Source organism: Scyliorhinus torazame, chromosome X (assembly GCF_047496885.1).
Source record: "Scyliorhinus torazame isolate Kashiwa2021f chromosome X, sScyTor2.1, whole genome shotgun sequence".
Lineage (NCBI taxonomy): Eukaryota > Metazoa > Chordata > Chondrichthyes > Carcharhiniformes > Scyliorhinidae > Scyliorhinus > Scyliorhinus torazame.
The window spans coordinates 26,038,199-26,109,732 of record NC_092738.1 but is presented as its reverse complement, the minus strand read 5'-3'; the positions used below and the strand labels follow the sequence as shown (position 1 = coordinate 26,109,732).

General features: G+C 49.6%; 1 protein-coding gene across 2 annotated transcripts; it reads left to right on the top strand.

The window, feature by feature from the left end:
• Positions 1-23,461: 23,461 nt before the first annotated feature.
• On the top strand, positions 23,462-71,165 carry arf3b (ADP-ribosylation factor 3b). 2 transcript variants are annotated; one of them, XM_072493831.1, is made up of 6 exons: positions 23,462-23,531; positions 61,050-61,121; positions 62,672-62,887; positions 63,944-64,054; positions 65,199-65,323; positions 70,453-71,165. In XM_072493831.1, the coding sequence occupies exons 3-6, from the start codon at positions 62,743-62,745 to the stop codon at positions 70,609-70,611; spliced, it is 540 nt and encodes a 179-aa protein (XP_072349932.1). In that variant the 5' UTR covers positions 23,462-23,531; positions 61,050-61,121; positions 62,672-62,742; the 3' UTR covers positions 70,612-71,165. The 2 variants fall into 2 exon arrangements, with proteins under 2 accessions (XP_072349932.1, XP_072349931.1); XM_072493830.1 differs by lacking the exon at positions 23,462-23,531 and adding an exon at positions 56,544-56,654.
• The last annotated feature ends 369 nt before the right edge of the window (positions 71,166-71,534 follow it).

Below are 71,534 nucleotides of genomic sequence, written 5' to 3'. Positions count from 1 at the left end.
TCCACATCCTTCTGGTAATGTGGCGACCAGAACTGCACGCAGTATTCCAAATGTGGCCTAACCAAAGTCCTATACAACTGTAACATGACCTGCCGACTCTTGTACTCAATACCCCGCCCGATGAAGGCAAGCATGCTGTATGCCTTCTTGACCACTCTATTGACCTGTGATGCCACCTTCAGGGTACAATGGACCTGATCTCCCAGATCTCTCTGTACATCAATTTTCCCCAGGGCTCTTCCATTGACCGGAGAGTCCGCTCTTGAATTGGATCTTCCAAAATGCATCACCTCGCATTTGCCTGGATTGAACTCCATCTGCCATTTCTCTGCCCAACTCTCCAATCTATCTATATTTTGCTATATTCTCTGGCAGTCCTCCTCGCTATCTGCAACTCCACCAATCTTAGTATCATCTGCTTAGACTCATGTGAGTGAGTCAACATCTGCAGCAGAGCGGGGGAGCCAACTGACCACAACCAAAAGTCTCCTAATGAGATGTTGATGTGACACGGGCGTTAACATCACAGCAGCTGACAGGTACAGGGCCTTTGACTGAAATATTATACCTTTTTGACAGGATATCATCTGCATCACAAAACATTGTGATGTTTTCTAGTACTCTTCGGGAGGGTTTAAACTAATTTGGCAGGGGAATGGGAACCGGATTTGTAGTCCAGCAACTAAGGTAGCCGATATTCAGGACGCCAAAGCGTGAGTACTTGCAGGCACGGAGATGGGTTGAAGTGTGTATACTTCAACGCAAGAAGCATCAGGAATAAGGTGGGTGAACTTAAGGCATGGATCGGTACTTGGGACTACGATGTGGTGACCATCACGGAAACTTGGATAGAAGAGGGGCAGAAATGGTTGTTGGAGGTCCCTGGTTATAGATGTTTCAATAAGATTAGGGAGGGTGGTAAAAGAGGTGGGGGGTGGCATTGTTAATTAGAGATAGTGTAACAGCTGCAGAAAGGCAGTTCAAGGAGTATCTGCCTTCTAAGGAAGTATGGGTTGAAGTCAGAAATAGGAAAGGAGCAGTCACCTTGTTAGAAGTTTTCTATAGGCCCCCCAATAGTAGCAGAGATGTGGAGGAACAGATTGGGAAACAGATTTTGGAAAGGTGCAGAAGTCACAGGGTAGTAGTCATGGGTGACTTCAACTTCCCAAACATTGAGTGGAAACTCTTTAGATCAAATAGTTTGGATGGGGTGATGTTTGTGCAGTGTGTCCAGGAAACTTTTCTAACACAGTATGTAGATTGTCCGACCAGAGGGGAGGCAATATTGGATTTGGTACTTTGTAATGAACCAGGGCAAGTGATAGATTTGTTAGTGGGGGAGCATTTTGGAGATAGTGTCCACAATTCTGTGACTTTCACTTTGGTAATGGAGAGGGATAGGTGCGTGCAACAGGGCAAGGTTTACAATTGGGGGAAGAGTAAATACGATGTTGTCAGACAAGAATTGAAGTGCATAAGTTGGGAACATAGGCTGTCAGGGAAGGACACAAGTGAAATGTGGAACTTGTTCAAGGAACAGGTACTACGTGTCCTTGATATGTATGTCCCTGTCAGGCAGGGAAGAGATGGTCGAGTGAGGGAACCATGGTTGACAAGAGAGGTTGAATGTCTTGTTAAGAGGAAAAAGGAGACTTATGTAAGGCTGAGGAAACAAGGTTCAGACAGGGCGCTGGAGGGATACAAGATAGCCAGGAGGGAACTGAAGAAAGGGATTAGGAGAGCTAAGAGAGGGCATGAACAATCTTTGGCGGGTAGGATCAAGGAAAACCCCAAGGCCTTTTACACATATGTGAGAAATATGAGACTGACTAGAGCGAGGGTAGGTCCGATCAAGGACAGTAGCGGCAGATTGTGTATTGAGTCTGAAGAGATAGGAGAGGTCTTGAACGAGTACTTTTCTTCAGTATTTACAAATGAGAGGGGCCATATTGTTGGAGAGGACAGTGTGAAACAGACTAGTAAGGCTGAGGAAACAAGGTTCAGACAGGGCGCTGGAGGGATACAAGATAGCCAGGAGGGAACTGAAGAAAGGGTTAGGAGAGCTAAGAGAGGGCATGAACAATCTTTGGCGGGTAGGATCAAGGAAAACCCCAAGGCCTTTTACACATATGTGAGAAATATGAGACTGACTAGAGCGAGGGTAGGTCCGATCAAGGACAGTAGCGGGAGATTGTGTATTGAGTCTGAAGAGATAGGAGAGGTCTTGAATGAGTACTTTTCTTCTGTATTTACAAATGAGAGGGGCCATATTGTTGGAGGGGACAGTGTGAAACAGATTGGTAAGCTCGAGGAAATACTTGTTAGGAAGGACGATGTGTTGGGCATTTTGAAAAACTTGAGGATAGACAAGTCCCCCGGGCCTGACGGGATATATCCAAGGATTCTATGGGAAGCAAGAGATGAAATTGCAGAGCCGTTGGCAATGATCTTTTCGTCCTCACTGTTAACAGGGGTGGTATCAGGGGATTGGAGAGTGGCGAATGTCGTGCCCCTGTTCAAAAAAGGGACTAGGGATGACCCTGGGAATTACAGGCCAGTTAGTCTTACTTCGGTGGTACGCAAAGTAATGGAAAGGGTACTGAAGGATAGGATTTCTGAGCATCTGGAAAGACACTGCTTGATTAGGGATAGTCAGCATGGATTTGTGAGGGGTAGGTCTTGCCTTACAAGTCTTATTGAATTCTTTGAGGAGGTGACCAAGCATGTGGATGAAGGTAAAGCAGTGGATGTAGTGTACATGGATTTTAGCAAGGCATTTGATAAGGTTCCCCATTGTAGGCTTATGCAGAAAGTAAGGAGGCATGGGATAGTGGGAAATTTGGCCAGTTGGATAACAAACTGGCTAACCGATAGAAGTCAGAGAGTGGTGGTGGGTGGCAAATATTCAGCCTGGAGCCCAGTTACCAGTGGTGTACCACAGGGATCAGTTCTGGGTCCTCTGCTGTTTGTGATTTTCATTAATGACTTGGATGAGGGAGTTGAAGGGTGGGTCAGTAAATTTGCAGACGATACAAAGATTGGTGGAGTTGTGGATAGTGAGGAGGGCTGTTTTCGGCTGCAAAGAGACATAGATAGGATGCAGAGCTGGGCTGAGAAGTGGCAGATGGAGTTTAACCCTGAAAAGTGTGAGGTTGTCCATTTTGGAAGGACAAATATGAATGCGGAATACAGGGTTAACGGTAGAGTTCTTGGCAATGTGGAGGAGCAGAGAGATCTTGGGGTCTATGTTCATACATCTTTGAAAGTTGCCACTCAAGTGGATAGAGCTGTGAAGAAGGCCTATGGTGTGCTAGCGTTCATTAACAGAGGGATTGAATTTAAGAGCCGTGAGGTGATGATGCAGCTGTACAAAACTTTGGTAAGGCCACATTTGGAGTACTGTGTACAGTTCTGGTCGCCTCATTTTAGGAAGGATGTTGAAGCTTTGGAAAAGGTGCAAAGGAGATTTACCAGGATGTTGCCTGGAATGGAGAGTAGGGCTTACGAGGAAAGGTTGAGGGTGCTAGGCCTTTTCTCATTAGAACGGAGAAGGATGAGGGGCGACTTGATAGGGGTTTATAAGATGATCAGGGGAATAGATAATAGATAGAGTAGACAGTCAGAGGCTTTTTCCCCAGGTGGAACAAACCATTACAAGGGGACATAAATTCAAGGTGAAGGGTGGAAGATATAGGGGGGATGTCAGAGGTAGGTTCTTTACCCAGAGAATAGTGGGGGCATGGAATGCACTGCCTATGGAAGTAGTTGAGTCGGAAACATTAGGGACCTTCAAGCAGCTACTGGATAGATACATGGATTATGGTAGAATGATACAGTGTAGATTAATTTGTTCTTAAGTGCAGCATGGTAGCATTGTGGATAGCACAATTGCTTCACAGCTGCAGGGTCCCAGGTTCGATTCCGGCTTGGGTCACTGTCTGTGCGGAGTCTGCACATCCTCCCCGTGTCTGCGTGGGTTTCCTCCGGGTGATCCGGTTTCCTCCCACAGTCCAAAGATGTGCAGGTTAGGTGGATTGGCCATGATAAATTGCCCTTAGTGTCCAAAATTGGGTGGAGGTGTTGACCTTGGGTGGGGTGCTCTTTCCAAGAGCCGGTGCAGACTCAAAGGGCCGAATGGCCTCCTTCTGCACTGTAAATTCTATGATAATCTATGATTAACCGCGGACAAAGGTTCAGCACAACATCGTGGGCCGAAGGGCCTGTTCTGTGCTGTATTTTTTCTATTCTTCTATGATTACCGGCCAGCCAGGGATACATTACAAAGTGTGAGTGGGCCCTGTTACATTGGAGAAAAAAGCCTGGAATTCCCATAGAAATATAAAAGACCTGGGTTTTATATTTTGAAGCCCACTGACAAGAATGGCTGCAGAGACTTTCACTGAGGGACAATGGAGCCCCAGACAAGGCACTTCTTTTTAAAAAAAATCTGTTTATTAAAGTTTTTTAACACAATTTTTCTCCCTTACAAACAATAACCCCCCCCCTCCCCCATAACAAAATAACAAGAAATCGCGCAGAGCAAGGGGCGAAATTCTCCCCCAACAGCGCGATGTCCGCCGACTGGCGCCAAAAACGGCGCCAATCAGACGGGCATCGCGCCAGCCCAAAGGTGCGGAATGCTCCGCATCTTTGGGGGCCGAGCCCCAACATTGAGGGGCTAGGCCGACGCCGGAGGGATTTCCGCCCCGCCAGCTGGCGGAAACGGCGTTTGGTGCCCCGCCAGCTGGCGCGGAAATGCGGCGCATGCGCGGGAGCGTCAGCGGCCGCCGACAGTTTCCCACGCATGCGCAGTGGGGAGAGTCTCTTCCGCCTCCGTCATGGTGGAGGCCGTGGCGGAGGCGGAAGGTAAAGAGTGCCCCCACAGCACAGGCCCGCCCGCGGATCGGTGGGCCCCGATCGCAGGCCAGGCCACCGTGGGGGCACCCCCCGGGGTCAGATCGCCCCGCGCCCCCCCCAGGACCCCGGAGCCCGCCCACGCCGCCTGGTCCCGCCGGTAAATACCAGCTTTGATTTACGCCGGCGGGGCAGGCAATTTCTGGGCGGGACTTCGGCCCGTCCGGGCCGGAGAATTGAGCGGGGGGTCCCGCCAACCGGCGCGGCCCGATTCCCGCCCCCGCCCAATCTCCGGTACCGGACACTTCGGCGGGGGCGGGATTCACGGCGGCCAACGGCCATTCTCCGACCCGGCGGGGGGTCGGAGAATGACGCCCAAGATATATACATGGCAAAATGATATATTTACATGGCTTTGTACACTGGCTCTCTCCCGTACGTGCCAGTTTCCCCAACCCTTCATGTTATTTCTTGCTCATCCACCCTCCCAGGCAGTCCCCCCTTCCCTCCCCCCTCCCCCACCCCCCCAGGACGTCCCCCCCCCCCCCCCCCCCAGGTTGCTGCTGCTGCTGACCAATCTTCCTCTAACGCTCCGCGAAATAGTCTAGGAACGGTTGCCACCGCCTGTAGAACCCCTGCGCAGACCCTCTCAAGGCGAACTTAATCCTCTCCAACTTTATGAACCCAGCTATATCGTTTATCCAGGCCTCCACGCTGGGGGGCTTCGCCTCCTTCCACATTAGCAAGATCCTTCGCCGGGCTACTAGAGACGCAAAGGCCAGAATGCCGGCCACTTTCGCCTCCTGCACTCCCGGCTCGTCCACTACTCCAAATATTGCTCGTCCCCAGCTTGGCTCGACCTGGACTTTCACCACCTGAGATATTGCTCCCGCCACTCCTCTCCAGAACCCCTCCAGTGCCGGGCATGACCAAAACATATGGACATGGTTCGCCGGGCTCCCTGAGCACCTGGTGTATTTCCGACACCTTGCCCTCCCCGACCCATGCACCCGAGATCACCCTATCTTGAATTTCCTGTGCCGGGAGCAACGGGAATTCCCTCACCTGACGCCTCACAAAAGCCCTCACCTGCATATATCTAAAGGCATTTCCCGGGGGTAACTCAAACTGCTCCTCCAGTGCCCCTAGGCTCGCAAACGTTCCGTCAATGAACAGGTCCCCCATTCTTCTGATCCCCACCCGATGCCAGCTCTGGAACCCCCCGTCCATCTTCCCCGGGACAAACCGATGGTTACCCCTGATCGGGGACCACACCGATGCTCCCATTGCACCCCTGTGCCTTCTCCACTGGCGTCAGATCCTTAGCGTTTGCAGACGACACAAAGGTTGGTGGAATTGCGGATAGTGATGAGGACTGTCGGAGGATACAGCAGGATTTAGATTGTTTGGAGACTTCGGCGGAGAGATGGCAGATGGAGTTTAATCCGGACAAATGTGAGGTAATGCATTTTGGAAGGTCTAATGCAGGTAGGGAATATACAGTGAATGGTAGAACCCTTAAGAGTATTGAAAGTCAAAGTGATCTAGGAGTACAGGTCCACAGGTCATTGAAAGGGGCAACACAGGTGGAGAAGGTAGTCAAGAAGGCATACGGCATGCTTGCCTTCATTGGCCGGGGCATTGAGTATAAGAATTGGCAAGACATGTTGCAGCTGTATAGAACCTTAGTTAGGCCACACTTGGAGTATAGTGTTCAATTCTGGTCGCCACACTACCAGAAGGATGTGGAGGCTTTAGAGAGGGTGCAGAAGAGATTTACCAGAATGTTGCCTGGTATGGTGGGCATTAGCTATGAGGAGCGGTTGAATAAACTCGGTTTGTTCTCACTGGAACGAAGGAGGTTGAGGGGAGACCTGATAGAGGTATACAAAATTATGAGGGGCATAGACAGAGTGGATAGTCAGAGGCTTTTCCCCAGGGTAGAGGGGTCAATTACTAGGGGGCATAGGTTTAAGGTGAGAGGGGCAAGGTTTAGAGTAGGTGTACGAGGCAAGTTTTTTACGCAGAGGGTAGTGGGTGCCTGGAACTCGCTACCGGAGGAGGTGGTGGAAGCAGGGACGATAGTGACATTTAAGGGGCATCTTGACAAATACATGAATAGGATGGGAATAGAAGGATACGGACCCAGGAAGTGTAGAAGATTGTAGTTTAGTCGGGCAGCATGGTCGGCACGGGCTTGGAGGGCCGAAGGGCCTGTTCTTGTGCTGTACATTTCTTTGTTCTTTGTTTGTTCTTTGTTGCCGCCACCACCGGGCTCGTGGTTTTCTTTGATGGCGAGAGCGGCAGCGGTGCCGTCACCAACGCCCCCAGTCTCGTTCCTTTACAGGACGCCATCTCCATCCTCTTCCATGCCGCCCCCTCTCCCTCCATAACCCACTTGCGGATCATCAACACATTTGCTGCCCAGTAGTAGCTCCCCAGGTTTGGCAGCGCCAACCCTCCTCGGTCCCTACTGCGTTCCAGGAACCCTCTCCTTACCCTCGGGGTCTTATTCGCCCACACAAACCCCATGATACTCCTACCTACTCTCTTAAAAAAGGCCTCAGTGATCACGATGGGAAGGCACTGAAACACAAACAAGAACCTCGGAAGGACCACCATTTTGACCGACTGCACTCTACCCGCCAGCGAGAGCGGTAACATGTCCCATCTTTTGAAATCCTCCTCCATTTGCTCCACCAAACTCATCAGATTCAGTTTATGTAGGGCCCCCCAACTCCTGGCTATCTGGATCCCCAGATACCGAAAGCTCCCCTCCGCACTCCTCAGCGGTAGGTCCCCTATCCCTCTTTCTTGGTCCCCCGCCTGTAATACAAAGAGCTCACTCTTCCCTACATTGAGCTTATAGCCCGAAAACTCCCCAAACTCCCTCAGAGTTTGCATGACCTCCACCATCCCCTCCATTGGATCCGCCCCGTACAGCAACAGGTCATCCGCATATAACGACACCCGATGCTCTTTTCCCCCTCGGACCAACCCCCTCCATTTATTAGACTCCCTCAATGACATGGCCAATGGTTCAATCGCTAATGCGAACAACAGGGGGGACAGGGGGCACCCCTGCCTCGTCCCTCGGTACAGTCGAAAGTACTCCGACCTCCGCCGGTTCGTCACTACACTCGCCACCGGGGCTCTGTAAAGGAGCTTAACCCAACTGATAAACCCTCCCCCGAACCCAAACCTACGCAGCACCTCCCAGAGGTACTCCCACTCTACTCGGCCAAAGGCCTTCTCCGCGTCCATAGCTGCCACTATCTCCGCCTCTCCCTCCACCGATGGCATCATTATCACGTTTAAGAGCCGCCGCACATTGGTGTTTAGCTGCCTACCCTTTACAAATCCTGTCTGGTCCTCGTGAATCACCCCCGGGACACAGTCCTCGATCCTCGTGGCCAGCACTTTTGCCAGCAACTTTGCATCCACATTAAGGAGCGAGATCGGCCTGTACGATCCACATTGCAGTGGGTCCTTATCCCGCTTTAGGATCAAAGAAATTGGCGCTTCCGACATTGTCGGAGGTAGGGTCCCCTCCTCTCTTGCCTCATTAAAGGTCCTCACTAGTAGCGGGGCCAACAGGTCTATGTGCTTCCTGTAGAACTCCACCGGGAACCCGTCCGGTCCCGAGGCCTTCCCCGCCTGCATGCTCCCCAAACCCTTGCTCAGCTCCTCCAACCCAATTCGTGCCCCCAAACCAGCCACCTCTTGCTCCTCCACCCTCGGGAATCTCAGTTGGTCTAGGAATCGTCTCATCCCCTCTTCCCCCGCTGGGGACTGGGATCTGTACAGCTCTTCATAGAAGGCCTTAAATACCTCGTTTATTTTCGTCGCACTCTGCACCGTAGCTCCCCTTCCATCTTTGACTCCCCCTATTTCCCTCGCTGCCATCCTTTTACGGAGCTGGTGTGCCAGCATCCGACTAGCCTTTTCCCCATACTCGTAGGTCGCCCCCTGCGCTTTCCTCCACTGTGTCTCCGCCTTCCCTGTGGTCAACAGGTCAAACTCCGTCTGTCTTCTCCCTATGAGCCCTAATGGAAATTAGCTCTCCCCTGATCACCGCCTTCAACGCCTCCCATACCACCCCCACCCGCACCTCCCCGTTGTCGTTGGGCTCCAAGTACCTTTCGATACACCCCCTCACCTTCCCACACACCACCTCATCCACCAGCAGTCCCACATCCAGCCGCCACAAGGGGCGTTGGTCCCTCTCCTCTCCCAGCCCCATTTCCACCCAGTGCGGGGCATGGTCCGAAACGGCTATAGCCGAATACTCCGTCCCCTCCACCCTCGGGATGAGCGCCCTGCCCAGAACAAAAAAATCTATCCGGGAGTAGGCTTTGTGTACATGGGGAAAGAAAGTAAATTCCCTGGCCTGCGGCCTTGCAAACCGCCATGGGTCCACTCCCCCCATCTGATCCATAAACCCCCTAAGTACCTTGGCCGCCGCCGGCCTCTTTCCAGTCCTTGATCTGGAGCGGTCCAGTGCTGGGTCCAACACTGTATTGAAGTCCCCTCCCATTATCAGGCGCCCCAACATGCGCTTCATGAATCCTGCATCATTCCAGTTCGGGGCGTATACGTTTACCAACACCACCCACGTCCCTTGCAGCCTACCGCTCACCATTACGTATCGCCCTCCATTGTCCACCTGAATAGTCTTGGCCTCAAATGACACCCGCTTTCCCACCAATATTGCCACCCCTCTATTCTTCGCGTCCAGTCCCGAGTGGAATACCTGTCCTACCCATCCGTTTCTTAACCTGACCTGGTTGGCCACCTTCAGGTGAGTCTCTTGGAGCATGACCACGTCCGCCTTCAGTCCCTTTAAGTGCGCGAACACTCGAGCCCTCTTCACCGGCCCATTCAGCCCCCTCACGTTCCACGTTATCAGCCGGATTGGAAGGGCTCTCCAATCGGATATCAGCCTGATTGGAGGGGCCTATCATCGCCCCAAGCATCGTGCTCGCGTATGCCCCGGCATCAGCCCCCTCCACTCCTTCAGGGAGACCCAGGATCCGCAGATTCTTTCTCCTTGACCTGTTCTCCAGGTCTTCGAGTCTTCCTGCCCACCTCTTGTGTAGCGCCTCGTGCTGCTCCACTCTCACCGCCAGGCCCAAGAGCTCATCCTCGTTCTGGCTGACTCATTTCTCTACCTCCTGGATCTTAACCTCGTGGGCCTTCTGGGTGATCCCGAGTCCTTCAATTGCCGAAAGCATAGGCGCCAGCATCTCCTTGCGCATCTCCTCGCGCTGCTCTTCGAAGCAGCGCTTGATGAATTCCTGCAGCTCCCCTTTGTCCCTGGCCGCCGCCATTTTGTTTTTTTTACCTCGCTTCTCCCGTTGCTCCAGTGCCGCTTTTCTGGCCGTTGCACTTCGGGTCCGTTTCATAGGTGTTGGAGGGGGACCTCTCTCTTCCCTTCCCCACGGGTTTTGTCAAAAAAAGTTCCGTTGGGGCTCCTCTAGCGAGCCCGAAAGTCCGTGGTAGCGGGAGCTGCCGAATCGCGCGGCTTAGCTCCGCATCGCCGCACCTGGAAGTCCAGACAAGGCACTTCTAAAAGACTGATCACCATCACTGGTAATCCCAAAGACCCTGGGCATAATTACCTCGGCGAGAGTGTGAATCCTGCGTCTCCAGTCGGAATATACATGGGAAGCGGTTAAAAGCCTGCTTGCTACAGGCCTGGGCGTCGGTGTGTGTGTGCGTGTGCGTGTGTGCTGTGAGAAACAGCATCTGGAAGTTTGCCACACTGAAGGTGATACAGTAACCGAGGCAGGGCCCCTGCAAAAATAGGCTGCTTTTGCAGGAACATCTCAAACTCTCTCCCTGATTGTGAAAGTCAATCAGCCAGCGGAAGGATCACAGCTGGAAAAAGAACTGAAATCTCTCTACCGAACTACAGAGCACCTGAACCGAAGAATCAACTACTGGAATCAACATGTGTTGGCCACAACATATTATCATCTACTCCTCGCAACTTAAAGACTGTTCCATATAACACTTTATTTATATTTACCTACTATTGGACTCAATTCTTATTTCTAATCTGTATGAATGTAGAAGTGTGTGTGTTTTCCCATTTCTCTTTACCTTTTTAATCGTTAATAAACTCCCTCGATCTTAACTCAGGAAAGCCTGGTTAAATTGGCTCCTTTGTAAACATAACTGTTGGGTCTGGACAAGCTATTCAAGGAAAAGGGAACCTTGTGAGCTTCGAATTTTGTTGCGACCAGCAGAGGGTGGGTTGAATAAAGACCCGGAGTCAGTCACTCCTCCTCCCCCTGGGTTTGTACAATTTGGGGGTATGCCAGTCGGACGGTGACAAATTGACGGGTCTCGCACAGCCCTGCTTTGTAATCGTCTCCTGACCAATGCCCGGCGATCGCTGTCGACATCTTTAAAGGTGGTCAGGACATGTTGCACTCACAGGGTTAATGGCATTTGAAGTCTAAAAGTCTCCCTTTGAAGCCGGGAGTGAGTAATGGAATGCCATAAACATGACACACTGGCCCCAGAGGCTGTTGCACCTCTTCCGTGTGTTTGATCTTTCCAACTTACCTGTGGTTAAGATCAGGCTCGCAATACTGTGGGAAAAGCCATCGCCGGTTATGAAATACTTTTGATTATCGGTGAGGTGGGGGGGGTAAAAAATGTGACGTTTGGCCAATCCGCTCTCAATTTTAATGCTTTCTTTCGCTTTTGCAGGAAATTTGCAGATCGGAATCTCCTACCCAATTGTATGGAGCATTCAGATTGCGTTAATGATTAAAACCAACGCAGGAAGCACTCTGCGTTCCTTTAATTACAGCAAACTGCATTATGTTGCTCGTAGCGGCAAAATTAATAGCTCCTCGACCAGGGCTGGTACCTTTCCGGAGATTGATGTTATCGGCACCAAATAGCTGCCTTCTGAGACCAGAAAGGACGGTGTGTTAACCGTGTTCGACTGACCAATCGCCTAGTGTCCCATCTCCTGTTGATGGGCCATTGTGAAACCCTCTCCACTGATTCAAAGAACATACAGTGCAGAAGGAGCCCATTTGGCCCATCGTGTCTGCACCGACCCACTTAAGCTCTCACTTCCACCCTATCCCCCGAACCCAATAACCCCTCCGAACCTTTTTGGACACTAAGGGGCAATGTAGCACGGCCAATCCACCTAACCTGCACATCTTTCGGGACTTGTGGGAGGAAACCGGAGCACCCGGAGGAAACCCACGCAGACACGGGGAGAACGTGCAGACTCCGCACAGCCAGTGACCCAGCAGGGAATCGAACCTGGGACTCTGGTGCTGTGAAGCCACAGTGCTAACCACTGTGCTATCGTGCGGCCCTGCCAATGAATCATCCCTAAATGGAATGGGGGGAGGGTGGGGGGCTCTAGTTGGGTACTCTAAATTTTTTTTTAAATTAGTCCAGTGACAATACCACCGCCTCCCAATACCACTATTGTTCAGGAGATCTAACGGGGGTATATCAGATGCTAAAGGTGATTGACAAGGTAGACATAGAACAGATGTATCCCCTAGTTGGACATGCTACAACGAGAGGCCACAGTTTTAGGATAAGGGCTGATAATTGTAAAACAGAAATGAGGAGGACTTACGTCACTCAAAGGGTGGTGAATCTGTGGAATTCACTACCCCAGAGTGTGGTGGATGCCGGAACACTAAACAAATAGGGGAGGAGATAGATAGGTTTTTAATTCGTTGCCCCCCCCCCCCTGAAATGGCCTAATGAGCCATTCAGTTATAGAGTCATAGAATTCTACAGCACCAAAAAGGCCCTTCGGCCTATCCATCTGCGCTGGTCAAAAGCAACCACCTAACCATTCTAATCCCATTTCCCAGCACTTGGCCGAGAGTCGTGTCTGCCCTGGGATCGCAAGGGCACATCTAAATACTTCTTAAATGTTATGAGGGTCTCCGCCTCCACCACGTTTTCAGACAGCGAGTTCCAGACTCCCAGCACCCTCTGGGTAAAAAAGGTTTTTCCTCACATCCCCTCTAAACCTCCTGTGCCTTACCTTAAATCTCTGCCCCCTGCTCATTGACCCCTCCACCAAGGGGAAATGTTTCTTCCTGTCTACTCTATCTACGCCCCTCATAATTTCGAACATCTCGTTCATGCCTCCCCTCAGTCTCCTCTGCTCCAAGGAAAACAACCCCAGTCTATCCAATCTCTCTTCATAAACCTCTCGAGGGCAATTAGGGACGGGCAATAAATGCTGGCCTTACCGGTGAAGCCCACATCCCAGAAACACATAAGTAAAAATGTGAGCTTGGACGTTTCGTGCTGGTAGCCTATTCGGCTGTGGTGTGAATCGCAACTATGCCAAATCCTGTGTTCTCCCAGAAAGAGCAGGTGGGTTGGGGTGGGGGGAGGAGGGGGGCGCGGACGGGGGCACTGAACAGTGATCAAGAGCGTGAACCCCGTCTTCTACCTTTCCTGGGCGAAAGGAAGAGATTGCAAGCAATTGCAACCCCTCTCATCTCCAATTACAATACCTTATGACTGGGAGGGATGATGCAGCTATTCATCATTTCTGTCACAACATTGTCATGACCAAGTAATGCAGGAACGTTTTTGCAGCATTAGAACACATTTCAACATGATTTGTGTCACTGAGTTACGGTGTTCGGCACACTCAGCAGGATTGCCTCGAGTGATCTTAAAGCAATGTCCATTTAAATTATTTTTATTCAACAACTTGATCCCAGTCTAATGCCTGTTTTTGCATTGATTCAGGGCAACTTTGGTGTTAACCGTAGATTCAGCCAGTATACAAATACAATCAGGGTGAATTGTGGTATCATTTGAAACATCGGAACACATTGGAGATGCCAGTTCCTTAACCAACTGACCAAATAAGACTTCCTGTAACAACGCCTGGTCACCTCAACAGTGGCTACGAGACTGGACCAGATGCCATAACGTTTTAAAGTTTTAATGCGGTGCGGAAAGATCGATTCGCTCCAGGAGTGATAATATAAGAAATAGGGCTTGGTTATTTTATAAACAAACTTTATTAAAACAAAAGCAAAGATAACAATATTTAAACTTTTACTTCAGCTCTAACACTAACAGGTTACATGCAGTTTCTTAACCTTAACACACTAGCTCCCATTAAACATCACTTTAAATAACCATGCACTCTCATGCCGCTTACACGGTCAGGCCAAGGCAATACTTACATTTACAAAGCACATTTTCTTCTGTTGGGGCTATTTGTTCACAACCCCTTACCAAAGTCTTCCTTGGTGGCAACTTTCATGACCCCTCTGTCGGTCGATTTCCACAGCCTTCTCCCTGTAACTGTTCAAAACAACATTTTTTTCTCTCTCTCTCTCTAAGATCCACCCTCCCCCTCAAACAAAGGTTCTCCCCTGAGGTCGCCAGACTTGAATCCATTATCATTATCTTGACTGTCTGGATTCCCACGCCCTTTCCGACATTTCTACAGAGCTATGCTATTCATGTGCAACTAACCTTACCTTGATGGACAAATAGGTCATCAGACTCTGTTGTGGGATAGTGGCTGGTCAAACAAGGTTGTCCCAAATGACAATGGATCTTGAGTAGATCATCCTGGCTGAACCGGGGCATCCTGTGTCTTCCCATTAACGAGGTTAAGCCTGAATGGTACAAGGTAACTCAGGCTGTGGGCTTATCTCTCTGAGTCTGCTGCTAGCAGTCTTTTCCCTCAGTCTGTTTAACCCCCCAAATTGCCTGCTGCACCTTGGACCCCATTTCTGGACCCAAGTTCCTGATACCTCTCTATCATGGCATTCCTTGCGCAAATATATGCATCCATGTATCTCCAGCAGCACATTCCTCTCCTGCAGGTCAGTCTTGTAGCCTGTCGAGTTGTCCGATGAGGGATGGTTGGACAGGCTGGGCTTGTTTCCACTGGAGGTTTGAAGAGCGAGGAGTGACTTGGTCAAAGTATATAAGATCCTGAACAGTCTCGGCAAGGTGGGCGTAGAAAGGATGTTTCCTCTTGCAGTGTTCTCTCAGAAGGTTGTGCAACTTTGGAACTCTGCCTCAGAAGGTGGTGGAGTCGGAGTCATTAATTTTATTTTTAAGGCGGAGCTGGATAGATTCCTGGTAGGCAAGGGGGTCAAAGGTTATCTGGGAATGTGGAATGTGGAATTATTGAATGGCGGAGCAGGCTTGAGGGGCCAAATGGCCGACTTTGGCTCTTAATTCATCCGTTCATAAGAATGGCACATCCTCTGCACAAGCCCCTGGTCCCTTATCACCTTTCAACAACTTGTCTTAGAACCATAGAACCATGGAATCCCTACAGTGCAGAAGGAGGCCATTCAGCCCATCGAGTCTGCACCGACCCTCTGAAAGAGCACCCTTCCTAGGCCCACTCCCCCACCTAACCTGCACATTCCTGGACACTAAGGGGCAATTTTATCATGGCCAGTCCACCCCACCTGTACGTCTTTGGACTTCCAAAAACTTCCATCATAAATCTTCCATCATAAATCTTCCATAAACAGTTGCAGTTTTCCAGCTTTGACAAAGAGTCACCCAGACTCAAAACGTTCGCTCCCTTCTCTCTCCACAGATGTTGTCAGACCTGCTGAGATTGTCCAGCATTGGACTGGATTGGATTGGATTGGATTTGTTTATTGTCACGTGTCCGAGGTGCAGTGAAAAGTATTTTTCTGCGAGCAGCTCAACAGATCATTAAGTACATGAGAAGAAAAGGGAATAAAAGGAAATACATAATAGGGCAACACAACATATACAATGTAACTACATAAGCACTGGCATCGGATGAAGCATACAGGGTGTAGTGTAAATGAGGTCAGTCCATAAGAGGGTCATTTAGGAGTCTGGTAACAGTGGGGAAGAGGCTGTTTTTGAGTCTGTTCGTGCGTGTTCTCAGACTTCTGTATCTCCTGCCCGATGGAAGAAGTTGGAAGAGTGAGTAAGTCGGGTGGGAGGGATCTTTGATTATGCTGCCCGCTTTCCCCAGGCAGTGGGAGGTGTAGATGGAGTCAATGGATGGGAGGCAGGTTCGTGTGATGGACTGGGTGGTGTTGACGACTCTCTGAAGTTTCTTGCGGTCCTGGGCCGAGCAGTTGCCATACCAGGCTGTGATGCAGCCCGATAGGATGCTTTCTATGGTGCAGTGCCAGTTTTGCTTATCTGTGCTTGTGCCAGTTTTCCAATTGTTTTCAGTCCATATGCACGACCCAACTTTCAACATGGCACATGCATGCTATAGTGACATGGTTTTCACGCTATTATGCTCATGGCATTCCCTGAAAACATTGCCTTGTTCACAGCCTTTCCCAACTTCCAAAAAGTGGTGTCGGCTCCTCAAAGGAGAACCGGTGATTATTGGAGAAAAGGTTTATTCTCATGCACCAATAGTGTAATCGGTGCTGAATCCTCAAGGAAGCATCCAGCCTCAGGCAGACTGGAATTGAATGACCCACATATGCCACAGTGCAATATTCCTAACATTCTAAATCTCAAAAGACACTTAAGAGAACCTCAATCTGTCTCTGAGGCAGGAAGGTGTGCATTCAATGTCCAGAGAATTGCGCACATAAATGCAGCCAACTCTCCCAGCACCAAGGGAATGCTGCCCTATCAGAGGTGCTTTCCTTCACGATGAGATGTTAAACTGAGGCCCAGGCTGCCTTCTCGGGTGGGTAGAAAAGGCCCCATTTGAAAAACACTGAGGTCTGACTAATATTTAACCCTCAACCCTTAACCCCCGACCCTCGACCGAGATGGGCGGCACAGTAGCACGGTGGTTAGCACCATTGCTTCACAGCTCCAGGATCCCAGGTTCGATTCCCCGCTGGGTCACTGTCTGTGCAGAGTCTGCACGTTCTCCCCGTGTCAGCGTGGGTTTCCTCCGGGTGCTCCGGTTTCCTCCCACAGCCCAAAGATGTGCAGGTTGTGTGGATTGGCCATGATAAATTGCCCTTTGTGTCCAAAAAGGTTGGGTGGGGGTTACTGGGTTACGGGGACAGGGTGAAGGTTGGGCTTAAGTAGGGTGCTCTTTCCAAGGGAGGTGCACTGTAAAGTCTGTGATAACCAACACCAAAAGACAGATTATCTGCTCGTTGTCATTTTAGAAAGTACCTCACTGGCTGTCAAATACTTTCGAACGCTGCGAGGTCATGAAAGGTATTATAAGATCGTAGTGTGGAATTAGTCCCACTGAAGTCAACAGAGATGGGCATGGCTGGACGATCCCAGCTGGATAACGAGGTCATGTAAACCCTTTCTTCGCAATGCACATCTTGATGAATTCCCTTCTTCTTGACTCCCTTCCCATGCCTGGAAACATGCCAGGCAGACAAAGCACATGCTTATGTCTCCTTGCACAGCTCGTTTTCCCCAGAAAAGGTCACTAGCCTTTCACCAGAGGCCCCTGGGAAATTCCATTGACAAGCGGCGGGAGAAGAAAATCCCACCGGCAGCAAATGGCGCGCCGCCGTGAAGCACGCGGCTGGGGTCCGGAGAACCCCACCCCGCAGCTTGAGGGACAACCCCCCCTCGCATGGCGAACCAGAAGATGCTCCCGAACCTACCTCTTACCGTAGGCCTATTGGAAGGGTTTACGAGTTGATAATCAATGTTGTTTGGTGGTGTTAGGAACACTCCTTCATTGGGCAACAGAGGGACTTGAACCCCGGAGTTTCGGCCTCAAAAGTAGGGGCGCTAACCCACTGCGCCTGAAGAACGCACATTTACCACAGAATCACAGAATAATACAACGCAGAGGAGGCCCTTCGGCCCATCGAGTCTGCACCGACACATGAAAAACACCTGACCCGCCGACCTAATCCCATTTGCCAGCACTTGGCCCATAGCCTGGAATGTTGTGACGTGCCAAGTGCCCACCCAGGTACTTCTTAAAGGATGTGAGGCAACCCGCCTCTCCCACCCTCCCAGGCCGTGCGTTCCAGACCCTCACCACCCTCTGGGTAAAAACATTTTTCCTCAAATCCTCCTTAAACCTCCTGCTGGTCATATATTTAAATATATGGACGCACCTCTGTATAAATCAGCACTCAATGATTTGAATACCAGGTTAAAGTCCAACAGGTTTGTTTCAAATCACTAGCTTTTGGAGCACTGCTCCGTCCTCAGGTTCACTAGCTAGTGATTCGAAACAAACCTGTTGGACTTTAACCTGGTGTTGTAAGATTTCTTACTGTGCTCACCCCAGTCCAACGCAGGCATCTCCACATAATGATTTGAATGATCATCCTTGATTATGGGAAACGCGCTAGGAAGAAACAAATGATTTTTTATCATAGAATTTACAGTGCAGAAGGAGGCCATTCGGCCCATCGAGTCTGCACCGGCTCTTGGAAAGAGCACCCTACCCAAGGTCAACGCCTCCACCCTATCCCCATAACCCAGTAACCCCACCCAACACTAAGGGCAATTTTGGACACTAAGGGCAATTTATCATGGCCAATCCACCTAACCTGCACATCTTTGGACTGTGGGAGGAAACCGGAGCACCCGGAGGAAACCCACGCACACACGGGGAGGATGTGCAGACTCCGCACAGACAGTGACCCAAGCCGGAATCGAACCTGGGACCCTGGAGCTGTGAAGCAATTGTGCTATCCACAATGCTACCGTGCTGCCCCTTTGCTCATTTGCGATTCCGCAGCGAAACGTGGAATTTAGAGTACCCAAGTATTATTATTTGTTTTCCCAATTGAGAGGCAATTTAGCGCGGCCAATCCACCTACCCTGCACATCTTTTGGGTTGTGGGGGTGAAACCCACGCAGACACGGGGAGAATGTGCAAACTCCACACGGACAGTGACCCGGGGCCGGGATCGAACCTGGGACCTCAGCGACGTAGTCCCAGTGCTAACCACTGCGCCACCGTGCTGCCCCCCTGAAAGTCTTTTGTGTTGTCTCGTGATGTGGGCGTCACTGGCAAGGCTGGCATCTGTTGCCCTTCCCTAGCTGCCCCTTTGAGATGTTGCTTGTAGGTTGTCTTCTTGAACTGCTACAGCCTGTGTGGGGTAGTTAGTAAGAGAGTTCCAGGGTTTTGACCCAGTGTCAATGAAGGAATGGGCGATATGTGCCGAAGTCCAGTTGGTGTATGACTTGGAGGACGACGTGCAGATAATGGTCTTCCTAATCACAGGTCTGTCAGCATTTGCGGAACACGAGAAATAGGAGCAGGAGTAGACCATTCGGCCCATCGAGGCTGCTCTGCATCCAGTACGATCATGTCTGATCTTGGATTTCACCTCCATTTTCATCCCCACTCTCCATGTCCCTTAATTCCCCTGGAGACCAAACATCTGTCTGTCTCAGACTTAAATTTATTCAACAATGAAGCATCCGTAACCCTCTGGGGAAGAGAACTCCAAAGATTCACAACCCTTTGGGTGAAGAAATTTCTCCTCATCTCAATCCAAAATGGCCAACATCTTATCCTGAGACTGTGACCCCCGTGTTGCAGATTGCACACCAAGGCAGGCCAGCAGCACGGTTCAATTCCCGTACCAGCCTCCCCGAACAGGTGCCGGAATGTGGCGACTAGGGGCTTTTCACAGTAACTTCATTTGAAGCCTATTTGTGACAATAAGCGATTTTCATTTCATTTCACAATCTCTCAGTGCCACCCTGTCAAACCCCAGCCAGGGAGAAACAATCTCTCCGTATCCACCTTGTCAAACCCCAGCCAGGGGGAAACAATCTCTCAGTATCCACCCTGTCAAACCCCAGCCAGGGGGAAACAATCTCTCAGTATCCACCCTGTCAAACCCCAGCCAGGGGGAAACAATCTCTCAGTATCCACCCTGTCAAACCCCAGCCAGGGGGAAACAATCTCTCAGTATCCACCCTGTCAAACCCCAGCCAGGGGGAAACAATCTCTCAGTATCCACCCTGTCAAACCCCAGCCAGGGGGAAACAATCTCTCAGTATCCACCCTGTCAAACCCCAGTCAGGGGGAAACAATCGCTCAGTATCCACCCTGTCAAACCCCAGCCAGGGGGAAACAATCTCTCAGTATCCACCCTGTCAAACCCCAGCCAGGGGGAAACAATCTCTCAGTATCCACCCTGTCAAACCCCAGCCAGGGGGAAACAATCTCTCAGTATCCACCCTGTCAAACCCCAGCCAGGGGGAAACAATCTCTCAGTATCCACCCTGTCAAACCCCAGCCAGGGGGAAACAATCTCTCAGTATCCACCCTGTCAAACCCCAGCCAGGGGGAAACAATCTCTCAGTATCCACCCTGTCAAACCCCAGCCAGGGGGAAACAATCTCTCAGTATCCACCCTGTCAAACCCCAGTCAGGGGGAAACAATCGCTCAGTATCCACCCTGTCAAACCCCAGCCAGGGGGAAACAATCTCTCAGTATCCACCCTGTCAAACCCCAGTCAGGGGGAAACAATCGCTCAGTATCCATCCTGTCAAACCCCAGCCAGGGGGAAACAATCTCTCAGTATCCATCCTGTCAAACCCCAGCCAGGGGAAAACAATCTCTCAGTATCCACCCTGTCAAACCCCAGCCAAGGGGAAACAATCTCTCAGTATCCACCCTGTCAAACCCCAGCCAGGGGGAAACAATCTCTCCGTATCCACCCTGTCAAACCACAGCTAGGGGGAAATAATCTCTCAGTATCCACCCTGTCAAACCCCAGCCAGGGGGAAACAATCTCTCAGTATCCACCCTGTCAAACCCCAGCCAGGGGGAAACAATCGCTCAGTATCCACCCTGTCAAACCCCAGTCAGGGGGAAACAATCTCTCAGTATCCATCCTGTCAAACCCCAGCCAGGGGGAAACAATCTCTCCGTATCCACCCTGTCAAATCCCAGCCAGGGGGAAACAATCTCTCAGTATCCACCCTGTCAAACCCCAGCCAGGGGGAAACAATCTCTCCGTATCCACCCTGTCAAACCACAGCTAGGGAGAAATAATCTCTCAGTATCCACCCTGTCAAACCCCAGCCAGGGGGAAACAATCTCTCAGTATCCACCCTGTCAAACCCCAGCCAGGGGAAACAATCTCTCAGTATCCACCCTGTCAAACCCCAGCCAGGGGAAAACAATCTCTCAGTATCCACCCTGTCAAACCCCAGCCAAGGGGAAACAATCTCTCAGTATCCACCCTGTCAAACCCCAGCCAGGGGGAAACAATCTCTCAGTATCCACCCTGTCAAACCCCAGCCAGGGGGAAACAATCTCTCAGTATCCACCCTGTCAAACCCCAGCCAGGGGGAAACAATCTCTCAGTATCCACCCTATCAAACCCCAGCCAGGGGGAAACAATCTCTCAGTATCCACCCTGTCAAACCCCAGCCAGGAGGAAACAATCTCTCAGTATCCACCCTGTCAAACCCCAGCCAAGGGGAAACAATCTCTCAGTATCCACCCTGTCAAACCCCAGCCAGGGAGAAACAATCTCTCAGTATCCACCCTGTCAAACCCAGTCAGGGAGAAACAATCTCTCAGTATCCACCCTGTCAAACCCCAGTCAGGCGGAAACCATCTCTCAGTATCCACCCTGTCAAACCCCAGCTAGGGGGAAACAATCTCTCAGTATCCACCCTGTCAAACCCCAGCCAGGCGGAAACCATCTCTCAGTATCCACCCTGTCAAACCCAGTCAGGGAGAAACAATCTCTCAGTATCCACCCTGTCAAACCCCAGCCAGGGGGAAACAATCTCTCAGTATCCACCCTGTCAAACCCCAGCCAAGGGGAAACAATCTCTCAGTATCCACCCTGTCAAACCCCAGCCAGGGGGAAACAATCTCTCCGTATCCACCCTGTCAAACCCCGTCAGAATCTTCTGAGTTTCAATGAGGTCACCTCTCATTGTTCCAAACTCCAGGAAATATCGACCCAATTTACTCAGACTCTCATCATAGGACACCCCCTCATCCCTGGCACCAATCTAGTGAACCTGTGCAGAGAGAAATAGAGTTAGCGGGCGCGCTTTCACAGGGGAAAAACAGAGTCCCGTTTTGAGTGCGTTTACCAGGGTGTCCCTCGGCGCCTGCAGCATAGGAACCACCCTGCTACGGAACGGACTCTGTTTCTTTTTGGCCTCGGCAAGAACACCGCGTCAAGATCACTCTTACCTTGCTTGCAGGAAGAGCTCAGGGCGCCATTTCTAAATGCCACCCTGATCGCTCGACCCCCCTCGGACTCCCTATTGCAGCCCCCGGACTCCCGCCAACGCCCCAACTTACCTGTGAGGGGGTCCTCGAGGGCAGGGCACCCTCAGGCCCGATCCATGGCATGGGCAACCTGGCACCTGGGCACCTTGGCACTGCCAATCTGGCACCCTGCTAGTGCCCAAACAACCTGGCAGTGCCACCCAGGCACCCTGGCAGTGCCACATGGGCAACCACCCACAAAAAAGAAATGTTGGCCAAATTTCCTCTAGACTTATTGGAGAACAATTCACAGTTATCATATTTTAAAACAAATTTAGAGTACCCATTTCATTGTTTCCAATTAAGGGGCAATTTAGCGTGGCCAATCCACTTACCCTGCACATCTTTGGGTTGTGGGGCCGAATCCCACGCAAATACGGGGAGAACGTGCAAACTCCACACGGACAGTGACACAGATTCACAGTTGTCTTGAATGTAGCACTTTTGACCATCTCTGTTCTGCGTTCAGTCATACTCTGAGCAGCCTCCACACGATGGCTGGGTCCCCTTCTTACCCCGTCAACTCTGACCTTTCAACCTGCCACCGCCACCCCCCCCCCCCCCCCTTCCCCACCCCCAGCACCTCTTCATTGCGGAGCAGACCATTGTTTCTTGCCCCTCCAATATGGCCGCATTGTACAGTGACTCCCACCACCTCCACAAGGGAATTAGGGATGGTCAAGAAATGCTTGGCCTGGCCACATCCCATCAGCCATTAGTAAAAAAGACATGGAGATACCGGGTGATATGTCCAAATGTTTCAATAACTTGCTCAGTGCACTTAGGGGGGCCTTGTTAATTAAATTAATCTCTTGTTTAACTTTTTTTTTGGCCTACCAGTTGTAATTTTGAGGGATGGTACTAAATATGTGCTAAAAAGACTTGTATGTATATCGTGCTCTACACAACCACCAGATGTGCCAAAGCACTTTCCAGCCAATGAGGTACTTTTTGAAGTGTAGTCACTGTTGTTATGTAGGAAACACGGTAGCCAAGGTATGCACAGCAAACTCCCACAAACAAGATGGGACTGGATTAGCTGTTTTCAGTGATGTTGATTGAGTGCTAAATATTGGCCAGGACACTGGGGAAAACTGTTCTTCAAAATGGTGCCCTGGGGTTGTTTACGTCCACCTGAGCAAGCAGATAGGTTAAATGTAGTGTTGGGCGCCATAGCAACAGGCACATGCCATTCAGCAAGGGGCACCATGATAGGATCAGATTTATCACCACCCCATTGGTGACAAATTAAATTTACTGTCTATGCCAGCTCCTTATTTGGGAATCCCCCGTGACTCCCGGTCATGCCAGCAATTGCACACTTCTGCCACTGGGTGGAGCTTTGAAAGCTGCAGATACCCAGAACGTACGCTTCCTCCGGTTTGCTTCGTCCGTGTTTGAAGCTAGAGGAGGCCCAGCCGTGTCTCAGGTTGGACTGGTGACGAGCAGGGCTGTAGGCCGGAAGGATTGGTGCAGGTAAGAGTTGATCGAATACTGCATGAAGCATGGTGAGGGTGTCATATCAAGGGAAGTAATTCAGGGCACAGTAGAATGACGAGAAACAGCCGAGGGCATTCTAGACAATTACTGGATTAGTCTTTGGGGGAAGAAAGGAGATTTACAGTGTTTTTTCAGAATATTAAAGGGCTTGATTGGAGTCCATGATGACCTATGGTTGGCCTTTTCTTATATGTTAAAGACATAATTAGGGGCCTGATTGACACAGTAGGTCAGAACATGACCTTTCACCTCTGACATCTGGTTTCTAATAGCTGAACCTTTCTCTGCAGGCATCAGTTGGCCTGCTCTCTGAGGCATTGCGCCTTCCTCTGATAACAGCAGCGTAGGCCGGAAACTTCCGCTCTGGAATCTAAGTTTGGGTGACGGACGCCGAAGTGGGAGTGATTTCCCCTGCTAATATATGCAAATGAGAGTCCCGACATTGCTCATCAGGACGCTCAGCTCACCTTTAACCCACCTTAGTCCCCGAATTGCTCAATTCTATCCTGCTATCGGCCTCACCTCAAATTAAGTCCCCCGCCCGCCAAATGTCCCACTGCTGGCGGGACCCGAAGATTCCGCCCAATGGAACAGGAGAAGGCCATTCAGCCCCTTGAACCAGTTCTACCAGTCAACGAGATCATGGCTGATCTGGGGCCCAACTCCACATACTCAACTTTGCTCTTACCATCTTATATTGGCACCACCATCAGTGCCCCCACTATTAACATCCTGGGGGTTACCATTGACCAGAAACTGAACTGGACCAGCCATATCAATACTGTGGCTACAGAGGCTAGGAATCCTGTAGTGAGTAACTCACCTGCTGACCATCCCAAAGCCTGTCCACCATCTACAAGGCACAAGTCAGGAGTGTGGTGGAATACTCTCCACTTGCCTGGGTGAGTGCAGCTCCAACAACACTCAAGAAGCTCCGCACCATCCAGGACAAAGCAGCCCCGCTTGATTGGCACCCCATCCACAAACATTCACTCCCTCCACCACCGATGCACAGTGGCAGCCGTGTGTGCCATCTACAAGATGCACTGCAGTAACTCACTCATGTTCCTTCAACAGCACTTTGCAAATGCGGAACCTCTGCCATCTAGAAGGACAAGGGCAGCAAATATCTGGGAACCCCACCACCTGGAGGTTCCCCTCCAAGTCACTCACCATCCTGACTTGGAAATATATCACCGTTCGTTCACTGTCGCTGGGCCAAAATCCTGGAACTCCCTCCCTAACAGCACAGTGGCTGTACCTACACCACATGGGCTGCAGCGGCTCAAGAAGGCAGCTCACCACCACCTTCTCAAGTGGCAATTAGGAATGGGCTATAAATGCTGACCTAACCAGCGAAGCTCACATCCCCTGGATGGTTAAATAAAACAGAACTACCACCCACTCCTGAGCGGTAAAGTGTAAATCAGTCAGACCACTGGCCTTCCATCTCTGGGGCAAGAGAAAAAGATCTTGTAATTGGGCATTTCGCCTTCTAGTGGACCAGGAACCACACTGCAAAAGCGCATCTTCGAATGTTATTAACTGGCAGCGAAAATATGTTGTAACCCTTGGGGAATCTGTGGAAAAGCATTGGCAGGACAAGAGCAGGTATCCGCTGGTTAGTAGAGTTGTTAACTGGGAACTGAAGTCGCACAGCAGCTCACACCAGAGACTAGGCCCCAAGCCTTAGTGAACTGCAAAGTACCCAGGAGTTTATTCTGACTGAAAGAGTCAGGCTGCAGTCGGCTTTGAATAATGTCAAGAATTATCTCAACTCTCAACTGGAGTGAAGCTGTGAATTCCAAGGTGTGACCTGCAGTTAGAGTCACAGGCGACTGCAGATGTGAGTACTCCTCTTCATTCGGAAAATAATTAACAACGGACGGGATCTACTGGCCGCATTGCGTCTGAAGGGCGGCGTGGCCGGTCGATGCCGGTCGATCTCTCTTCTGGGATCTACCTGGCTTGCCACACCTCGTGGGATCTAATGCGATCTCGCAAGACGTCGCAATCTTTCGCAAATCTGCATATTGGAGCGAGACAGCGAGTTTCACTCAAATATGCACTCCCCTGATCTATCTGAGGTGTTGGGATCTAACCCCTTCGCCTCAGAGACCTGGGTGAGCGCTGTTCAGTGCTTTGGGGGGGGGGGGGGTTTGGGGGTCGCATTGGGAGGTCGAGCGGGGCTGGCGAACGGAGCTCCTCACTGCAGGAGACGGGACGAAGTGTGGCCTCGGTGGGGCATTCCCTGCTGAGGCCCCGAATTCAAACGGACTCCCGCTAGATAGCATGTTGAGTCTTGGCGCTGCGAGCGCCGGGAAGCATCCGGCTAAATGCACTCATCACGGGACTCTGTACCAATTTGGTTCGATCGCGCCGAACCGTATTGAAGTTCATACAGTACAACGTTAACTAACAGAATGAGATCTCAGGAACATAGGACCACGAGCCACCCATTCGGCCCATCAAGCCTGCTCCACCACTGAATACGATCATGGCTGATCGTGCACTGTCGGAGGTGCTGTCTTTCAGATGGGACGTTAAACTAAAGTCCCGTTTGCTCCAGATGCATGTGAAAGATCCCAGGACACTATTCCCAGGAAGAGCTGGTGTCTTGGCCAATATTCATCCCTCAATCAACCTCACCAAAGCAGATATCTGGGTCAGGGTCATTATCACATTGCTTTTTGTGGAATCTTGCTGTGCGCATATTGCCCATTGAGTTTCCTACGTTGCAACAGTGAGCATGCTTCAATGACTGTAAAGTGTGTTGGAACACCTGGTGGTTGTGAAAGGCACTATAGAAATGCAATTATTTGTGTTCTAGTCCTAGCACACCATGTCTACATACAGTGGGACATGCACATACCCGCAGCCTATACACATAGGTATCCTGCAAAAAGCCAAGGGCAAGTCCTTCAGCATCAATTGCACAGCACCTGGTGGCAGTTTGGGCCTTGTGGTGTCAATTCCTTTTCCTCCATTTGTCACAACGCGACTCCATTGCACAATCCCTATCCAAATATTTACTTTTGCAACTCCTGCAGTTACTTTCTTTACAACACATCCAAGGATAGAATAAATGGTGTATTTTGGAAAGAACCCTCAAAGCAAACAGCACGGTGCGAGCCAACAACATGGCGAATCAGAGTTCAGACGAAGTTCACAAATTGCCCTCGCAGTGGACTAGTTGGCTATTGAAGTACTCTGTGTAGCGCGAGTTGGGGAGACAGGTTTCTACTACCCGAGATGTTCATGTTTGTATATGCACAGGCTTATACGCTGTACCTTCATTGCCTCTCGAGTGCACAGATTACCAAACACAGCCCCTGAACATGTTAAATCCCCCTTAATTACTATCCAGCCCCCAGCCGATAATGGAGTCTTCTTATTTTACCTGAAATTGAGAGAGTGAGAGAAAAGCGTTCAAACAATTTGACTTATGTGCAGCTCGCTCCAGTGCTTCATGTCCAAACAGGGAGACGACTCCCAAGGTTATCGGCAGTGTCTAGGAAACAATGGGGCCCACTGTCTCAAGCTGACAATCTAGGGCAGTGGGGAGTCGCGCTGTGTAACAGCCATTGGCAAGACAGGTATGAGTGAGCAGTACCTTTCCCCTCAGGCTGGCATCCATGCACTCCGCCTGACCCCAGCTGCACTCATTCCAAATGCCGATCAGAGGGAGCTGATGATGCCTTTGAGGGGGGTGGGGGGGGCTATTGCCTCTGCCCCCAAAGAGCAGAACAAAAACAGTTGTTAAACATTAACTAGCGCAACTCTTAAAAAACAGATGAGCCTTGGAGTTCAGGGAATACAGGGCTCTGAAACGTTGGTGCGTCCTCTGACACTCTCTCCTCATTGTTAACATGAAACTTGTATATTCTTCTGCACGGCCTTGCCTATCATGGATGCCAATTGCGTTCCGAAGTTGAAATCGCGAAGCGTGTACCGTTTAGCGTGGAAAATCCAAGCGGTGCCAGATTGTTTTGAAGACTATACCGATCACTGTTGGAAAGATGTCACTGAAGTTTTTCCCTCTCGTGCTCACCAGACCACAAGAATGCCAAATTTCAAACGACCCCAACAATTTATACTGCACGAGACAAAGGTGCTGATTGGTTGGCAAACCTACAGGGGAGACTATAGTTCCCCGTTGCTTTCTCCATGGCAACGCCTCGGCCAATCACAGTCGACTTGCCAACCAATCGGCACCCCTTTTCCCCTGTAGTATAAATTGTTGTGCTAGTTTGAAATTTGGCATTCTTGTGTTTGTTCTGATGAGTGTAGAACATAGAACATAGAACATAGAAAATACAGCACAGAACAGGCCCTTCGGCCCACGATGTTGTGCCGAATCTTTGTCCTAGATTAATCATAGATTATCATTGAATTTACAGTGCAGAAGGAGGCCATTCGGCCCTTTGAGTCTGCACCGGCTCTTGGAAAGAGCACCCTACCCAAACTCAACACCTCCACCCAACACCAAGGGCAATTTTGACATTAAGGGCAATTTATCATTGGCCAATTCACCTAACCCGCACATCTTTGGACTGTGGGAGGAAACCGGAGCACCCGGAGGAAACCCACGCAGACACGGGGAGGACGTGCAGACTCCGCACAGACAGTGACCCAAGCCGGAATCGAACCTGGGACCCTGGAGCTGTGAAGCAATTGTGCTATCCACAATGCTACCGTGCTGCCCTTGAGAACAAATAAATCTACACTATATCATTTTACTGTAATCCATGTACCTATCCAATAGCTGCTTGAAGGTCCCTAATGTTTCCAACTCAACTACTTCCACAGGCAGTGCATTCCATGCCCCCACTACTCTCTGGGTAAAGAACCTACCTCTGATATCCCTCCTATATCTTCCACCTTTCACCTTAAATTTATGTCCCCTTGTAATGGTTTGTTCCACCCGGGGAAAAAGTCTCTGATTGTCTACTCTATCTATTCCCCTGATCATCTTATAAACCTCTATCAAGTCGCCCCTCATCCTTCTCCGTTCTAATGAGAAAAGGCCTAGCCCCCTCAACCTTTCCTCGTAAGACCTACTCTCCATTCCAGGCAACGTCCTGGTAAATCTTCTTTGCACCTTTTCCAAAGCTTCCACATCCTTCCTAAAATGAGGCGACCAGAACTGTACACAGTACTCCAATTGTGGCCTGACCAAAGTTTTGTACAGCTGCATCATCACCTCACGGCTCTTAAATTCAATCCCTCTGTTAATGAACGCGAGCACACCATAGGCCTTCTTCACAGCTCTATCCACTTGAGTGGCAACTTTCAAAGATGTATGAACATAGACCCCAAGATCTCTCTGCTCCTCCACATTGCCAAGAACTCTACCGTTAACCCTGTATTCCGCATTCATATTTGTCCTTCCAAAATGGACAACCTCACACTTTTCAGGGTTAAACTCCATCTGCCACTTCTCAGCCCAGCCCTGCATCCTATCTATGTCTCTTTGCAGCCGACAACAGCCCTCCTTACTATCCACAACTCCACCAATCTTCCTATCGTCTGCAAATTTACTGACCCACCCTTCAACTCCCTCATCCAAGTCATTAATGAAAATCACAAACAGCAGAGGACCCAGAACTGATCCCTGCGGTACGCCACTGGTAACTGGGATCCAGGCTGAATATTTGCCATCCACCACCACTCTCTGACTTCTATCGGTTAGCCAGTTCGTTATCCAACTGGCCAAATTTCCCACTATCCCATGCCTCCTTACTTTCTGCATAAGCCTACCATGGGGAACTTTATCAAATGCCTTACTAAAATCCATGTACACTACATCCACTGCTTTACCTTCATCCACATGCTTGGTCACCTCCTCAAAGAATTCAATAAGATTTGTAAGGCAAGACCTACCCCTCACAAATCCGTGCTGACTATCCCTAATCAAGCAGTGTCTTTCCAGATGCTCAGAAATCCTATCCTTCAGTACCCTTTCCATTACTTTGCCTACCACCGAAGTAAGACTAACTGGCCTGTAATTCCCAGGGTTATCCCTAGTCCCTTTTTTGAACAGGGGCACGACATTCGCCACTCTCCAATCCCCTGGTACCACCCTTGTTGACAGTGAGGACGAAAAGATCATTGCCAACGGCTCTGCAATTTCATCTCTTGCTTCCCATAGAATCCTTGGATATATCCCGTCAGGCCCGGGGGACTTGTCTATCCTCAAGTTTTTCAAAATGCCCAACACATCTTCCTTCCTAACAAGTATTTCCTCGAGCTTACCAATCTGTTTCACATTGTCCTCTCCAACAATATCGCCCCTCTCATTTGTAAATACAGAAGAAAAGTACTCGTTCAAGACCTCTCCTATCTCTTCAGACTCAATACACAATCTCCCGCTACTGTCCTTGATCGGACCTACCCTCGCTCTAGTCATTCTCATATTTCTCACATATGTGTAAAAGGCCTTGGGGTTTTCCTTGATCCTACCCGCCAAAGATTGTTCATGCCCTCTCTTAGCTCTCCTAATCCCTTTCTTCAGTTCCCTCCTGGCTATCTTGTATCCCTCCAATGCCCTGTCTGAACCTTGTTTCCTCAGCCTTACATAAGTCACCTTTTTCCTCTTAACAAGACATTCAACCTCTCTTGTCAACCATGTAGGATGCAAAGATTCGACAACCTGTCTCTTTTCAGCAGCATTCCAGTTCTGCACTCCCAGCGAGTGTTAATATATAGATGGTTAATTTTACGCGATGAAGTGTAATTATCATAGAATTTACAGCGCAGAAGGAGGCCATTCGGCCCATCGAGTCTGCACCGGCTCTTGGAAAGAGCACCCTAGCCAAGGTCAACACCTCCATCCTATCCCCATAACCCAGTAACCCCACCCAACACTAAGGGCAATTTTGGACACGAAGGGCAATTTAGCATGGCCAATCCACCTAACCTGCACATCTTTAGACTGTGGGAGGAAACCGGAGCACCCGGAGGAAACCCACGCAGACACGGGGAGGATGTTTGTGTGGGTTTTTTTTTCTGTGGAGGTAACCCTGGGGAATCGGACCGGGATTCAATGGGTGGTACACTCGCCTCTGAGCCAGAAGGCTGTTGGTTCAAGCCCCACTCCAGGACTTGAGTGCAAAGTCCTCGTCTCACACTGGAGTGTTGCACTGTCGGAGGTGCCGCCTATTGGATGATACATTGAACCAAGGCTCAATCTGCCCTCCCTGGTGGATGTATAAAGGCACCATTCTGCCCGTCGAGTCTGTGCTAACTCTCTACAAGAACAATCCAACACCCTTTCCCCGGAGCCCCTCATACCTTTTCTCTTCAGACACTCCAGTTCCCGTTTGTAGAGCGACGATTGAGTCATAGAATGCCTACAGTGCAGAAGGAGGCTATCCAGCCCATCGGGTCTGCACTGGCCCTCTGAAAGAGCACCCTACCCAAGCCCACCTAACCTTTGGACACTAAGGGGCAATTTAGCATGGCCAATCCACCTAACCTGCACATTTTTGAACTGTGGGAGGAAACCGGAGCACCCGGAGGAAACCCACGCAGACACGGGGAGAACGTGCAAACTCCACACAGTCACCCGAGATCGGAATCGAATCGCCACAGGTTCTTCCCACCCAAATGAATCACTTCAGCATGTGTGGGCAGCACGGTAGCACAATGGTCAGCACAGTTGCTTTACAGCTCCAGAGTTCCAGGTTCGATTCCCGGCTTGGGTCACTGTCTGTGCGGAGTCTGCACGTTCTCCCCGTGTCTGCGTGGGTTTCCTCCGGGTGCTCTGGTTTCCTTCCACAAGTCCAAAGATGTGCAGGTTAGGTGGATTGGCCATGATAAAATTGCCCTTCGTGTCCAAAAAAAAAAGATTAGATGGGGTTATGGGGAGAGGGTGGAGGTGTGGACTTTAATGGGGTGCTCTTTCCAAGGGCCAGTGCAGACTCGATGGGCCGAATGGCCTCCTTCTGCACTATAGATTCGATTAATTACATTGAATTTGACTACCCACTCCACCAGTCTTGTGTCCTTTTGTAGTCTATCACTATTCTGGGACCCCCACCACCTGGAGGTTCCCGTCCGAGTCACTCACCACCCTGACTTAGAAATATATCGGCCGTTCCTTCACTGTCGCTGGGGCAAAATCCTGGAACCCCCTCTCTAACAGCACTGTGGGTGTACCTACACATCAGGGACTGCAGCGGCTCAAGAAGGCAGCTCACCACCACCTTCTGAAGGGCAGATAGGAATGGGCAGCAAATGCTGGGCCTAGACAGCGATGCCCACATCTCGTAAATGGATCTTTAAAACTATTCCTGTCATAGCTCATAATGCCTCCAATTCTTATGTGGCGGCAAATTGTGCCCTTTACGCCCAAGGCTATTGGACCTCATGTATATCAGGATAAGTCGTGGTCCTCATACTGACCCCTGGGGAACTCCACTGCGTACCTTTCCCCAGTCCGATCAAGAAACATTTACCTCAACTCAGCCATCCTTGCCACCATCATCCCCTTTAGTTAATGAGCTTCAACTTTGCTGGCAAGGCCATTAGGTGGCATGTGCGCCACGTCAACCTCATTACCCTCATTGGCACGTTTCAGTTTGTTGGAGCTTAATGTGTGCAAAATGGCTCCCGTGATTCCCACATAACAAACGTGGCTCCACTTCAAAGCTATTTAATTGGCCGTAAAGCGCTTTGGGATGGCGCCCTGTGGTCGTGGAAGGCGCTATATCAATGCAAGTCTCTCAGCATCAATAACTAACATGGCATTGATGCGACAATGTTGGAAGGTTTGCAAAGTAATCATTGCAAGCAGATCTAGTGATGATGAGCAGTTTAATACGAAATAAATTCTTTTTTGGATTTGCCGTAATCTATCTTTCAATCTCAAATTGCCAATCTCAAGTTTCTATACCGCCTCAGCCATGCTTCATTCTTTTAAAATAAAAGCTGCTCTCACCTTCTCTCGCTTACAGCAGTGTTACTAGGTAACCTAACAACACAGGCCACAATCCAAATAACATCTTGCTTAAGGGCCAATCTCAGAGGTGTCACAACACCATGCAGCATGGAATGCTGGGATACAGCTGTCACAATGAACTTTCATTATGGCTTTTGCACTTTGCCCACGGGATGAGGGAGACATTGATTGGAAGCAAAAGTTTTATTAATTGGTGCCATTTTAATTGGGCTCTACCTCCACTTGCGGTGTGGAGGCTCGGAGGACCCTGTTGCCTAGCAACATTCCCTTTTCACCTTTCGCTGGAAAGGCGAGGGAGCAATCCCGTGGGGAAGTCCAAAACAAGGAGGTATTAACTTAAAATTACCCGGGGCAGCACGGTGGCGTAGTGGTTAGCACTGCTGCCTCACGGCGCCGAGGTCCCGGGTTCGATCCTGGCCCCGGGTCACTGTCCGTGTGGAGTTTGCACATTCTCCCCGTGTCTGCGTGGGCCTCACCCCCACAACCCAAAAAGATGTGCAGGGTAGGTGGATTGGCCACGCTGAATTGCCTCATAATTGGAAAGAACAACAAAAAACCTAAAATTACCCATTCGGGGCAATGTCAAGTCGTATTTTTCTCAAAGAAAAGTGGAAATCTGGAACTTTCTCCCTTAAAAAGCTGGCGCCCACAGGGGGGATCAATTGAAAACATGAGATTAAACGATTTTTGTGAGGCAAGAACATTAAGAGATATAGAAACGAGATGGAGTTCTACACATCAACCATGAGCGAACTGAATGACAGGCTCGAGGGGCTGAATGGCCTCCTCCAACGTTTGGACGATTCCCAGCTCGGGTTCCACACAGCCAGGCAGACAGTGAAAGGTGTCGACTGGGAGCAGCGTCTCTACGGAGGGCAAGAAGAGGTACGCTATAACTAGGCCCCAGGCCCTGTGATGAGTGCCACTGTTTCGGGCAGCCGTGGCAAATAAGGCTCACTGGCAAAAGGCCACAGTCTAAGGACCTCCCCTCCCCCTCTCGCCTACCCAGCCATCGTACTCTGAGGGGCTTCAAACGATGTAAAACTCCTCGGGCTGTATGCACCAGAGAATGTTTTATATGATATATATCTATATTGTAAATATGACCTAAGTGTCGTAAGGCAGTTCATGTGCTCTATCGAAATGAATTGATCTGTCTTGCGCATTGTGTAATGTCAAATTTGAACTGTTATGTAACAGATCTTTACAAATTTAATGAATAAAGCATATTTTGAAGGGATAAAAAAAGAGATTGCTCCTGCTTGATCTCCAGCTAATCTCTTTACCTTGGCAGCTGCACCCTTATCCCTTCATTTCAGAGTTTAAAGTGGTTCTGGACCAGCACTGAACTACACTCACTCCCAGATGAATGCATATCTGAAGATTTTTGCTTCAGGAATAAGCGTCCCTCTTCTTTATAGTTTTCTTTTTACTTCACTGATGTCACTTCAAACAGGCTTTTGAAATCCGTTTATATTAAAAGCGACAACGGTAATGGATATTCGGAATAGGCCAAGGTTTAAAGTAGCTTATTTTTTTGATGGAGGAGGCAAATTATGAACCCTCCTCGGGTTTAAAGAAACATCTGCCCAAATTTGGACGATTTGAGAGTGAGTCACAACTCATCAGAGGGAGAGATGTTTTTATCGAAGCACTTCCGCAGCTCGACAAGACCATGGCCACTGTCCTCTGAGAGCTGGTGAAATTGAAATCAATCCCCGATCCCATTTCCATTAGCTGCAAGCATGTAAAAAGGTGGAGGGGTTTCCTTGAGGTCTATTTTTCGCTCTTGCTGCACATCAGACGGCCTTTTGGCATGCCAAAGCTCAATTTGGAACTTCCCCAAGTGCTCTTTATTGGTCAGTGAGTGACGGAAAGCCCCACAGATTCGCCAAAGAATTGCAATGACCTTGATCGCCAACCTCCAGCTCTGTACTGTGTTATTCACAAAGCTTCACATCTGTGCAAAGCAGGCCACTGCCAAGAAAGGAAAGCCTTTGCGATCTTCTTCAAGGTTTATTTTTTTATTTAAAAACATTTTTTTTTTGTTACATTTAGAGTACCCAATTCATTTTTTCCAATTAAGGGGCAATTTAGCGTGGCCAATCCAACTGGCTTGTACATTTTTGGGTTGTGGGGGCGAAACCCACGCAGACACGGGGAGAATGTGCAAACTCCACACGGACAGTGACCCAGAGCCAGGATCGAACCTGGGACCTCAGCGCCGTGAGGCAGCAATGCCCTCAAGGTTTATTTACCCCCAAAATAACTGAAAAGAAATCCCAAAAATAACACGTGCCCATAATAGGGGCGAGGAAACCGACAGTCGCTTGCCTTTCCTGAACTTACGTTGCTTTGAAATAACCAAGAAGTAAAAGAAACCTATTGTTTTAACATTTTTCTTCGCGCAGGGCAAGGGACAGTTTTCTGGTTTTTCATTTCCGGGAATTTTATTCTGGACCTTTCCGTGAATTTTGAGGAAAACAATTTTGGGAAGTGTTCACAGCTTTTCTTCGCCGAGTATCATCACTGGCCATCGCAATGGTTTCCACCTTGTTTCACACTTGTTTGGGATTATCCTGCCTTCTGTTAAATTGTTCAGCTTGATGCACTCATTCGACGATTTGTTACAAAAGAAACGTATATATTGATGGTTCAGTGAACACACATTGCTGTTCCTGGCTTTTTTTTAAATTTAGAGTACCCATGGGGGGGGGGGGGGGGAATTCCATCCATGATTTTGGATGTGTTAGGATTCAGTTGTTGGCTGAAAAATAAAACTTTGCAGGGAGTAGGTGAAACCTTGCCTAGGTCCAGAGTTCAGTATTGAAAAGAGCAAGGGAGAGGTCAAAGGACAACAGTCTTTGTGGAGCAGGGAAGAGAGAGTGCCAAGGTTGGGTTTTAGAAGGCTGTGTCCAGGTAGTGAAAAGTTGGGGAGCTTAGGACAAAATGAATTTGGGGAGACAGTGCAACCAGTCTTTAGATTACATGAATGTATCGCTCTCAGGAACCATTCAGTCTTTGATGCTGGCCAGCTGTTCCACTGAGGCTATCTAATCTTGTTCTCAAATTGGTACCTAATTTTTTCATGTTGTTAAACTATCCCTGCTTCAGTGGCCTATTTTATCTCTGTGTCCTCCTTGCTGCTAAGTTGCTTACTACTGTAAATTAATTTTTCACCCTCAAAGCTTTCCATATTTTTGAGAACGTTCGGACATTTCATCCTCCAACACCTCGCAACGAGGCTCAATATCTCAAGCCTGCCTTCGAATCGGTAGTCCGATCATCCCTGGTGGTATTCTAATGCTGTAGATTTATCGAAGCAAGGGCAACTCACTGATGCCAATGCCCCCAGTTGTGGTGTCGGGTGCACTGGGCAGTGATGGAGCTTCAACGCCACAGGGTTGGTTCATCAAGCCACCTTCAAAAAAACTTGGCTCCCTGCTGAGAGCGGGGGTGGTACATTCGCCCTCCTGTTTGACAGCGAGAACGCAGGGAGAGCAATCTATTACTTTCGCGAGAAAGTCTATCTCCCCGAGTGAAAAGCCCGGGGTCGCAGCTTAATCTCGCAGTTTGAGCATTGTGCGATCCTGCCCTATGGTGAGCGAGAGGTGACGTGTCTATCATCCAAGGGGCTCTGACACCATTTTCCATGCAATGTCTGACTGTCTGCGTCTGTACTTAACCTTTTGGCTTTGAGTTCTGCCGTTAACTTGATACTCACGGGGCTCTTTAAAGAGATGAATCTGCGTGAGAGTTCACCGCTATTGAGGTAAACCTGCTTCACACTGTTGGCTGGGGAAAAACGTCTTCTAATCTCTAATCTTGCTGAGGCCTGTCCAGGTTGCATCTATGTCCTCCAGTTCTATGATCTAAATTTTAAGTTAACTAGCTGACTTTCATCTGTGTAATATCTAGATGTTGTCACCTCTCAATCTATCAACAGTGAAAACAAACTCGGTGCTCAGAATCCTTTCAACGACAGGCATGTCTTTCAATCTGTGAAATGCTCTCTATTCTCTCAGGTCCGTCTTTCCCCTGAGGTCCTGTTTCTGGCCTGTCAATAAAGGAGTGAGGCTAACTGTTTCTTGCATTAATACAAAGACGTTTAATCTTACAATGGGGTAGGTGGTGGTGTCGTGTAATCCAGAGGCCCAGGCTAGTGGGGACGCGGGTTCAAATCCCATCACGTGGAATTTAAAGTCAATTAATAAATCTGGAATTAAAAACTAGTCTAAAGGTGACCATTGTTGAGTGACGTAAACCCATCTGGCTCACTAATGCCCTTTAGGGAAGGAAATCTGCCGTCCTTACCCGGTCTGGCCTACATGTGACTCCAGACCCACAGCAATGTGGTGGACTCTGAATGTCCTCTGAAATGGCAGCATGCCCACTCAGTTATATCAGGCCGCGAGGAACTCAAAAAGGGAATGAAATCGGGTGGATCACCTGGAAAACCCAGCCCTGTTCACCCTAAAGTCCTCCCAAAATTGGGAGGGCTGTCGCACGGACAATTCAAGCAACCGCCTGACATATTCGTACTTCCGAAATCATCCCGTACAGACAATGGCTACAATTCTCCGGTCATCGGGATTAGCTTTGCCCGATGGCAGCGCACCCCTTCCCGCGGGTTTCCCGGTGGCGTGGGTGGCTTCAATAGGAATTCCAATTGACAAGCGGTGGCACTAGAGATCCCGCCGCCAGCGGGATAGGCCGGGACCAATTTCCCAGTCGCTAGTAATCCAGAGACCAGGCCGAATACTCTGGAGACACGGAAGGGAAATTGTGACACAGGATAGGCTGAAAATGGCCAAGAAGGATTGTGGATAAATCGCCCTCAGTAGCTACAAAGGATTTCCGATTAGGCGAGAATTGCTGGCACGGCGTCTGTGACGGGGGAGGATGTAGAAGCTGGGTCAGTGGGGAAGGTGGGAATAGGGCCTGAGCATCAGGAATGAGGTGGCGAGCGATGGGAAAGTCAGGCTTGGGAACCAGAGCAGAGACGAAACACAAGTGGGGTAAAGGTTCATGGAGAGAGGAGCGCAGTGGAAGAACTGAATTGAATGGCAGGACATTCAATGAAAGACTAAAAACGCAGCTCACTGAGAGCAAAAGGAAGGAAAATACAAAATGTTTTAAAAGCCACTTTAAGATAACCACTGTGCTAACGTACCACCCGATCATGTCCGAATTTACATTGAAACTTTCTTTATAGTGGCACCTACCCAGCGTCACTAGTAACCCAGAAGCCCGGGCTGATGTTCTGGGGACACGGATTCAAATCCCCCCCATGGCAGCTAGTGGAATTTAAATTCAATTAATAAAATCTGGAATTGAAAGTGACTCTCAGTAATGGCGGCATGGCGGCGTAGTGGTTAGCACTGCTGCCTCGCGGAACCGAGGAGGCGGGTTCGATCCCGCCCCAGGTCACTGTCCGTGTTGTCATAATATACACCAGTATATCATGGTGCAGACACACACACACACTGATGGACATGCAGTGGGACCAATCAGCATACACAACATCACAGCCAATCACCAGTGAGAGCACACGCACTATAAAGACAGGGGACAGGAGAGTTCCGCTCATTCTAGTAGCAGCCAGCTCGGAGCACAGAGCTCACAGCCTGCAACACAGACATTCACCATGTGCTAAGTGCATCAACTGGTTAGGACTAGGCAAGGGTCAGCAGTTAAAGCTGGTATTGCATTTACCCACAGTTCAAGTATGTTAATATAGTTAACCTTATAATAAAATACAGTTGCACCACTTCCAGTGTTGGTGACCTGTTTGTGATCCAGAACACCCAACACATCATGGTACAAGGAGTGGTTGCATAGTAGCACTTCTGAGACCCACCTGCAACTAATCAGCATTCCGGCATCCTGAAGTATGGAGAACATCAACCCGCCGCCGCCGCTCCGCATCGCCGGCAATCTCGGGCTCAATTGGAAGATTTTTAAACAGCGCTTCCAGCTCTTCCTCGAAGCCACGGACAGGGAGAAGGCCTCGGACACCAGGAAGATTGCTCTGCTCCTCTCCACGGCCGGGCAACACGCCATCCACATCTTCAACTTCCTCACATTCACAGACGACGAGGACAAGACAAAGTACAAGACGGTTCTCCTCAAATTCGATACCAACCTCAGCACAGAGGTCAATGAAAGCTTCGAAAGATCTGTTCCAGCAGCGCTTGCAGGGCAAGGACGAGCCTTTCCAATCCTTTCTAACACACCTCTGCATCCTTGCGCAGTCCTGCGGCTACGGGCCCACCTCCGACTCCATGATATGCGACCAGATCGTATTTGGTGTTCTGTCGGACAGCTCCTCAAAATTAAGCAACTCACCCTAGCAACTGCCATCGAGACCTGTGTCCTGCATGAAAATGCCACCAGTCGGTACTCCCACATACAGGCAGCTGAAACGGCGCGGCAAGGTCCCCACGAGGCAGAACGGGTCCAAACAATTGAACACCTCCAAGGCTGCAGCCTGGATGAGGGCGGCCATTTTGCGAGCTTTTCGCGGCCTCCCGCGCTTGTACGTGCCAAACGAGGGGACGGTGGCGTGGAGGAACGTGATGCGCAGGCGTGCACCACGCAGGACCGCACCGCGCATGAGCGGTGGCGCAACGAGCGTCCTGACGTCACGACGTGCGGCAACTGTGGCTCTGCCCATTTAAAGCTGCAATGTCCTGCAAAATCGTGACAATGCCTACGATGTGGCAGACTTGGCCACTATGCTGCCTGCTGTCGAGCAGCTCAGCCTGCCAATTCGCATCGCTTCAGCCAGCCTCGCAGGAACGTTCGGGCAATTCAACCCACGTTCACCGATTCCGACTTCCCGCAGATCAGTGACACCGAGGACCCGAGGGAGCCTTTTCGAGTCGCTGTTATAACAAAGAACAGGCTGTCCCCGAATCAAAACCACCAGCCGCTGTCGGTGCACAGCATTGATCCAGACGACGAGTGGTGTGCCACCCTGACGGTCAACCAGAATTCGTCGCCCACTTGACTTATGAGTTTTACAATGTTGGACTCTTTGATCTGTTCTGTTATCCTGTTTCATCATTCCAGTCGTTTGTATATAATGTTCATTTCGTTGTTGGTGTGAAACTCTATTTCTCTGCACCAGGCACCTTCCCGGGTAAATAGATTAGCCTCATGTACATAGTCATGTAAATAACACGCACACACATAGTCAGGTACATTCACTACACAATATTTATTGTCACGCAGGCACATGTTCTTTATATAAAAGGGGGGATGTCATAATATACACCAGTATATTATGGTGCAGGGCCCACCTCCGACTCCATGATACGCGACCAGATCGTATTTGGTGTTCTGTCACACACACACACTAGAGTTCCCGCTCATTCCAGTAGCAGCCAGCTCGGAGCACAGAGCTCACAGCCTGCAACGCAGACATTCACCATGTGCTGAGTGCATCACCTGGTTAGGACTAGGCAAGGGTCAGCAGTTAAAGCTGGTATTGCATTTACCCACAGTTCAAGTATGTTAATATAGTTAACCTTATAATAAAATAGAGTTGCACCACTTCCAGTGTTGGTGACCTGTTTGTGATCCAGAACACCCAACACATCACGTGTGGAGTTTGCACATTCTCCCCATGTCTGCGTGGGTCTCACCCCCACAACCCAAAGATGTGCAGGGTAGGTGGATTGGCCACGCTAAATTGCCCCTTAATTGGAAAAAAAGAATTGAGTACTCTAAATTTAAAAAAAAGAAAGTGAATCTCAGTAATGGCGGCCATGACAACTATCATCGATTGTCATAAAAACCCATCTGGTTCACTAGGGAAGGAAATCTGCCGTCCTTACCCGGTCCGGCCTACATGTGACTCCAGACCCACAGCAATGTGACTGATTCCTAACTGCCTCTCTCTGAAATGACCGAACTGATCACTTAGTTCAAGGGCAATTGCGGCACTGTAGCACAGTGGTTAGCACTGTTGCTTCAAAGCGCCAGGGTTGCAGGTTCGATTCCCGGCTGCGGTCACTGTCTTTGCGGAGTCTGCACGTTCTCCCCGTGTCTGTGTGGGCTTCCTCCGGGTGCTCCGGTTTCCTCCCACAGGTCCTGAAAAAAGTGCTTGTTAGGTCATTTGGACATTCTGAATTCTCCCTCTATGTACCCGAACAGGCGCCACAATGTGGCGACTAGGGGATTTTCACAGTAACTTCATTGCGGTGTTAATGTAAGCTTACTTGTGACAATAAAGATCATTATTATTATAATTCTGGACGAGCAACAAATGGCCATGACACGCACATCCCATAAAAGAATAAAGGGAAGTGTAGCAATACTGCTGCTCAGAAACTCACTATAATAACGGAATTAAAAATATGGCGTATGAGCTGGTCACCTGAACTGACACTGGTCACCATACAACGATTGTATTCAGCTTGTAGTCACGTTCCACATTTTGCAAATCATTTATTAACTTTCAGGAGAAAATATTCGAACATAAGCAGGAGCTGGAAATCTCCCAAAGGGACGTTAGTGTTACATTTTTATTGGCAACAGAAGTCACTTCCTCTAATTACGAGAGCAGAAACACACAGCAGACCAGGAAGTATTGGTGGAGAGAGAGAGAAAGTGAGAGAGACGGACAGAGTCCATGACCTTCATCAGAACAGAGGCAGCACCTACATTATTTTGTTTTTATTTCTACTGACATCATGTCTTTTTTTAGAAGTTCAACTGGGGATTAGGAGCCCTCCTGTTGGCTTGAGCTGTGGGTTTCTATTTGTGCAGGATTTTAAACTCCTGAACAATGTGATAACACCAGCTGTCTCTGTGTGCAGCTCTAGAATTCTATCTTCTCCTCACTTTTAAGAATCTCCTTGAAACCTACTTCTTTGACATAGCTTTCACTCCCTCGGTTCCCAGCATTGTCCTTCTATGTAAAAGCCTGGCAAATTAGGATAAGATGGATGGCATCTTCTGGTAGGCGTCGAAACCCTGGCGTAGGGACCATACATGTATCCTGACCCCAAGAGCATCAGTTGACCCTCTCACCTGCGCAATCTCACCTGAGGCGGCCGATTAACAAGCTGCATTTCGGAGCCCCGCCCAATTCGGGATGTGCAGGCGGGACGATCAATCGGGGCACTGGAGGGTGTAGGTGGTTGGCAGCCCCGCTGGGAGAGCTGGGCACTGCCAATGTAAAGCTGGAAGACTGCAAAGGGCACTTTAAGCTACAAAGTTCAAAGTAAGTGTAGCCATAACTACCAGATCAACATTGTGGAGGGGAGAGGGAGGCTGAAAGTTATCATCTCCATTGGAAAATGGCCAATAATTCGGCCCTCAAGTGGTATAATTGGCTGCCCATTTTGTTGGGGCATGCTGTCAACTTTCTTCCCCTCCTGCCCCGAGGAGGTTCCATTTGGGGCAGGAATGCGCGAGGCATCGAATCCTAGCGTGGCTCCTCCCAATTTTCCCAGGCGCCCCTCCTCCAACCTCATCTTCCCAGGGCTGAGAAAATTAAGCCCAGTGTGTTATTTGGGTTCAGTCAAGGTATACATGTCTCCTCAAAGTTGCAAGCTGTACAATTCCATTGAAATTTAAAACATTTAGAGTACCCAATTCATTTTCTCCAATTAAGGGGCAATTTAGTGTGGCCAATCCACCTACCCTGCACATCTTTGGATTGTGGGGGTGAGACCCACGCAAACACGGGGAGAATGTGCAAACTCCACACAGACAGTAGCCTGGGGCCAGGATCGAACCTGGGACCTCAGCGCCATGAGGCAGCAGGGCTAACCCACTGCGCCATCGTGTCGTCCCAATTCCCATTGAAATTTTAATTCTAATTTTACAAACAGAATTTTCTTTATTCATTCATGGGATATGGGAGTCTCTGGCAAAGCCAGAATCTATTGAATGGCCCCTTGAGAAGGTGGTGGTGAGCTGGCTTTTTGAACCGCCGCAGTCCAAGTGGTGTAGGTACACCCACAGTGCTGTTAGGGAGGGAGTTCCAGGATTTTGACCTGACAATGAAGGAACGGCTGATATATTTCCAACTCTGGATGGTGTGTGGCTTGGAGGGCGACTTCCAAATGTCGGTATTCCCGGGTATCTGCTGCCCTTGTCGTTCTAGGTGGTAGAGGGTGTGGGTTTGGAAAGTGCTGTTGAAGAACAACATGTTCTATTTTTAGCATAAGCAACATTTCTCCAAAGCAAACAGGGCAGCAGCGAATTGAAGCCAGGCCAAATGGGCATTTCTGGCTATCGTTGAAAATTCATTCCAAGCCTTGAAAGTTACTTTCTGCAAAGCATGCTTTCTGATAAAAATGGACTGCAATTGGGAAAACCACTGTTCAAGTTTCCCAACTCAAAAAATTATTTATTCATAATATTAATAGTCTTTATTAGTATCACAAGTAGGCTTACATTAACACTGCAATGAGGTTACTGTGAAAATCCCCTAGTTGCCACATTCCGGCGCCTGTTCGGGTACACAGAGGGAGAATTCAGAATGTCCAATTCATCTAGCAAGCACGCCTTTCGGGACTTGTGGGAGGAAACCGGAGCACCCGGAGGAAACCCACGCAGCCACGGAGAATGCGGACTCCACACAGACAGTGACCCAAGCCTGGAATCGAACCTGGGACCCTGGCACTGTGAAGCAACAGTGCTAGCCACTGTGCTACCGTGCCGCCCATACTGTGCTACCGTACCGTGGGACCACATCATGGGATGTGGGCGCCACTGGGATATAGGCACAGCATTTATTGCCCATCCCTAATTGCCCCTTGAGAAGGTGGTGGTAAGCTGCCTTCTTGATCCGCTGCAGACCCTGTGGTGTAAGTACACCCACAGTTCTGCGGCAGAGCTGGGTTTGCCATCGTCATTTCCAACACCTAGGTCCATGCCGGATGGTCTGTCCGAGTTCAATCCTTTTAGACTTTGTAGCAGTTCGATACAACTGAGTGCCTGGCTTGGCCTTTTCAGAGGCCAATTAAGAATCAACTGCATTGTTGTGAGACTGGAGTCACATTTAGGCCAGACCAGATAAGGTCGGCAGATTTCCTTCCCTAAAGGACATTAGTGAACCAGGTAGGTTTTTGTCATGATCACCATTACTTTCAATTCCAGATTTATTAATTGAATTTAAACTCCACCAGCTGCTGTGGTGGGATTGGAACCCACGATCCCAGAGCATTAGACTCGACCTCTGGATTATTAGTCCAGTGACATTATCACTACACCACTGCCTCTTATTACTATGGCTCAAATTAGTTATGCGGCACGGTAGCACAGTGGTTAGCACTGTTGCTTCACAGCTCCAGGGTCCCAGGTTCGATTCCCGGCTTGGGTCACTGTCTGTGCGGAGTCTGCACGTTCTTCCCGTGTCTGTGTGGGTTTCCTCCGGGTGCTCCGGTTTCCTCCCACAAGTCCCGAAAGACGTGCTGTTAGGTAATTAGGACATTCTGAATTCTCCCTCTGTGACCCGAACAGGCGGAGGAGTGTGGCGACGAGGGGATTTTCACAGTAACTTAATTTTCAGTGTTAATTTAAGCCTACTTGTGACAATAAAGATTATTATTAGTTCAGTCACATGACACATCTTTGTCCAAGCATATTCCTTGGATTCACACATTATCCATCTGTGCATCCACTGACGTACTTCTGCACAAGATGAACATGTATGAGTGTTCATATGTGTGCACTCAATGTGCAAAGTACAGGAAAACCCATACATGACCTGGCTCCATGTAGTTGTTTTTAAAAAAATATTTTATTGAGGTATTTGAAAAATTTTATAACAGTAACTAAACAATGACATCAACATGGTAAAATAAACATTTCTCCCCCCCCCCCCCCCCCCAGCCCAATCTTCACACACCTCAACCATACACCAACAATTCCCCCCCCCTTGGAATATTGCACCTGCGGACATTTTAATTTTCCCCGAGAAAGTCGACGAACGGCTGCCACCTCCGGGTGAACCCGACCATTGGCGCTCTTAAGGCGAACTTTATTTTCTCGAGACAGCCATGTCACTAACCCAGGTCTCTATACTCGGGGGCTTCAAGTCACTCCACAGGGGCTGGTTTAGCTCACTGGGCTAAATCGCTGGCTTTTAAAGCAGACCAAGGCAGGCCAGCAGCACGGTTCGATTCCCGTACCAGCCTCCCCGAACAGGTGCCGGAATGTGGCAACTAGGGGCTTTTCACAGTAACTTCATTGAAGCCTACTCGTGACAATAAGGGATTTTCATTTTCATTTTTTCATTAACAAGATCCGCCTCCGGGCTACCAGGGAGGCAAAGGCCAAGACGTCGGCCTCTTTCGCCCCCTGAACTCCCGGATCTTCCGACACTCCAACGATCGCTACCTCCAGACTCGGCCCCACCCGTGTTTTTAGCACCGTGGACATTGCCTTAGCGAAACCCCGCCAAAACCCTCTAAGCTTCGGGCATGCCCAAAACATGTGGACATGATTTGCTGGGCTACCCGCGCACCTCGTACACCTGTCCTCTACCCCGAAGAACTTACCCATCCTACCCGCTGTCATGTGTGCCCGGTGGACTGTCCATGTAGGTGTTGACCTGTATGCACAGGATGCACATTTTAGTTGGTCTCAAGCTTTGTTATGTGCTGAAGAATGTGTGTATGTTGTTTTTAATCATTTACGGGATGTGGGCATCACTGGCTGGGTCAGTATTTATTGCCCATCCTTAATTGCCCCTTGAGAAGGTGTGTCGTCTTCTTGAATCACAGCCCTCCCTGTGTAGGTACACCCACAGTGCTGTTAGAGAGGTAGTTCCAGGATTTTGACCCAGCGACAGCTGATATATTCCCAAGTCAGGAAGGTGTGTGGCTTGAAAAGGAAATTGCAGGTGGTGGTGTTCCCAGGTATCTGCTCCCCTTGTCCTTCTAGAGGTAGTGAGTATGAAAGGCGCTGTCGAAGGAGCCTTGATGAGTTATCTTGTAGATGGTACACACAGCTACTGCTATGTGTCGATGATGGAGGCAGTGAATGTTTGTGGATGGGGTGCCAGTCAAGCGGGGCTGCTTTGTCCTGGATGGTGTTGAGCTTCTTGAGTGTTGTTGGAGCTGCGCTCATCCAGGCAAGTGGGGAGTATTCCATCACACTCCTGACTTGTGCCTTGTCGATGGTGGACAGGCTTTGGGGAGTCAGGAGGTGAGTTACTCGCCACAGAATTCCCAGCCTCTGTCCTGCTCTAGTATTTATATGGCTAGTCCAGTTCAGTTTCTGATCAATGGTAACTCCCAGGATGTTGATTGTGGGGGATTCAGCGATGGTAATGCCGTTGAATGTCATGGGGCGGTGGTTAAATTCTCTCTTGTTGAAGATGGTACTTGTGTGGCACGAATGTAACTTGCCACTTGTCAGCCCCAAGCCTGGATATTGTCCAGGTCTTGCTGCATTTGGACATGGGCTGCTTCATTATCTGAGGAGTCACAAATGGTGCTGAACATTGTGCAGTCATCAGCGAACATCCCCACTTCTGACCTTATGATGGAGGGAAAGTGATTAACGAAACAGCTGAAGATAGTTGGGCCTAGGACACTACCCTGAGGAACTCCTGCAGCGATGTCCTGGGACTGAGATGATTGACCTCCAACTACCACTTCCTTTGTGCCGGGTATGACTCCAACCAGCGGAGAGTTTTCCCCCTGATTCCCATTGACTCCAGTTTAGCTGGGGCACCTTGATGCCACACTCGGTCAAATGCTGCCTTGATGTCGAGGGCAGTCACTCTCACCTCACCTCTGGAGTTCAGCTCTTTTGTCCATGTTTGAACCAAGGCTGTAATGAAGTCAGGAGCTGAGTGAACCTGGTGGAATTCAAACTGAGCGTCCGTGAGCAGGTTATTGCTGAGTAAGTGCCGCTTGATAGCACTGTTGATGAACCCTTCCATCACTTTGCTGATGATGGAGAGTAGACTGATAGGACGGTAATTGGCTGGGTTGGATTTGTCCTGTTTCTTGTGTACAGGACACACCTGGGCAATTTTCCACATTGCCAGGTAGATGCCAGTGTTGTAGCTGTACTGAAACAGCTTGGCTAGGGGATCGGCAAGTTCTGGAGCACAACTGCCAGGGTCCAGGGCTTTTTGCAGCATCCAGTGTCTTCAGCCATTTCTTGATATCATGTGGAATGAATTGAATTGGCTCAGGACTGGTATCAGGAAGAGGCCAAGATGGATCATCCACCCTGCACTTCTTGCTGAAGATTGTTACGAATGCCTCAGCCTTGTCTTTTGCACAAATGTGGTGGGCTCCTCCGTCATTGAGGACGGGGATATTTGTGGAGCCTCCTCCTCCAGCGAGTTGTTTAATTGTCCACCACCATTCACATCTGGATGTGGCAGGACTGCAGAGCATAGATCTGATCCGTTGACTGTGGGATTGCTGAGTTCTGTCTATTGCTTGCTGCTCACCCTGTTGGACACACAAGTGGTCCTGAGTTGTAGTTTGGCAGGTTGACACCTCATTTAAGGTAGGCCCCATGCAATGAGACATTCAAAGGTGAAACTATTTTGATTTATGAGGCTCAATACTGTTACTTTCACCATATCACCCGCTTATAAATTCTCCTTCATACTAATGTTATTAATTAATTTGTTAATTTTGTCTACTAAACCAGCATTAAGAGGGTTAATTGTGAGCTCTAAATCTCAGATTGTCATTGTGTTCTCTCTCACTTTGTTTACAACTGATCCTGTTTGCCACACTCGAGTTGCCACCTCATCTTTACTTCAATGTAATTTGATTGAAGTTGGTGTACCTTGCGATCTTACCTGTACAATTGACATCTGGAGACATCTGGTGGAGTTCTGTGGATGCTACACACTGTGCAGAATACACAAATCTCTGCAATCCCTCTCAGCATCAGCAATTTGGGGGGCAATTTAACTTTCTCCAGGCTGGGTGTGGAGAGGGCTACAATCCCGTTAAAATGGTGGTGCGTGGCTTACTGCCAAGATTGCACCTCTGTTGCAACTGCCGCCATTTTGAAAGGGGCCTACTGCTGGGTTCAGACAATAGGCCTCATTTAATATACAAATTGAAGCTTTATGACTTTGATAGGACCCCGAGTGCCATTTTAGGAGAGAACTAATCGGTTTGTGTATCGTGCACTCTTCGATCAAATGATGTGAAAAGAGGTCCAGTAAAAGTAGATTTGAAATTATTATTTTTTTAAAAAATATATATTTTATTAAAGTTTTTCATACACAGTTTTTTCCCCTTACACATCAAACAAAAAGAAAAGTTAACAGTACAAGTAACATGATAACTACAATCTAATAATGAGTAACTAACTAACATGGTAAACTAACCAAATAACATAAAATGAAACTTCCCCCCCCCCTCCCTCCGTTCCCCCCCCCTCCCCCCTCCCTCCTGGGTTGCTGCTGCTGGTCATCTATCTTCCCTCTAACGTTCCGCTAGGTAGTCGAGGAACGGTAGCCACCGTCTGGTGAACCCTTGAGCCGATCCTCTCAGCACAAACTTAATCTGCTCCAGTTTTATGAACCCCGCCATATTGTTTATCCAGGCCTCCAGTCCGGGGGGTTTCGCTTCCTTCCACATGAGTAAAATCCTACGCCGGGCTACTAGGGACGCAAAGGCCACGACATCGGCCTCTTTCGCCTCCTGCACTCCCGGCTCATCCGCAACTCCAAATAGAGCTAACCCCCAGCTTGGTTTGACCCGGACCTTCACCACCTTCGAGATCACTCCCGTCACTCCCCTCCAATACCCCTCCAGTGCCGGGCACAGCCAAAACATATGCGTGTGGTTTGCCGGGCTTCCGCCGCGCCTCCCACACTTGTCCTCCACCCCGAAGAACCTGCTCAACCTTGGTCCCGTTATGTGTGCTCTATGTAGCACCTTAAATTGAATCAGGCTAAGCCTGGCACATGAGGAAGAGGAATTTACCCTGCTTAGGGCATCAGCCCACAAACCCTCCTCTATCTCCTCCCCGAGCTCTTCTTCCCATTTTCCTTTCAGTTCGCCCACCAGCTCCTCCCCCTCTTCTCTCATCTCTCGGTATATCTCTGACACCTTGCCCTCCCCGACCCACACCCCCGAAAGCATTCTATCCTGGATCCCCTGTGTCGGGAGCAATGGAAATTCCCTCACCTGTTGTCTTGTGAACGCCCTCACCTGCATATACCTAAAGAAATTTCCCCGGGGCAGCTTATACTTTTCCTCCAACGCTCCCAAGCTCGCAAACGTCCCGTCTATAAATAAATCTCCCACCCTCCTAATTCCCAACTGGTGCCAGCTCTGGAATCCTCCATCCATCCTCCCTGGGGCAAACCTATGGTTGTTCCTAATTGGGGACCCCACCAAGGCTCCCAGCACACCTCTCTGTCGCCTCCATTGCCCCCATATATTTAATGTTGCCGCCACCACTGGGTTCGTGGTAAATTTTTTGGGTGAGAACGGTAGTGGCGCCGTCACCAGCGCCTCTAGACTCGTCCCTTTACAGGACTTCCTCTCTAATCTTTTCCACGTCGCTCCCTCTCCCTCTATCATCCATTTACGGATCATCGCCACATTGGCGGCCCAGTAGTAGTCGCCCAAATTCGGTAGCACCAGTACCCCTCTGTCTCTACTATGTTGTAAGAACCCCCTCCTTACCCTCGGAGCTTTCCCTGCCCACACGAAGCTCGTGATGCTCCTGTCTATTTTTTTAAAGAAGGCCTTAGTGATCAGTATAGGGAGACACTGGAACACAAATAGGAACCTCGGGAGGACCATCATCTTAATTGCCTGCACTCTGCCCGCCAGTGACAGCGGCTGCATGTCCCACCTCTTGAAGTCCTCTTCCATTTGTTCCACCAGTCGTGTCAGATTGAGTCTGTGCAAGGTTCCCCAGCTCCTGGCTATCTGAATCCCCAGGTATCGAAAGTTTCTTTCCACTCTCCTTAAAGGCAGGCCATCTATCCCTCTACTCTGGTCCCCAGGTGTATCACAAAAAGTTCACTCTTTCCCATGTTGAGCCTATATCCCGAGAAATCTCCGAACTCCCTCAATATCTGCATGACCTCTGTCATCCCCCCACTGGGTCCGTCACATACAGCAGTAGGTCATCCGCGTAGAGTGACACTCGGTGTTCCTCTCCCCCTCTAATCACCCCTCTCCATTTTCTGGAGTCTCTCAGCGCCATGGCCAGTGGTTCAATTGCCAACGCGAACAGTAATGGAGATAGCGGGCATCCCTGTCTTGTTCCCCTGTATAGTCGGAAATACTCCGATCTTTGCCGACCTGCGATCACACTTGCCGTTGGGGCCCCATAGAGGAGTTTGGCCCAGCTAACAAATCCGTCCCCGAACCCGAACCTCCTCAGCACCTCCCATAGGTACTCCCATTCCAACATATCAAATGCCTTCTCTGCATCCATTGCCGCCACTATCTCTGCCTCCCCCTCTGCTTAGGGGAAATTATTTTAATAGACCTAAGAGCTGGTGTCGCCACTTGCCGCTTTGAGCCTGCTCCGCCATTCGATCTTGGCTGATCTATTATGCTCCACCTTCCTGCACTCTCCCCATATCCCTTCATTCTCCTTAGAACCCTAAAGTTGATTGATTTTTCTCTCAACAATCCACAACCCTCTGGGGTCGAGTATTCCAAAGCCTCATAACCCTTCGAGTGAAGAGATTTCTCCTCATCTCAATCCAAAATTATCCTGAGACTGTGCTCCTGTGTTCTAGATCGGTGGTTTTCAAACTTTTTTTTTCAGGCAACTCACTTTAACCAAATGGTTCACACACGCGACCCAATCATTTGCTGGTTGTTCACCGGAGGTCCTGGCATTAACACTTCTCTGCCTTGCCGTGGACTTGGCGGAGCAGCTAAAGTTCTCTCTGGCAGATTCAGATGCGAGATCCTGGCCAGTAAAAAGTACTTTGAACTTCCAATTAATAGTTGAAAGAAAGACAAATCCTTGACCTTCTCAAGAGCAATTAGGGATTGGCAGTAAACGTTGGCCTAGTCAGCAACGCCCACTAAATGAATGAAAGAAAGTAAATGGATAATTTACAGCACAACAGACTACAACCCGATACCAACAACACCTTTCTGGGACTTTGGAGACTCAGGATCTATTCATGGTAAACTCAGAGAATACTGCCACTGTCTCCAAGCATAAATACCTTGCACTTTCTTCTTAGCAAACCTAAGCTCTCCTTTGATTTCTAGCAACAGTGACTGTATTTCATTGGTTATAAAGTGCTTTGGGACATCTTGGTTGTGAAAGACATGCAAGCTTTTTTTCAGGGATTTTCACATGGGTGAGTGATTTGACGTGCTGGCAAGAAACCGGTGGTGACACCTTTTTCCTTCCTGTGGTCTCTCTGCTTGGGTTATCTTTCCACACCAAGCATTGGCCAAATTGCCATGGCAACAGTGTGTGAATCAAATCCATAAACACACTTCTTCTAATAGTCTGGATTTTTAAGATGGTTGTAAAATAACACTGTATCACGATCTACTTTTAGATAATCTGGAGATCCTTTAACAAAATATTCTACGCCAAACAGGGGAAACGAACAATAGTGTGGTGCTGGCGAGATCAGTTGAGGAATTCAAAAGGGTATTGGTCTGTTATTTGACAAACATCTTTTCCCCCCAGCCATCCACCATATAAACTCTCCTACGTAGAATCACACCCACTCCCTTCAGCTTCCAATCTCATTGGGTCTGTATATCTGTGGTAGCCTGTGTAGAGGTATTACGGTACCTGGTAATGCTGGAACACCATTGGTAGACATTATATGTTTCCTATTGGTCAAGCTGTATGGTAGCTCGGCACTGCAAGGCGGGGTATAAGAGCCCATGCCGCCCCAGCAGCCTTCATTCTGTACCTGAGCTGCTGGGGGAAACATCTAGCTTATTAAAGCCTTCAGTTGGACTACAACCTCGTTTTAGTGGTCATTGATCGTGCATCAATATCCTCAATGTCTCAATTACAAAAAGGCCATCTTTGGTAGCTCACATCCCCAAAACCACTTCCATCCCCACTTTCTTCTGTATCCCATAAGTGGCTTCTCATTGCTGCCAATGGCCTGGTCTTTTTACCTTCCGTTTTTCACAACACTTCTTCAGCTGTTGACCTGCTCAATGAACCCGGCGTCCGCCATTGATATCCTTGTGTACAACCTTTAATGTCCCCCTCATGCTCCCTCTGAGCTCATTGTGTCGACAAAAGCCATTTACTGCCTGCCCTCCCCCCAGCCCCACCCTTAGAAAATGGCCGACTTGACTGCATTGTCCTTACAAACTCCCATCTCCAATCTCACTTTCCGATCCAAAGGCCTTGAAGGAGGATGTTATGGGCGGGATTCTCCGTCCCGCGCACCCCAATGGGTTCTCCCAATTGTGGGCAGCCCCACAACGTCGGGAAATCCGTAGAACAAAAGTGATTTATCAACAAGTCATGTAGAGCAGCTGCATGTTTGCAGCTAATTCTAAAACACTTCAGCCTTAGGAGCCCTCCTCCCCCTAGGGTGATTCCATATACCGAATCTTGATTGGTCATCCAGGCCAGGTGACCCTTAAAGGGACAATCCCCACAGCTGCCCATCCTGATTGTGAGGAGGCACCCCACGCTAGCCCACCCCCCCCCCCCCCCCCCCCCCCCCACCGGCCAGCTGTTCTTGTTGTTTACTTCAAATGCAGGGTAATGCAGAGTGCCAAACAGTAGACCAATACGCACCCCAGCCAGCAGCAAGGTAAATGCAGTGGAAGGGAATTATCTTGGAAAGGACGTGGTGGAGTGGCCCAGAGTGACAGAAGCCCAGATTAATTTTGTGTTTGGGTCATGCATACTTGATGATTACTTAGAACCATAGAATCCCTACAGTGCAGAAGGAGGCCATTCGGACCATCGAGTCTGTACTGACCCTCTGAAACAGCACCTTACCTAGGCCCGCTCCACCGCCCTATCCCCGGAACCCCACCTAACCTGCACATCTTTAGACACTAAGGGGTAGTTTAGCGTGGCCAATCCACCTAACCTGCACATTGTTTTGGACTGTGGGAGGAAACCGGAGCACCCGGAAGAAACCCACGCAGACACGGGGAGAATGTGCAGACTCTGCACAGTCACCCAAGGCCGGAATTGAACCCGGATCCCTGGCGCCGTGAGGCGGCAGTGCTAACCACTGTGCTGCCCATTAATAGAAACAATGTGCTGGGGAATGGCACTAAGTCAAGATGCTTGTTTGGAGAGCAGAGCCAGACACGATAGCCTAATGGCCTCCTTCTGATTGGGGCAGCACGGTAGCATTGTGGATAGCACAATTGCTTCACAGCTCCAGGGTCCCAGGTTCGATTCCGGCTTGGGTCACTGTCTGTGCGGAGTCTGCACATCCTCCCCGTGTGTGCGTGGGTTTCCTCCGGGGGCTCCAGTTTCCTCCCACACTCCAAAGATGTGCAGGTTAGGTGGATTGGCCATGATAAATTGCCCTTAGTGTCCAAAATTGCCCTTAGTGTTGGGTGGGGTTACTGGGTTATGGGGATAGGGTGGAGGTGTTGACCTTGGGTAGGGTGCTCTTTCTGAGAGCCGGTGCAGACTCGATGGGCCGAATGGCCTCCTTCTGCACTGTAAATTCTATGATAATCTATGATAACAATTCTGCAAGCGAGAGCATGAAAAATGTTATAAAAATGCAATATTTTTCATTATGAAAAAAAAAAACGAGAGCAAATCCCAATGAAATAAAAAGCAGGGGGAAACAATCCTTTGTTGTTGCAGGTAGTACAAATGGAAGAATTGTTAGAGGTTGGGTCTATCGTCCTGTTGTGGGATTGCTGAGAGTGAGGGGATGGTGGCATCGTGGGAATGTTACCGCACTAATGCAAACACAGCTAGTGGAATTAAATAAATAAATCCGACATTAAAAACCAGACTCCGAAATGATGACCATAAACTGTTGGATTGTTGTAAAAACCCATCTGGTTCACTAATCAAAGAATCATAGAATTTTAAGTACAGAAGGAGGCAATTCGGCCCATCGAGTCTATACCTGCCCCTGAAAGACCGCCCTACCTTTTGTTTTACAAATTTAGAGTATCCAATTCATTTTTTCCAATTAAGGGGCAATTTAGCGTGGCCAATCCACCTAACCTGCACATCTTTGGACTGTGGGAGGAAACCGGAGCACCCGGAGGAAACCCACGCAGACACGGGGAGAACGTGCAGACTCCGCACAGACAGTGACCCAGCGGGGAATCGAACCTGGGACTCTGGCGCTGTGAAGCAACAGTGCTAACCACTGTGCCGCCCACAAAACACCTGCCCTCTCTGAGGAACTAATGTTCCTTTCGGGAAGGAAATCTGCCATCCTTACCTGGTCTGGCCTATGTATGACTCCAGGCCTCTCCTCATCGCCCTCTGAAATTGCCTAACAAGCCACTCAGTTACACCTTAAACCAGGGGTTTACAAACTCAGGGTCGCGGGCAGGTTTTGGGAGGGTCGCGGCGCGATCGCCTTTTAAAAATGCTGGACGTTGACGGATTTTTGAGATTGTTGGCCATCCCGCGCATGTGTGCCGGATCAAGCAGTGCGCAGGCCCGGAGCCCAGCGGGGTGGACTGCCTCCTTCTGATATCAGCGCGATGTCCAGGGCCAGCAATCAATGGAGTCATCCCACCAGAAGTGGCAGCAGAGAGCAGGTCATATGCCCCATACGCTGACATCAAATGTTCTGGGCACACGAGAGAGAGTCCTCCATTTTGTAGCTGCCAGCAGTGCTGGTGTGAGCTCCTCTGGTGAACAACCCATTGAGAAGAAGCTGAAAACAGGAACAAAGCAGCATAAAGATGATTATGTGAGGTGTGGGTTATTAATTGTGCCACTGCAAATCAGGATTCAAAGTTCATGTGTGATATATGCAGGGAAGTACTGGCAAGTGAAAGATTAAAACCCTCAAATCTTCAAAGACATTCATGGCGAGTTCGAGGACAAACCTCTTGATTTTTTTCAACGGGTGCAGTGAGATCTTAAATCATCAGCTGAAGCCCTTAGCAAAAATGGAACATTGAATAACAAAGCAAGTGAGATTGTGAGGACCAAGCAGACTCACCTGTCACATTAAAGGTAAGTGAAAATGGTGGGTCGCGAATGTTGGCCGGCATGGGTCGCGAAGGTCGGCTGGCATGGATCGCAAAGTTCGCTTGGTGTGGGTCGCAAAGGTCGGCTGGCGTGGGTCGCAAAGGTCGGCTGGCGTGGGTCACGAAGGTTGGCTGGCATGGGTCATAAGCGTCAGTCAGTGTGGGTCGCGAAGGATGGCCGATTTGTAAAAATGGGTCCCGGGCAAAAAGGTTTGAAAAGTACTACCTTAAACAACTGCCAAAAAGTCAATAAGCAATGGAACTGGATGGAAACCTGGCTTCGGCCTAGGCACTCGAACCAACAATGATGTGCCGTGCTTCCCTCAGGCTTCAATACTTCTATCACGAGGAAATAAAAATGTTCAAAGAAATTGAAAAGGAAAAGCACAATTTTATGTTTAAGAGTTCCTATGATTTTTTTATCTCTCCCAGAGTTGCTCACAATCATGTCTAGATTAATCTCCCATTCCTGGAGGCTTCAGGGCAAAGCTGGAGGGTTGGCAACGCTAGAAACAAATGCCAGCCTGGTCAGAAATCGTCACATCTCTAGCTGGCAACTGTGATTAAGTGTATTCCTGGAGGTTTCATCACCTGACTTGTCCCCATGCTCCAGCCACTCGTCGGCCGACACATCTGACGAATGTGATATAAAATAGTTACTTTAGAGATACTAGTTAATGTAATGTAGAAATAAGCCACTTTGATTCTTGCAGTTAGGGACAAAGGAATTTGAGACCGCATGGAAAAAGCAGGAAGAGGTGTGTCTATGAGAGTGATGCTGCATTGATAGGGGCCAGAGAAAGGGATTGGAAGTGAGCCAATCAGAATAGATCGAATAGGTCAGGAGGGACATAGGCTGACCTATGTCCGTCGAGTATGTGAAACTTGATACCATTTGAATTGATTTTGCAGAGATCCCTTTGTCTTTTAGTCAGTCGTTTTTCTGGGATGTAAGAGGCTGGATGTCTTTTACGTTTCTGTAAGATGATTCAAGCTTGCAAGCTAAATAAATAACTTCTTTTTACGTGCGAATCCGTCTCAACTTTTATTGAGGCCAGACTGACAGAGAAAGAAATTTGGGGATCTACACATCCATCCTTGTGATGTACTGACCTTCCTACACCAACTGGAAAGCAAAAAGACGCATCACCCAATTTGGTGGCACAGTGGGTAGCACTGCTGCCTCACAGCACCAGGGTCCCAGGTTCAATTCCGGCCTTGGGTCACCATCTGTGTGGAGTTTGCATGTTGTCCCTGTGCCTGTGTGGGTTTCCTCCAGGTGCTCCAGTTTCCTCCCACACTCCAATGATGTGAAGTTAGGTGGATTGGCCGTGCTAAATTGCCCTTTGGTGTCCAAAGGTCTGCACGTTAGGTGAGGTTACGGGGATAGGGTGGGGGATTGGGCCTGGATAGGGTGCTCTTTCAGAGGGTCGGGGCAGAATCGATGGGCTGAATGGCCTCCTGCCCTATAGGGATCCTGTGGTTCTGTCAGCCAAACAGTTTCTCCTCCCACATTTTCAATGTTTTTAAAGATAAATATTGCTTTAAAAAAATCTGTCTCTATGAGATTTCTCCACAGGGTTTCCCAGTGCTAAAGATTGAGTTTAGAGGCCAGGCCAAAGCCGGGTTGATAATGGCCAGGCACCAATGCTCAAGAAAGGCAGCGGGAGGAGAAGAGAGCTGGCACTCGGAATGACTGACAGCTGGAGGCCACGCCTTCAGCGAACACGTCATAACTTGACTTGCAAGCAGACACGTCAGGAGGCCACGCCTTCAACGCACGTCAGGAGGCCACGCCTTCAACGCACGTCAGGAGGCCACGCCTTCAACGCACATCAGGAGGCCACGCCTTCAACGCACGTCAGGAGGCCTCGCTTGCAAGCGAGAGACACGTCAGGAGGCCACGCCTCCCAATCGAGAGACACGTCAGGGCGGCGTGACGTGGCGGGGGGGTCTAAATAGCCTGTCTCGCGCGGTTTGGCGGGGCGAGAGTGACGCGTTTGCTGTGAGGAATGGGCGGTGAGTGAGCGGAGGGAAAAATAACACGGTTAAAATCGCGGCCCCCCGCGGGCGGGGGGAGAGAGAGAGAGAGAGAATGGAGGCGAGTGAAGACTCAGACCGTTCGGCCCGACTCTCTTCCTTCGCTCCCGTCCCTCCACGACGTCGAGTGAACGGGGCGGGCCCGGGTGCGGCAGCGGTCTGTCCTGACTGATTCCCCCCCCCCCCCCCCCCCGCGGGCCTTCTCGCTGCCCTCTCCCGGGGCCTCCTGCCCCCCCCCCCCCCCCCCCCCCCCAATGGACCTACTTCAAAATCTGAACCCCCCTCCCCTCCCCTCCATGGTCTTCACCCAAACTCCTACCGAGTCATCACCTCCAGTCTGGGGATGAGTGAAAGTACCTTTGTGCCGACAAGGGGCTATTGATGTTAGAGTTTCCTCCCTTTGATCGTTAATGCTGTTAAATGGGTGCTGATTTGTGGTTTTTTTTGAAGGTTTTGCACCTTTTAAAAATGTGTCCAAATGCACTTTTCAAGATTTAACAGTGCCTTTTTCATGCAAAAGTTTATGGTGCTGGATTGGTGCTCAAGTGCCTCTTGGTTACTGGGGATTAGTTGCTACAAACCTTGCCTTCATGTCTAAGGTGGTATTGCAGCTTTTAAATTTTGCATACAGACCGCTGGTGGAAGTGGTGTTCTCCATTTTGTGTGTGCACACCTCCAGGGAGCTGTTTCCTGCAGTGTAGAGTTGACTGTGAAAGATGTGGTTTCTAAGATCTGACTGTTCAGACTAGAAGCCATTCTTGTAAACCTGCTTCTCTCGTTTCGCTTTCAGGTATTGGGAGATTGACCATTTTTAAAAATCAGAAAGACCTATAAAACTTATCCACATCTCTAACCAGTATGTTGATGGAGCAGTCATCTGTCGTCTCATTGTTTTTGTGATGGAGAATTTGCTATATTGCTTCTGTTCTTTGTGATGGAGAATTTGCTTCTCCCAATGTTTTTTAAAATCCTGTGAGAATTTCTAAGATTTGTGTTTTCAATGCTGTAATGAGTTGTTACTTCATTGAAACAAATTAAACATAGAACATACAGTGCAGAAGGAGGCCATTGAGTCTGCACTGACACACTTAAGCCCTCACTTCCACCCTATCCCTGTAACCCAATAACCCCATCTAACCGTTTTGGACACTAAGGGCAATTTAGCATGGCCAATGTCTTTGAACTGTGGGAGGAAACCCACGCAGGCTTGGGGAGAACGTGCAGACTCTGCACACAGTGACCCAGTGGGGAATCCAACCTGGGACCCTGGTGCTACCGTGCTGCCCATTATTTGCGATACTTTACCTTTTTCATTAGTGTCTGCTATTTGCAGATTAGATGATTGGGTATGTAACAGAATGTGAGGATATCTCATCATTGACCAAGACTATTTATTTCCTTTTTAACTACAAATTATTACACTTCAGTTTAAATATCGTGATTTGGGCTGGATGTGTGAACCCGAGGTAGCATGGCTTTTAAGGTTATTTCCTTGTGGAACGGTTGCTGACCACCACGCACAGTGACTACAATGTAAGATTAAGTTGAGAGCAGTTTGACGTTTAGCGAGAATGCAGTTCTAAAGAGTTAATTCAGAATTGTGTGCAGCATATTTGGGTGAGATTATTCAGTGCAATGACAACTGCAATGAGAAACTGGAAAGGAGCACAATCTGTGGTTATGTTCACGTGTGTGACTGGATCCTGAGATTATTCCTTCTAAATGTTACGTACAGCCTTCCTGTGAAGGATGCTCTGCCAGTGTGCAGTAGGGGCTGTACTAGAAATCCCTTCCAAAGAGCTGGCACAGACTCTGTGGGCCTCATGACTGTCTTGGTGTTGTATTCTAGAAAGCCTTGATGTGGAGATGCTGGCGTTGGACTGAACGTTTTGAATAGACAGCGGAGAGGTCTGGCGGCACGGTAGCACAGTGGTTGGCGCTGTTGTTTCACAGCGCCAGGGACCCAAGTTCGATTCCCGGCTTGGGTCACTGTCTTGTGCAGAGTTTGCACGTTCTCCCTGAGTCTGTGTGGTTTTCCTCCCACCGTCCAGAAATGTGTGAGTTAGGTCATGCTAAATTGCCCTGTAGTGTCCAAACATTGGGTGAGGATGTAGTGTCCAAACATTAGGTGGGGATATTGGGTTAGGGTGGAGGTGTGGGCTTGGATAGGGTGCTCTTGGGCAGCACGGTGGCGCAGTCGGTTAGCCCTGCTGCCTCACTGCACCGAAGTCCCAGGTTCGATCCCGGCTCTGGGTCACTGTCCATGTGGAGTTTGCACATTCTCCCCGTGTTTGTGTGGGTTTTGCCCCCACAACCTAAAGATGTGCAGGCTAGGTGGATTGGCCATGCTAAATAGCCCCTTAATTGGAAAAAAATAATTGGGTACTCTTAAATTTATAGATTTTTTTTAAAAAAAAAGGTAGGGTGCTCTTTCAGGGGCCGGTGTGGACTCGATAGGCTGAATGGCCTCCTTCTGCACTAAATGTGATGATTTCTAAGTGCGCACCAGCTATTTTAGTAGTGTAACATTGCTTGTATTTGTAGAAAGCTGAATTTTTAATGTGCTGAATTTTTTATGTACTACTTTTGCCCTGTTTTCCAAAGCGCGCCCCATTCCATTTAGCCTAGATTACCCTTCTGAGAAACACATCATACCACCTAATGAACATGTGAGGAGCGCATGTTTAGAAAAGCTTTAATTGCACGCGACACCGTAGCTCATGTAGCTGTACGACTGTCACTTGACCTCTGTTCTGCAACTTGTATTTTCAGAATATTAACATTTTCCATCCTTATTCAAGAAGGATTTAGGAACACGAGGTTGTTCACATCTGGCACTGAATTTTTGTTAAATCGGCCATCCTGGGAGGTGCTTGCGTTTGGTGCTGTCCTTTGTAGAGTGATATATTTTGTTGGATGCTGCAATTTGGCTAATGTAACATAGTTTGGTTTGAGAATGCAGAAGGAAGAAACATGAGAAATCGCGGAAGGAAATGAAATTTAAAATGTTGGACTTGAGAAATCAGCGTCCAAGATCATGGGTAACGTTTTATGAAGGGCCATAGCATTAACCTGTCATTGAGTTGCCCCGCAATGTTGTTTGATTCTCAATGACCAGTGTTGAGGTTTGCTTCTGGTTGATTGGTAGGCTGATGTATGTAAAGCTCAAACTGTTAGTAAAACCCATTTGGTGTAAATGTAAATTCCCAAATCTCCTGTACTTGGATCTGACGTAACCTGAACTTTCTCTTTATATAGTACTATCCAACATGGCCCCGAGTTTCCAAGATGAATTGGACTGGAGTAGAACTATTCCAGAGAATGCTGTTGTCACTCTAAGATAACTGCTCTCCTCATCAAGCAGTATAATATGGGGGAGGGGTGGTGGGGAAGGGAAGTGCTTAAAAGTAGAACATGGGTAGACCAGAAGACGGGGGTGAGTACAAGAAGGTGAGCGTCTAAGATCATTGAGAACCGAGCTAGATGGAGTACAGGGTGCAAAATGTATTTGGAAAGGCTTTTTTAATTCTTTTGTAAACCATCTTGGGAACAGTGGAACCTGCTGAATAGCTCCAAATGTGGGTGTTGTGGCACCTGTTCAAGGAATGGTAAATACTCAAGTGTTTGTACTGCGAGCTGAGGTGTCCAGGCACTGGAGCAAATGCAGTATGGGATAACTCTGGTTTAATAACTGTCATGAGGAAAGGAAGGGCGGCACAACCTTATTGGCGATCGTGACTAAAGGCTAGAGACAAAATTAAAGTCATGTTAAGTGCAATTGAAAATTCTGCAACAAGTGGGCCAAGTTGGAAGGATGAAAGGTTTAATTTGTACTATACTGAGTTGTGGATGGGTCATCCATGGAAGTTGTGCAATTGCATCAGCAATATCTGGCCAAAAAGAAAGGGGTGTGAGGTATCACGGGATTCGGCCATTTCTGAAACACTGGGCGTGTCCTTTCTATTCGTGTACGTTACAAACTGCTTTCCCAAGTCTTTGTCAAATTGTAAAACTGAAGCCATGAATGTAACCAAAAGGGTCATTACACTTCAAATAGTGTGAGTGATATTGTTGGGTACATTAAGACTTTAACATGACATGCAATTGCTTTTTAAAATGTTACATGTGGTAGCTGTTTGTGGAGACATTGTTGTCCAGTCCAAAGCAAATGTTAATTTCAGGGTTTGGTGGTTGAATTCAGCTGGCAAGTGCAGATGGCCTCTGATTTTTAGACAGTGCTACCACTGAACAAATACATATTGAATGAGGTGGCGGGTAGAAGAAGTCAAAATGCATGGGGTGCACAGATAGAATGTTGCAGCATATTCAGCGGAATGTTTTTATCGCTTTTATTTTTGCTCGTTTCATTTGCAGTGAGCGATATCTCCAATCAACTGTGTTGACACGGACTTTGGTGAACCTGTGCAGTGCGCATCTGTATGTTTTGTAAGTTCTTTTTATTTTGACTCTTTGCTGTGAAACTTGCACTTGAGAAAACCTTGTAAGAATTTATAATCTCACGGCAGTTCCGATTTTGTTTTGGATTCCAAATCCGAGATGCATTTAACAAGAAAATTAATTTATTGGGATTATTGATTTTGTCTTGGCGCAAGAGCTTGGCACACTTCTAAATTTCTAGGAGATAGATCAGCACAAGATACACTTCCGGTTATCTAGCCCACTGATTAGTGTAGGCTTTTGCGAGAATGAAGCCCCGCTGAGGAGTTTTTGATTCGGCACCTTTGTATCTTTCAGGCTGTGTCATTTCGTAGAAACCGTTCATATGGAGTTGTGTAATGAGTAATACTTTCCGAATTGGAGCTCCATTGTGTCTTAATCAGCACTACATTACGCAGTAGGCATGTATGTGTACAGAGCACTGATCCTTGAATGCTCACTTTGTTAGAACATGGCCCCAACAGTTTGGCAGTATATAGGGTTTTATTTTGTATGTTTTTGCACTCTGCAAATGGATGTATAAAATCCAGTGAAGGGATATGATGAGTCTGCTCTTGTCACAATGTTCAGACAGTTTACAGTGCAGTTGCATAGATTCTGGCCTAATTGATGTTAGAAAATTAACTCTTTGAGCTCCCTGGGGAAATCATGAAGGGTTTTAAGAGTGGCTGAAGGCTTAATCATCACGAGGAATGGTTTAAGGTGATTGTCAAGTTGCCTCTGGGAAAGAGCCAAGCTTTTTAAAAAAAAAAAAAAAAATGCTATGAATTGTTCGATTTGGAATGTGCTGCTAGATTTCAATTGTCCCCTTCAAAGGAGGAAAAAAGGATATGGGGGGGAAAGCATAGATGGGACTAATAGGACAGCTCTTCAAAAGACTTGATGGCCTGAGTGATCTCCTTCTGTGCTATTTTATTTTATGATTCTGTCTAGGAGGGCTCTTGGACATGCTCTAGTGCAGGTGTGAGATTTGAGGACTTTTGAGTGACCTTTTTCATTAAATAGTTAGAAATACAGGATCATAAAATTGTGTGAGCAGCTGAAGTTGTCTTGCACAGAAAAAGCAAGTTTGTCTTTTTACTGTTTTGTTATTATCTGTTGGTGTTTTGGATCCTTGAATATCACCGAGGGGAGGTGGAGGAAGGGAGAGAGTTGTGAATACAAGGAAATAATTTGTCTCCTGTGCTGGGCCCCACCCAAGCAGTCTTTGTCACTTTTTATTTGGGGAACATTGAAGCTCATGCCAGGTTTACAGCATCTTTATTTGGGAAATAGGGCAGCACGGTGGTGCAGCGCTACTACCTCACACCGCCGAGTACCCAGGTTCGATCCGGGTCACTGTCAGTGTGGAGTTTGCGCGTTTTCCCCGTCACCCCCACAACCCAAAAAGATGTGCAAGGTAGCTGGATTGGACATGCTGAATTGCCCATTAATTGGGGGGGGGGAAAGAAGGCTACTCTTCAATTTATGGAAACAAAATCTTTATTCGGGAAATGCAGTGAGCCTGTCGCCATATTGATCTATCTGTTTATCTATAGGTGGTGGTCGACCTCTTTGGGGAAGTTTCTACTTGTTTTTCTTCGACACTGATATCAGCAGGTGATTGAACATGGGAAGCATTCTATCTGTTTTGAAAGGCTTGATTGGAAAGAAAGAGATGAGAATTCTGATGGTTGGCCTGGATGCTGCTGGGAAAACCACCATTCTTTACAAATTGAAGCTTGGAGAGATTGTTACCACAATACCCACTATAGGTATGTTTAGTTAATCCTCTATCCAGAGTTGATACTACATCAAACTGCCTACCTAATATGGATTTCACCTTTGGTAATGGTAATGGAAGCTCTGAATGGTAATAATCCTATCCTTCTAGTTCTCCAGTGTTGATTGGAATGTACAGAATCTGTATCTGCAGCTTAAAGTGCTTTAACATTGTTTTGCACATTAAAAGTTGAGACTTGCTTGGATCTTTTAACACTTTTTTTTATATATTACACGTTAGCAATTTGGGTCCTTGAGGACCTGCTGTGTTTGGATAATTGGCCTTTCAGCCAACTCTCAATTGCTCAATGCGTAATTACAAGTGGCAATGGTTCCATGCCTCCTGTGCTTCCGAGATAACAAAGGAGAGATGGGCCTGCCTAGATAACAAAGGAGAGATGGGCCTGCCTGTGTGGGGATTGTCTGCCTGTCATTGCGTGAGGACAGCTGCTTAATGGGGCAGCACGGTAGCATTGTGGATAGTACAAAGGCTTCACAGCTCCAGGGTCCCAGGTTCGATTCCGGCTTGGGTCACTGTCTGTGTGGAGTCTGCACATCCTCCCCGTGTGCGCGTGGGTTTCCTCCGGGTGCTCCGGTTTCCTCCCACAGTCCAAAGATGTGCAGGTTAGGTGGATTGGCCATAATAAATTGCCCTTGGTGTCCAAGATTGTCCTTGGTGTTGGGTGGGGTTACTGGGTTATGGGGATAGGGTGGAGGTGTTGACCTTGGGTAGGGTGCTCTTTCCAAGAGCCGGTGCAGACACGATGGGCCAAATGGCCTCCTTCTGCACTCTAAATTCTATGATAAACCTCTATGAATACGCAAAAGGAAGAGAAAGTCGTTGACTCTCAGGCGGACCTGTGCTTTTTGCAGTACTGAGCTGCAAGCTTAAAATGAAGTGCACGGGTTACCTTGTTATGTCTGATTTTTAGCTTGGGTGTAATGGGGACATCGTGCAGTTGTGCTGGCTAGATAGATTTGGTGGGACGGGAGCTGAAAATTACCTGGATAAGCAGGAAAGAATAACATGTCTTATTTTTTCTCCTCAGGTTTTAATGTTGAGACGGTGGAATATAAAAACGTCAGCTTCACTGTGTGGGATGTTGGTGGCCAGGACAAAATCCGACCACTCTGGCGTCACTACTTTCAGAACACACAAGGTAAAGAAGTGATTCTGTTTTTACCTTTTTTCTTCCATTTGAATAAATGGCCTTTCTGTACTGTTGAGTCATCTGGTATCATGTTTGACCTCTGGATTCTGTGTAGGATTGTTTTTTTCTTTAGAAATGCAAACTTGAGTTTTTAATCTACCAATAGGACACTGGGTCCTGGCTTAAATCCAGCCAAGACTGGATGGAAAAGGTGAGGTGGCCATTTTAGTTCAGCTTCTCACTCTGCAATTGGTAGTTCAGGTACACCTCTGTGAATGGGCAGGTATGACGAGTAATCCGAAAGGCCAGCATAATGTTTAGCTGTTTTATCTCAATGGGTCTTGAATACAAAGCATAGGGGCAGTTGTGCTTCATTTGTAAGAGCCTTGGTCAGCTCCTGGAATGCTGCCTTCTGTTTTGGACACCAGACCTCGGGATAATAAGCACTGCCGATTCGCCAGGATAACACCAGGGCTTAAAGGGTTAGATAGATAGAATTTACAGTGCAGAAGGAGACCATTCGGCCCATCGAGTCTGCACCGGCCCTTGGAAAGAGCACCCTACTTAAGCCCACACCTCCACCCTATCCCTGTAACCCCACTTAACCTTTTTGGACACTCGGGGCAATTGATCATGGCCAATCCACCTAATCTGCACATCTTTGGACTGTGGGAGGAAACCGGCGCACCCGGAGGAAACCCACGGGGAGAATGTGCAGACTCCACACACTGACCCAGCTGGGAATTGAACCCGGGACCCTGGAGCGGTGAAGCAACTGTGCTGCCCGCTGTCCGTTTTCATAAGCTTGGCTTGTATTTTCTTGGAAGTTGAGATTGGAATCTAATCCAGGTATTCAATGGGCTACGTTTTCCACTAGTGGGGGGGAATGCAGAGCGAGGGAGCACCAATTTCCAGTTGGAGCTGGGCCATTTGGGAGTGAAATCAAAGTGTCTCTCCAGAAGGCTGGGGATGTTGGAGCAGTTTAAAATTGTTCCTAAAGAGCCAACGACAATAAGGCATGCTATCTCTGTACGTGAAAAGTAAATTGTTATTTCCTGCCTGTCCTGGGGGAATTTTGAGATTTAAGGATTATGGACAGGAAAAATATTAAGTCAGATGTTGAACTTGGGTGTTGTTTTTATTACTTTTCTAGGGTTGATATTTGTCGTAGACAGTAATGACCGAGAACGTGTGACTGAGGCACGCGAGGAACTGATGCGGATGCTTGCAGAGGATGAATTGCGAGATGCTGTTCTACTCGTCTTTGCCAACAAGCAGGTAAATGGGCCACAAAGTGGGAGGTAGTTCAACTGCCTCTGAACAGTAGCCCCAAATGTTGAACCTTAGATTTTGAGTGAAGTGATTAATCTCTGATCCTGCCCGTCTGCCACAAACTTGACATGTAACCGACATGTAATCCACTGGTGAAATGAGTGCTGAATGGATGTGTTTCCATCCTGGCAGGATGCAGACTACTTGTGATAGCCGATGAGCCAGATTTTCCCCATAAGAGTTGGGAATACGACCAAGTGTATATATATTTTTTTCTCGTTATGGATCCATTTTCTCATTTTTCTGTGGCTGAGTCGCAAATCCTGCATTCCAGAAAAGGGCATTGCAATTTGGCGCAATTTCTAACCGCTAAACATTTTATTTCCATCCTTTTGTTTTCTACGACTGTTCTGATCAGCAAATCCAAAGCGGCTTTTCACTGCGCATTGAGCTGCTAAAACCAGCAAACTCATTTTTTCTCTTGCAATTCAAGATGTGTTGTTCAGGGATTAGAATGTGCATATAAATTTTGAAGCAATTCAAATAAAATGAAAACTTCCCTCAAATGTTGTTGGTCCACAAAGATGCTGTCTGGCCCATGTCTTGTGCTGTCATTTTTTTGAAAGAGCTATCCAATTAGTCCCACTCCTCTGCTCTTTGTCCTTGCCTTTCTCCCCTACAAGTATTTATGTGATGATTCCCTTTGTTAGTTGCTGCTGAGTCACCTTCCAAATCCTTTTTTCAGGCAGTACATTCCAGATCCTAACTTGCACTAAAATAATTCTCCCCATCTTGCCTCTGGTTCTTCTACCAATTATCTTTCAAATCTGTATTCTCTGGTTCCATGAACAGTTTCTCCTTTTTTACTCTTATCAACCCCTGCCCCCCTCCCCCTCCATTTGATTTTGAACACTATTAAATCTTCCTTTAACGTTCTCTGCTCCAAGAGGAACAATCCCAACATCCCTAGTCCCCACATAATTGATGTCCCTCAATTCTTGGAAATCTTCTCTCCATAACTCCACCTCTGCTGCTGAAATCCTCATCTATGGTTTGTCTCCCCAGACTGTATTCCAACATGGTACTGGTTGGCCTCCAGCTTTCTACCCTTGTAGTCATACAAAACTCTGCTATCCATGTGCTAACTTGCACCATGACCAGTTTACCATCAACCCTGTGTGCTTGCTCACCTATTGACCTGTGTTCGCAATCAGTTAAACAATGGCTCAAAGATCAGCCATGGTGTTATTGAATGACTAGATCTCTCTTTTTCTCCCCCCCTCTCCTTCTCCTCCCCCCTCTCCTTCTCCTCTCCCCTCTCCTTCTCCTCCCCCCTCTCCTTCTCCTCCCCCCTCTCCTTCTCCTCCCCCCTCTCCTTCTCCTCCCCCCTCTCCTTCTCCTCCCCCCTCTCCTTCTCCTCCCCCCTCTCCTTCTCCTCCCCCTCTCCTTCTCCTCCCCCCTCTCCTTCTCCTCCCCCTCTCCTTCTCCTCCCCCCTCCTTCTCCTCCCCCTCTCCTTCTCCTCCCCCTCTCCTTCTCCTCCCCCCTCTCCTTCTCCTCCCCCTCTCCTTCTCCTCCCCCCTCCTTCTCCTCCCCCCTCTCCTTCTCCTCCCCCCTCTCCTTCTCCTCCCCCCTCTCCTTCTCCTCCCCCCTCTCCTTCTCCTCCCCCCTCTCCTTCTCCTCCCCCTCTCCTTCTCCTCCCCCTCTCCTTCTCCTCCCCCTCTCCTTCTCCTCCCCCTCTCCTTCTCCTCCCCCTCTCCTTCTCCTCCCCCTCTCCTTCTCCTCCCCCTCTCCTTCTCCTCCCCCTCTCCTTCTCCTCCCCCTCTCCTTCTCCTCCCCCCTCTCCTTCTCCTCCCCCCTCTCCTTCTCCTGCCCCCCCCTCTCCTTCTCCTGCCCCCCCCTCTCCTTCTCCTGCCCCCCCCTCTCCTTCTCCTGCCCCCCCCTCTCCTTCTCCTGCCCCCCCCTCTCCTTCTCCTGCCCCCCCTCTCCTTCTCCTGCCCCCCCTCTCCTTCTCCTGCCCCCCCCTCTCCTTCTCCTGCCCCCCCCTCTCCTTCTCCTGCCCCCCCTCTCCTTCTCCTGCCCCCCCTCTCCTTCTCCTGCCCCCCCTCTCCTTCTCCTGCCCCCCCTCTCCTTCTCCTGCCCCCCCTCTCCTTCTCCTGCCCCCCCCTCTCCTTCTCCTGCCCCCTCTCCTTCTCCTGCCCCCTCTCCTTCTCCTGCCCCCTCTCCTTCTCCTGCCCCCTCTCCTTCTCCTGCCCCCTCTCCTTCTCCTGCCCCCTCTCCTTCTCCTGCCCCCTCTCCTTCTCCTGCCCCCTCTCCTTCTCCTGCCCCCTCTCCTTCTCCTGCCCCCTCTCCTTCTCCTGCCCCCTCTCCTTCTCCTGCCCCCTCTCCTTCTCCTGCCCCCTCTCCTTCTCCTGCCCCCTCTCCTTCTCCTGCCCCCTCTCCTTCTCCTGCCCCCTCTCCTTCTCCTGCCCCCTCTCCTTCTCCTGCCCCCTCTCCTTCTCCTGCCCCCTCTCCTTCTCCTGCCCCCTCTCCTTCTCCTGCCCCCTCTCCTTCTCCTGCCCCCTCTCCTTCTCCTGCCCCCTCTCCTTCTCCTGCCCCCTCTCCTTCTCCTGCCCCCTCTCCTTCTCCTGCCCCCTCTCCTTCTCCTGCCCCCTCTCCTTCTCCTGCCCCCTCTCCTTCTCCTGCCCCCTCTCCTTCTCCTGCCCCCCCCTCTCCTTCTCCTGCCCCCCCCTCTCCTTCTCCTGCCCCCCCCTCTCCTTCTCCTGCCCCCCCCTCTCCTTCTCCTGCCCCCCCCTCTCCTTCTCCTGCCCCCCCCTCTCCTTCTCCTGCCCCCCCCTCTCCTTCTCCTGCCCCCCCCTCTCCTTCTCCTGCCCCCCCCTCTCCTTCTCCTGCCCCCCCCTCTCCTTCTCCTGCCCCCCCCTCTCCTTCTCCTGCCCCCCCCTCTCCTTCTCCTGCCCCCCCCTCTCCTTCTCCTGCCCCCCCCTCTCCTTCTCCTGCCCCCCCCTCTCCTTCTCCTGCCCCCCCCTCTCCTTCTCCTGCCCCCCCCTCTCCTTCTCCTGCCCCCCCCTCTCCTTCTCCTGCCCCCCCCTCTCCTTCTCCTGCCCCCCCCTCTCCTTCTCCTGCCCCCCCCCTCTCCTTCTCCTGCCCCCCCCCTCTCCTTCTCCTGCCCCCCCCCTCTCCTTCTCCTGCCCCCCCCTCTCCTTCTCCTGCCCCCCCCTCTCCTTCTCCTGCCCCCCCCTCTCCTTCTCCTGCCCCCCCCTCTCCTTCTCCTGCCCCCCCCTCTCCTTCTCCTGCCCCCCCCTCTCCTTCTCCTGCCCCCCCCTCTCCTTCTCCTGCCCCCCCCTCTCCTTCTCCTGCCCCCCCCTCTCCTTCTCCTGCCCCCCCCTCTCCTTCTCCTGCCCCCCCCTCTCCTTCTCCTGCCCCCCCCTCTCCTTCTCCTGCCCCCCCCTCTCCTTCTCCTGCCCCCCCCTCTCCTTCTCCTGCCCCCCCCTCTCCTTCTCCTGCCCCCCCCTCTCCTTCTCCTGCCCCCCCCTCTCCTTCTCCTGCCCCCCCCTCTCCTTCTCCTGCCCCCCCTCTCCTTCTCCTGCCCCCCCCTCTCCTTCTCCTGCCCCCCCCTCTCCTTCTCCTGCCCCCCCCTCTCCTTCTCCTGCCCCCCCCTCTCCTTCTCCTGCCCCCCCCTCTCCTTCTCCTGCCCCCCCCTCTCCTTCTCCTGCCCCCCCCTCTCCTTCTCCTGCCCCCCCCTCTCCTTCTCCTGCCCCCCCCTCTCCTTCTCCTGCCCCCCCCTCTCCTTCTCCTGCCCCCCCCTCTCCTTCTCCTGCCCCCCCCTCTCCTTCTCCTGCCCCCCCCTCTCCTTCTCCTGCCCCCCCCTCTCCTTCTCCTGCCCCCCCCTCTCCTTCTCCTGCCCCCCCCTCTCCTTCTCCTGCCCCCCCCTCTCCTTCTCCTGCCCCCCCCTCTCCTTCTCCTGCCCCCCCCTCTCCTTCTCCTGCCCCCCCCTCTCCTTCTCCTGCCCCCCCCTCTCCTTCTCCTGCCCCCCCCTCTCCTTCTCCTGCCCCCCCCTCTCCTTCTCCTGCCCCCCCCTCTCCTTCTCCTGCCCCCCCCTCTCCTTCTCCTGCCCCCCCCTCTCCTTCTCCTGCCCCCCCCTCTCCTTCTCCTGCCCCCCCCTCTCCTTCTCCTGCCCCCCCCTCTCCTTCTCCTGCCCCCCCCTCTCCTTCTCCTGCCCCCCCCTCTCCTTCTCCTGCCCCCCCCTCTCCTTCTCCTGCCCCCCCCTCTCCTTCTCCTGCCCCCCCCTCTCCTTCTCCTGCCCCCCCCTCTCCTTCTCCTGCCCCCCCCTCTCCTTCTCCTGCCCCCCCCTCTCCTTCTCCTGCCCCCCCCTCTCCTTCTCCTGCCCCCCCCTCTCCTTCTCCTGCCCCCCCCTCTCCTTCTCCTGCCCCCCCCTCTCCTTCTCCTGCCCCCCCCTCTCCTTCTCCTGCCCCCCCCCTCTCCTTCTCCTGCCCCCCCCCTCTCCTTCTCCTGCCCCCCCCTCTCCTTCTCCTGCCCCCCCCCTCTCCTTCTCCTGCCCCCCCCCTCTCCTTCTCCTGCCCCCCCCTCTCCTTCTCCTGCCCCCCCCTCTCCTTCTCCTGCCCCCCCCTCTCCTTCTCCTGCCCCCCCCTCTCCTTCTCCTGCCCCCCCCTCTCCTTCTCCTGCCCCCCCCTCTCCTTCTCCTGCCCCCCCCTCTCCTTCTCCTGCCCCCCCCTCTCCTTCCCCTGCCCCCCCCTCTCCTTCCCCTGCCCCCCCCTCTCCTTCCCCTGCCCCCCCCTCTCCTTCCCCTGCCCCCCCCTCTCCTTCCCCTGCCCCCCCCTCTCCTTCTCCTGCCCCCCCCTCTCCTTCTCCTCCCCCCCCTCCCCCCTCTCCTTCTCCTCTCCCTCCCCCCCCCCCCCCCTCCTTTTCTCTGCCATGCAAAGTCACCGAACACTTTAATTCCTTTTGCCACATGTCTCCCCCTGCACTTTGCTGCTATCTCACTTTACTATTGTGTTTGTGGAATTTTGGAGGTGGGGTGGCTTGTTTTAATCTTGTGGGGTTTTGGGAGCAAGGACAAGTTTTGCAGGCTTGTCGTGAAGCAATATAATGAGGTATAAATGTTGCCTCTTCCTCCTAGGATCTGCCGAATGCAATGACTGCGGCTCAAATCACAGACAAGCTGGGCCTGCATAACCTGCGCTGCCGACTCTGGTATATTCAGGCCACGTGTGCCACCAGTGGTGACGGCCTCTACACCGGTCTGGACTGGTTAGCCAGTCAGTTGAAAAACAAGTGATGACTGCTTTCCAAGGATTGTGTTTGGAAAGATTGACTGTCCAGATGAGGTGAATTTAGCCACTGACTCTTTTTTTTTTTTTTTACTTTCATCACTTCCTTGGGGTGTGGTGTCTTCTGGTTACTGTCTTGAATCGGGGATACAGGCAATAGTGTCTCCTTGACTTTATTGTAGTCTCTCTTCCAAGACTCTCTCATCAAGCAGCTCCTGTTGGCTTAATGTGAGCAACTCTAATCTGAGCTGGACCTGGGCAGAAAAATTTAAAGAACCAACAATACTTCAAGATTTCATTCGATCAACAATCCGTTTGCCACATTCCAATAAGTGCACCTTTTTTCTTTGGCTTGTTTTTAAATTGTGCTTTTTGAATACTGCTACAAGCTCCAACAGCTCTGTTCATATCCCCATGCGTTATTGTTGCAGTCTCTTTCTGCTGTGGATTAGTAAATTGTTTGGGGTATATTTTAGATCGTTGTTTAATGCATAAGCCAGTGACGGCATAGGTACTGTAAAACTGGCCTTATTAAACACTTTACCTGTCCACCTCTGCAAAACAGTCTTGTTTTGGTGTCTTTGCATGATTGAAGTTGTAAATTGTGACTTATCTTTACAGTGAACACACCCAAATACAGTTAATTATCCAGAGCGCTTTCAACTGAATTCTGGGGTTGGGTCTGTTTTTTGGGAGATGTCAAACTCGTTGTAATGTGTTGTTCCGGTCTCTGCCTCCCGTTGCTCCTTAGCGCCGCTGACTTGAGTGCTCCTGCACCTCCTTGAGACCTCGGCACACGGATAAAATGTTTGAATTGGTTACTGAGGGAAGGGACATCTTCGGAGTTGCAGTGTGAGTGAAAATACTTAGATTAGTCTAGGGTGTCATTGCCAGTCTGAACTCTGTAACTGGTAAGAAATCCCCCGCATCT

Coding starts and splice junctions, on each gene's coding strand:
- arf3b (XM_072493831.1), top strand. CDS start 62,743: ATGGGAAGCATTCTATCTGTTTTGAAAGGCTTGATTGGAAAGAAAGAG. Junction 62,888..63,943: donor TACCACAATACCCACTATAG/GTATGTTTAGTT, acceptor TTTTCTCCTCAG/GTTTTAATGTTGAGACGGTG. Junction 64,055..65,198: donor CTACTTTCAGAACACACAAG/GTAAAGAAGTGA, acceptor TTACTTTTCTAG/GGTTGATATTTGTCGTAGAC.